Genomic DNA, 71,153 nt, shown 5'->3' on the forward strand with positions numbered 1-71,153 from the left:
TCTTTACGATGATAGGGATTGATTTTTTTGTCATTGTTGTCATATTTATTGAATTATTTTGAGTTGACATCATTATATTTATTTTCAATGCACATAATTTTTAGAAACTACTTTTTATTTATCTAGATTTAAATTTAATTTCTAATCGGGACAATTTTTTTAGTTTAGTATGAACGTCAAGATTTGTTTTCATTTCGTATCTTAATCATAAAAACTATTTAATAAGTCTCTAAGTTTTTAGTTCTATTTTATCGGATTGGCTTCTTGTGACTATACACTAAAACATTGAGAGTGATTTCTATGAAGCTTTTGTAACGAGGAAATTGCATTAAATGATTTTTTTCTAAAGAAAAACAGTTCGTAACATCTATTTTTTTTACATATTGCAAATTTGGCAAATATGACGGTAATCTGTTTTTAAATTTGATATTTATGCAATTTTGAAAATGAAAGTGACATAGACTTTATTATCATATGTTTTTTTGCTATTTTTGCAAACTCCCATTTGTATGAGATGCTTTTAGAAGTTCAAATGAAATTTAGCTCAAGATTATTCGAATTTGATCGAAAAATAGCCTTTATTTACGTCAATTGCACGTGTGAAAGTAGTGTTGTCCACAAAATTGTGTGTGAGGGTCTAGCACTCAAATGAATTCTTGCTTCTCATGATTTAGCTTCTCGCCTCTTGTTCTAGCTCCCTTTAGACAAAACTATATGTATATATATATAAAAAAAAATCATCCATATATTTTGTGTTCAAGCTTCTTACTTATTCCTTTTATTTCTCATCGGACATAACTACAATTTTTTTCTCTCGAAGAATGATGACACAAAAGATAAGAAGACAGATGTATAAAAAATATAGTTTTTTCTCTCTTTTTCTTTTCAAGATTGAGCGGCTCCAAAATGAAAAGAAAAAAGTTAAAGAGATAATAAAAAATTTCATCTCGACCTTTAGAAAGGAGCTCTATATGTGTTCCTTCTGATATCTATCATCGCTAACTCAAAATAATTATATCATTTGAGATCATAAATAATTCTTCTTATTTTATTACATTATCACACGAACCATGCAATTTCCAATGCCTTGCTATAAGAACTTTGGATTTTAGGTTGGAAAACATAATTAAATTTTTGCTCTTCTTTCTATCCATGAGTTTATTTTGTAATCTTCCTTTTTTTAAAAAAATACATTTCCAAAATTAAACCTAAATTTTAATTAAAATAAAAACTAGACCTCACTAGTAACCCATCACTATCTTTTTTTTTTTTAAGGTGAAAACTTGAATGTATACCAAATTCTAAATAAAACAAAGGTGTTTAAATTCATAAAAATAAATTAGAATTTGATTTACTTTCTTTAACTTATAAAAGTGATACTCAACGTTTTGTAAAACTAATTAAGAACAGAAAAAGTAGTTAAGAAAAGAAAGGTGTGAAGGAATTATTAATTAATGGCGTGATTAACATAATTTGTGACTAATCTCTCAACTTTCTCGCCCGCATTTTCTTAATCAATTCTTTAATTGCCTTAACAAACCCACCCTAATGCCCATAGTTATCTTAAGAATAACATTCATTTTAATTATATATAATTTCATTGCTTTTCCTCCATTTGATTTGATTTGAATTCAATTCAATGTAGTGAAGTCAATGCCTTACTAATTCAAACTTCCCTAATTAATTTACTTTTCCGCTCACCAAATCATTCCAATTTTCCTATCATTATTTAATTCCTCCACCCTTTTCTTTTCCTAAGAAAATTTACTTAATTAAATTCATTCATTTGTTTATTGAGTTATAAAGTATATTATCATATTCGTATTAAGAAATATGTGCTTGGATGGTTAGGTTATAAAACGAATGGTTTTGAATATTTTCTAGTCAAATTTTATAAGGTTTATTTAGTCGATAAATATGTAATTTTTTAATAATGAAAAAATAATCAAACCAATTCAAAATTTCATAATAAACAAATGTAAAAATTAGCCGGTAAGAACGTAACTCAACTAACACTAGGGAGAAGTAAAAAAAAAAGGTTAAGTTCAAATTCTCAGACCATATTTATATTTAAAAAAATTAAAATTAAGTTGCCGAAATAAAATGATGCAGTAAAATAGAAAAGAAATGTGTGGCTGAGAGGAAATTGGCAGCAACTATGGTTGGGGAGTTGGTGGGAAAGTGGGTTGGTAAATGAGGGAGAAATTGGTAAATTCACACCTCTTCATGAAATAAGAAAAATGGAGGAGAAAAGTGGTCAATTTGGTGCCCCCCAAATGCCCCTTTGAAATAATCACAAAAATCATTCTTCATTGACAAACAAAATTCAATTCTTTATAACTACCAACCACCCTTCTCCTTCACATTTTTTTTCCTCCTAAAGTCATAACTATAACTATTCCCACATCACTTTATAATAATTGATGCAATTAATTAACTATAGTGTTTAAGTAATTTATATTTGTGTTAATTTAGAAGAACGATGTATTTATAAGAAATTGTAATTTCATTTAATTTTTTTAAAAAAATAATTGTATATAAAAAGGATAAAGATAAAAAATAATAATAAATGAAGAGGTAGAAAATTAGAGTTGAATGAAGCGGAAAAGGGATGCACTATGCACTGTATGTTTCTCTTTAATATGGCGTTAGTGTGCGTTGGATTGTAGCTGTGGGGGAACTTCACATCCACAAATTAATACACAAACGTTGCATCCCTTCATGCAATTGCCTTTCAATTCATTTCCACCAAATATCTTCTAAATAATTTAACGCAATTTTCAATCTTTTATCTCATTTCACTACTTTTTCTTCTCTCTCTTTAAACACGCGATGATTAGTTTTTGGACTTTTCTTCCCTAATGCTTTTAAGTTAAAACATAAATTAAATCATTTATATTACAAATTAGAGTACTTAGAGATATGTGATTTCAATGCCTTTACAACCAGATTCTTCTCACTTTTTTTAATTTAACCGTATGTTTTTTTTTGGTTGACATTGCAAACTTTTTACTAGAATTGCATGTGTGTGTTATCTTTTGATTTTTTTAGAAAGATATGAATATCAAATATTTTGATTATTAATATACACTTTCTATCATTATTTGAGTTACATTCACTTTAACATAAATTATTATTCAATTAATAATACACGTGTTGGTGGCTAAAATGTTACACTATGGCGGTTTCGGGTTGAGTAATATTAGTTATTTGACTACACGTCTACACATGTGGGTCAATGCATTGTAAAGAAACCATTCAAACTCAAGAGTTGGGTACGACATGTCGCAATGGGAAAATAAGGGATGATACGACTAGCTATGTAATCATTGGGCTAAGCCCATTAATAGTAAAAATTCACAAGCCCAGATGAGCAATATGCTCTTACAAAGCTCGGCCTTGAATTCCCATGTTTTATATAAAAGCCCACTTAACGCTCAAAAAGGGCAAAATGGGTTTTCAAAATAGAAGATTTTGGCAAATTATTTGCATAAATATAAAATTTATTATACTTTAGTTTTTTTACTAAAATGTAAATAATGTAAATTATTGCATCGGCAGTAAAAATAAAAATAAAAATAAAATGAATTGAATATTTCAATTAAGAATTTTTTATCTCTCCAACTTGAAGCAATTATTTATTTGATTTTTAAAGTTAAAAAATGGACAAATTTAGTCGATTTCGACTGGTTCTTAAATACATTTTAATGTATTGACGACAACTAAATGATGTAGTGGAATTGCTTAATCTATTTTCAAACAAATAAGAAAAATGTAACGTAGAATTAAAAAAAATTAAAATAAAATATGTATAGATTTGGAACACATCTACGATGATGGATGAATATATCTAATTTTCTAGCCGCCAAAGAATCACAACTAATCTTTTGATTATTTTTATAAACAAATGAATGTGAGCTCAACTAACATAGACAAGAATATCCACAAGGTGCGACAAATATAAAAGCTTGACAACCATACCACTTTAAGTTAAGTAGAAAATTATTATTTTACATATCCTCGAGTAGGTCAATATATATATATACATAATGTTATGCAAATTGTATTTAGATATTGTGAATTCATCATCTTGTTACCCTTTCTATTATACATTATTCAAGTAAGACTTTATAAACTTACTCCAATATGTCGTAGATAATTATATTATGATTGTAGTTATTTTCCTTAGAGTCGATTCTAAAAAGATCATGGCCAGTTTTAAACTCGTTAACGATTACAACACATATGTTTTTTTTATATATATATAAGTTAGTCCATTAAAAGTAATTGACTTGTGTGAGTATAAGAATTAATATCAACAATTTTCAAAATTAATGCAAGTTGACAAATACAACAAACATAAACATACATATAACTTATTAAAATTAAAGAACAACCTGAATAGAATTACTCATTTTGTCTTCTTATATTTGACATTTTACGTACAATCCAATCTAATACCAATTAACAAACTTACAACTCTCTAATTTGGTCCGATTTGATGGACTTGAAGGTGTGTTAGTGCATGCCATGGAAGGACGCAAATGGGAAAAAAATATAAATGAAATAGAGAAAAATGGAAAAAAGTGTTTTTTTTTAATTATTATTATTTATAATTTATAGTTTTACTGTAAAATTATATGGTAAGTTTCAAACTTCTTTAAACAATAAAATTACACCGTAGCACTATTTCACCGAGTATGTACTATTTAAAGATTATCTCATACCATTATTTTATCGAGTACGTATCTTTTAAGATGTATAAAAGATGAGTGTATATGTACGATAAATAAAAAATAAAAATATTGTTGTTTTAAAAAGGACGAGTGAAAAAGAATGATAATTAAATTATTGAAAGTATCATTACCTGCACGATAAAGTGGTGCCATGAGAAAAGTCTACAAGTAAATATACTGATTTTTCTTGAGGGAAGTTCTCTTTGTTAAAAGCTAAAAAAAAAAAAAAAACTTGGAATATAGGTGTGCACTCATTCATTACGGAGCTCCTACCATACTCAATCACAAGTTGCCACGTGTTATTTTAAGTATTGAAAAAAAAGTATTTAAACCATTTTTTTCTTTTATATAACATAAAATAGGAAATGTAAACGTAAACGAGTTATGTCTAGCCTATTGTGGTTAAGCGCACCACTTAACCTTTGTAAACCAGAAATAGAGTTGCCCACCTCGCCTTCCAATAATAAAATTTGGTGAACAAATGAGAGTGTATATGCTTTATCAAAATCTAATATCTTTTTTGTCGAATATATGATCAAACCATGGGTTGACCAACCTCAGTCAGTCGCATGAGTACTTTGTTAACATTTTAAACACAAATACTTCATTTTGATTTCACAAGAAAACTAATTTAGAGCATTGTCGTACCAAACCAAATCCATCAACCCATAAAAAATGACAATAGTTTCTATAACAGACGAATGATACTTAAAAGTTTATTATTTATTACTTTCGTTCAATTAAATCTTTTATCTTTTTCAAAATATTTTCTCTAAATTTTGGATAAAGAATCATCTAATAACGTAATATACTTCCACTTTGGACAAATGCATCATATTTTGAAGAAATCGTCAACATCAAATATACTAAATCGTATAAGATTTCACTTGAAAAGTCACAACCACTAGACAAAGAGTAATTCAAAAATTTATAAAAAAGAAATGTAGGAATAAAATAGATACGTAAATATTCTCCCTACATAACTCTTTTTAATATAATAAAGTATCATCTACCATAAAAAAATTATACCCACGTCAAATATATTAACTTTTTAAATCTTTCCATTACTAATATATTATATAGGTTAGCATTAACATAGAAGGCAAAATTTCTTCACAAAAATCATTGTTTACCAAGAGGATTATCCCTTGAAACATAAGCCAATCTACCTTTTTGCATGTTCTTATAGTTAACCACTTATAACATAGTCAAATCATATTGCACAAATAACTAGATCACCAAATAGGTCAAAACTAATAAAGTATACTAAATTAATGAAATTAAACTTTAATCAGATTTAACTTTATCCTTTAATTTAATTATTTCAATCTAATCTCCAATATTTGGTCTAACTAGGCCGCCTTTAATATATCTAAGCTAAAGATAATAAATATATTACAACATTATTGGGTAACTTTGCAGTGGAAAAGAGAGGAAATATTTTTTTTTTTGTAATTAAGCTCAAGCTTCTTGTTGACAAGAGAATAATTAAATATAATAAAGTTTGGAAAATGTCACACCTAATGACAAAGAAAGTGACGAGGTTATGATATATTATATGGTAATAATTTGACCTTATAGCTAATTAATTAATGGATTATATTATTATGATTAAGGAAGAATGGAATTGGATTTTTCTTTTTTTAATTGGAAGAGTACAAAAGAAGAATCCAAATAATGATGATGTTTCTTATGAAGTGGTTATCATGGTTCTAAAAGATCAAGAGATAATGCATATACTTTATTTGACAAAAATTAAACTAATCAATTATATAGTCGTCGGAACTAAAAATAAATCAATTTATAAAAAAGAAATTACAAAAGTATAATTCCACTTAATTATACTCAGATTTGAAGTTTAATTATTTATCTCTATAGCCTCCAAACATGATTTTATAGCTATTGATATGTAAACCGTCTTTCTTATTTCACTCAATTTAGTTGTTGTTATTTATAAGTTATAAGTTTAGTCTATGAAATTTAAAATATGTATCTATATGATTTTTTAAGATTAGTTTATGTTTAATAAATCTAATATTTTGTGATAGATTTTAAAATTTTAAAAATTAATTAATGTATTAGATACAAATTTAAATTTTATATTTAAAATAACTTAAACTTTCAAGTTTGTCTATTTGATTTTCCAATTTATAAAAGAGAAAGAAAAGAAAAAAAATTAGAGACTAAGAACCAAAATACATTTTTTTAAAATATTCATTTTTATTTGATTTTTTTTTAAAAAAAGAAAGTGGTTTAAAATAAACTCAAAAAATTATTTTGAGTAGTTGTGTATTTTAAATTAAATACTTTAGAATATATTACGAACTATAAATATCTATATAGACCAAATTGACTTTAACGAAATAATTAATGGTTTTTAAGAAAAAAACATAAAATTACAATACACATAATGACACTTCAAATATTTGATTATGTTAATCACCTTTTTTTATTAAAAGAAAAAATCTAAACAACAACAACAGGATTCATATTCAAATTGATGACACACTAATACACTATAATTTTAATGTTGGACTCCCTAATGCAAGTTAAGAGAGTTTATATAATATTTATGGGGACATAGTTTAGTCATATATGTATGGAAGATTACACAAATTGAAGGACTCAGAGAAAATGGTGGGAATTAAAAGATGTAAAAAGGAAGCAAAGTTAGGTGGAAAGTCTTAAGGGTTAGGTAATTGGCAATGCAAAGCCAAAGCCCCTACCTCTGATCTGCCCCTCAACAATGACCATTATATTTTACTTAACACGTAAGAACAAATTTCTTTCTAGTTTTTTAATTAATTCATTTCCCACTAACAAAAAAGAACAACTCCTCAATGTTCTTCCTTGTCCTTAGCACATCTAAAGATTAGATTAGATATTTTAACCTAAAGTTTATGTACAATTTAATCAACTTCCCCTAATTAATCCCATATTAATCCCCCCCATTTCACTCTCTCCTTAATCCCACTTTTCAAAACCTTCCCGGCCACTATCACAAACCCCATATAAAAGATTTGCATGAATTTTACTTTTCAAAAATTGGGAAACTATGAAGGAGGAAAAGAATAGTAATGAATTATTTGTTCTTCCTTTGGATAATTTTCCATCAAGAAATTCATCTATGAGTCGTTCCTCTAGATTCTACTATAGAAGAACTACTGAAGGTGTTCCATTCCAATGGGAGATGCAACCGGGAACTCCCAAGAATAATCCCCCACTCACGGAGGTGATTCTGCCGCCGATCAGCCCTCCCCCGGCGGTGCTCAGCCTTGGTTTATCGAAGCCGGTGAGGGCTGTTCAGAATAAACAACCATTGTTTGTGTTATTTGGGCCGTGGAGGAAGCAGCCCAAGCCCAAGCCCAAGAAGAATCCCTGTCCGTTGGATCTTAATAATAAAAACGAGCGGCTGAGATTTGACTCATGTGGGTCCCAGTGTGAGTTAATGGCTGAATCTTCATGCAAAGGAAAATCTGCACCGGCGGGGGGATCTTCCGGTCACTGGCGGCTGGGATGCGGTCCGTGGAGGATCAACCCCATTAAAATAGGTATGGGAAGGCGAGTTTAGTTTCGTGATATTCTCTCCTTTGTTTGTTTGTATGTAGGTTTTGTAAATGAATAAACAAATAAATAAATATTTTCCTCTTTTTCTCTCTCTCTCTCTATTTATATTAAAAAGAACAATAATAATTGACTAAAATTTGTAGCAAGTAAAAATAATTTGAGGTAAGTAGAAGCTTGAATTTGCAAATAATAAGTAGTTGGTATTTTTGTAATTTTCAATTTAGGAGGGTTTTATTAAATAGATTAATGGGAATCTCGTTATTAATTTTCCCTATACAGTATTCAATTAAGAGATACCATTTGTGGAGAATGAAATGAGGAAGGTAGTTCAGAAAATGTGTGGACGAACCTCCTCTCTTTCTTTCGGAGAAGTTTATTAGTTAGAATAATATATATACACACGTATGTATATATATATACAGTTATATGTATCTAATTCTTTTTTTAAAAAATAAAACTTTTAAACTTTATAAAAGATTTATGCAAATCCCCATTCTCATTCCTTTCAATTTATTTATCTTTCCCTCTTTATTTTGTTAGTTTTTTTATATTTATTTTATATTATCTAACTCAAAAAATCGAATATTTGAGTTTAAGGTCTATAGTATAAGATTTATGTTGATTGAACTATTCTTGCACAATAATCTACTAAAGCTTTGGTATTAAATTACAAGTTGAGTCCTTGAACTACTTTATGCTTGTTGAATGTGTGAAACTTGTTAAGTTTATAATAGAAACCTAAGTTGTATATTTTTGTGCCCTATGAAGCACAAACGTTTTCAAGTAAGACAGAGAATTTGTAGAAGTGCGTATCAGATACCATACTTCTAAATATTTCTCAAATATGTATTTGAAAAGTTATTCGACGTATTTGGTTTTATGTATCTTCATGCCATTTACTGTATCTATTTTTATATTAACCTTTTTTCTATAGCAAAAAGAAAAAAAGTAAGGTGAACTGCCTCATCGGTAACTAAAAGAAAAAATAAATATAAGATCACTAAATCTTAGAATCATATATATGATCATCCTCACATTTGAGTCCCTAATAATATGAAATCTTTGTAAAATATAACTTTTTTTTTTTGGATATCTTCAACAATTTAACATACATGCTCTTTGTTTGTCCAATTCATACTTCTTCTCTAATCAATCTGTGTCTCTTTTCCACTGCATTTGACCGACTATTATACTTCAATATTTTATGTTCATTATATTATTATACTTCAATATATACCTTTTATGTTGCTTGTTTGTGTATTGCACTTCAGTATTGTATTTCATACGATTATCATTAGTTTGATATTTTATGAATTTTCGTGGATTCAACAAATTATATTCGATATATCTTTATGTTAAATTGATATGTTCTATAAAAAAAAATGCATCTTCAAACATATTAGTATCCTAGTTAATTTTTTAAGAGTTGACGTATTTATGTATATCCTATCATATCCATATCCTATACTATGTGTTTCATAGGTTTTGTGTTTATGGTCATACTTACAGGACTCTTGATTTTAAAAAAGTTTATAATACATGGAGTGAAAACTGAATATCTAATTTATAGTATTATACAAGCACTAAGTGGGATGACGACTAAATATTCAATTTAGTTTATCTAATAGGTCCTTAAAACTTGTATTTTTATTGTTTTATTGAACTTTTCAACATGAAACCACATAAAACTATTATTCATAAAATTGAATATCCGTATAAGTTGTATGTTTGATTAATTATTTAATTTGAAAAAATGTCAAAAATATCTTATAAACCTATTTTATGGAAAATTCAACTATCTACTCCATATACTTTATTATATCACACACATAATTAAAACTTTCAAAGTTATTTGACACAACCAAAAGTTAAAAGAGGATTAAAACAAAATTTTGTCCTAACAAATCAACTACAATAGTCCTTTGCATGAGTTAGGTGAAAATCTTCCTATCTCTAAATGGTGTATAGTTGGTTGAGTTAACCCACCCAAACCCTAAACATTAGGTTAGATCCATTAAACATAAGCCAAGTATAACTAAGTTATACCCATAAACCTTATATTAATTTTCATTAAAAAAGAATTGATTTGTCCTAATTATTGCATGAACTACCAATTATTTCCAATGTAATGGATAAGCATTTTCATTCCCATACAAAGATTGTTAGTTGGATTCTCTAACAATTATTAGAAAATTATATACCACCTAACCTTAATTTTTTTTTAAAAAAAGACAAATATTTACAAATTTACAGAATACTTTAATTAAAAACAACACACAATAAAAAAAATAATTAAAAGGTAAAATAAAAAAAATAAATTGAACTATTTATTTTTATTAAAAATAGCAAATAATAACATTTTTTAAAAAAGAAAAACTAAATTGTAAAATTTCAAATTAGGAGAGTATATCAAAGGGGGAGACATTCAAGGGATTCTAAAAAGTAAAATAAAAATACTTCCTTAATTATCTTAACAAACATCTAAAATGACTACTTTATTCACTTCCCATTTACATCCCAAACTCTCCTCATTATTTACCCTCAAATTTTTACTTTCAAAATATTCTCAACACAAAAAGCTATGGCAGCAAAAGATCACACTCTTCATCGTCTCTCTGAAAAACCCTTCTCATTACTTCAAGCAAATCAATTATTTGTCCACAAAATCCTTTCCAGAAACTCGTCATTTGGCCGCTCTGCCCGTCTCCCTGCCTGTGGCCTCCCCGGTCAAGTCCCTTTCAATTGGGAAGCCCAGCCCGGCCTCCCTAAAAACCAACCTTCGGATAATCCCCCGCCAGTTAAACTCCCTCCGCCCTCATCCTCCGCCTTGGGCCTCTCCAAAACTCCTCACGTAGTCCCTAAGCAAGCGCCGGTAAAGATTTGGTTTTGGAATAAGCAGAGGAGAAAATCGAGGCGTGCAGTTAAGAAAAGCGGTGCGCTTGGATCGTCCTCACCGAGACGACATGTCGATCGTGACAGTGAGTTTTGTAGAAAAAAATCAAACGACGAGTCGTCGTCGTCCTCGTCTTTGTCATGTATTTCTTATTCCATGTCTTCGAATTCTTCTTCGGCTTCCTCGTCAGATCGTTACAACAACCGACGGCGCTACAAACTCGGTAGCCTTGCTAAAGAGTTCATACGGTGGGCCTTTTAATTAAGATTATTATCATTACTATTATTATTATCATTATCATCATCATTATAAATTTCTCAAGTTCTTATCTTCGGAATAATGTAATTTAATTTTTGTGTATTCTTGTCGAATGGAAAATTTTTGTATTGGCTTTTGTATTTTTCGTAATTTTGTGAAATGGTAGATTTCCTTCCATTTCGCTTACATATAAAAGTTTTCGTTCTTTTTTTTTTGTTATATTGTTGAGATTTATTTTTCTAATTGTGAATTTCATTTCATTTCTAACAGCTTTTAGGTTTATATATTATTTATCTTTTTTCTACCTATTGGTTCTTATTCTTTTAATTCCGTTTTATTTGAGATTTTTTCAATCTTGATCCATTTTGATCCACTCTCTAAAGAGTGACTTTTGTTTTAATTCTCAAAAAATGAAAAATGAAACAATAAACCAAAGCTAAAAGTAAATAATAAACTAAACCTAATTGCGTGTATCATTTTGTAGATAGGTATTAATTATTGTACTAATTCTAATTAATTATCAATTTATGGAAAGTTTAAAATATGAAATGTTCTCGTGATTAAGGATGATTAAAATTGGAAAGTGGTTGAATCCTTAGTTAGCATTGATTTTATATATATATATGTATGTATATCCCAATTAATCAATCAATCATTTCTTAGATTTAACTTTGAACCATTAATAAATTCTACAATATGATTTGATTTAAAACCTCATTTGTTTCCAATTGAGATCAAATTACCATTTTAAAATGGCTACGAAATTATTGTTCTCATCATATTTATTTATGATGTCTAAGAAATTGGAAATACATTCGGACTTAAAAAGGTAATTATGGTTTTTTAAAATCTAAAAGCTATTTTAATTAGTTTTTTTTATTACTCTTAGCTATACGTCCATATTCCATGGAAATATATGTGAATTGTTAGCTAAAGTAATAAATGCCATTTTGAATTTTTTGTAAACATCAATACTACTTTTAGGTTATTTAAAATAAAATTAGTGATAATTCATGACACTTGCAAATTTGATCTCTTTAATGAAATTCTATTAGAGAAAAAAAAATCACCACCCATTGAACTTCCGGCCTAAGAATAGATATTATATGTTCTTATGTTATATATTCTTAGGTTGATTCATTGTAATTTAATTTATGTAGGAATATTATTATAATATTTTACATTAAAAGTGTGATATTACATCTATAGATATGTAGAAAGTGAAATTTTGTATTCCATTTCATTTTTTTTATAATAATTAATTGTCGTTTTTATATTCGTGTAATTGAGCATTAAATTTTCGACTTCCATTTTGGGTGAATTAGTTAAATGGAGCATTTTTAATATAAAAAATAATTGGAACTTTTTATATAATATTGTAGTAAAATTTATTCTATTTTCTATAATCTAATTAATTTTTTTTGGTTATGTTTGGTAAATAGTTTTAATGCATATAATATTGTAGTAAAATCTATTCTATTTTATCTAGTCTAATTAATTTTTTTGGTTATGTTGGGTAAATAGTTTTAATGCTTAACTATTTCAATGAATTTCAATTTTATAAATAATTGAGATGCTCCATATATTTCTTGTGATGTGAATTTATTTCTTATGATAAGTTTTAAAACTTTTTTTTAGCAAGATTGAAAAGTTTAGTGAGAAAATTAATTCCAATATTAAATATTTCAGATGCTTCGTTAGTTTTGGTTGTATTTCTCTTGTTCACGACAATAAGCCAAATTAGATATCCCATAAAACATTAGTTCTCCGTGATTAAAAATAAAAATGTTTGCTATCAAAGTTAAGTTGGTAAACAAAAAAAATCAAGTAATTTAATTTATGTTTGCTATCAAAGTTAAGTTGGTAAACAAAAAAAATCAAGTAATTTGATTTTGATTGTTATATATCAAGGAAGAGCCCATTTTGTTTGCCACTCTTCAAATTTCTATTATATTTTTTCATGTTTTTTTAGGGATGTAAATAGTAAGCTTGATCAATAATTAATTTTGTGTTTATCATATGTATTATTTTAAATTTAAAAATGGGCTCCTATCAATCATAAAAGGATCTTCTCAATAATAATAATAAAAATACAAACTATTTATACTTTATGGCAAAAAAAACATTAGTAAGTAGTTTTTCGATTCGGCAGTTTTTACGATATTTCTAAAAAAATTAAAATTGAAATCTAATAATGTATATTGTATTCCTAAAAACTCTTTTATTTTCATGAACAAATAATTAAAAAATATTGCAAAAAAAGTGATTGAATAATATTTCCTTAGTACTTAATAACTATGGTTTTTATAAAGAGAAAATATAGTATGCTTAAAAAACTATTTTACAATGCATTTATTTTCATACTTTAAAATACAATTATAAAATTGTATTTTACGCGTATCCCTCGTGTTGAATGGTACTACCTAGAAGTTGTAATTTGAGTATGTTCACCTATATTTGAATTTAAAAAGAGAAATTTTACTTTTTAAAATAGCAATAAATGGAGAAATTAATACATTATTTAAGGGTGAAGAAAAAGTACAAGAAATAGAGCAATAGTTATGAATAGAAAGAAGAAAAAAAAAACTATTTTTTAAAAAAACATAAATTTACTAATTTTTTATTGCTATATTTAAAGATGTTTCATAAATATATCTGCATCGAAAACAAAGTAGATGAAAAAAACACTCTTTTGTTTATTGATATTTTTTGTAAGTAAATAAAAAGAGACAACAAGAATGTTTAAAAAATATTTACAAAATATGACGTCGGTAAAATGTATAATGTTATATTTTTCAATGATATTTTAATGAATGGTCTAACTTGGTATTTAATTATATTTTTTCAATGATATTTTTAAAAGGTTTTTCTTTCTTTATTTAAAATAATTTTCCGCTTAAAAATATATAAATAAATAAACAAGGCTATTAAAAATGGCGGGAGGGAAGGTGAAGTGGGATTTCTAGGTTTTACCAAAACAAAATTTCATTTCTCAAACTGCTCTTCAAACTGTTCTTCATCACTCACTTTGATTCTCTTGTAGGGTTCCCATATTCTTCACTCCTAGCGTTACAGAGGAAGAACGATGTATGCAAGTCAATTCGACGGCAACGCTGCTTTCTCCGGTGGTGGATTTATGCCATCTCAGACCACCCAGGCCCCTGATCATTCATTTTCTCCGGCCAAAGTACGTTCTATCTTCATATATAATTTTTATATCTCTTTCCGATTCCTCTTACTTCCTTGTTGACTGAAATTGTTACAGCAGTTTGAAAATGATTCATACTTCGATTGCTAATTAGTTGAATAATAGTTCATTTATTGTTTGGATTTGAAGTCTGTTTCGTATTTGTGTTTTCCCCCCCTGTGTTTTCGCGGTTATGGCGTTTTTCTTTCTTTCTTTATTTTTTGTCTTTAGTATATCCTTTAGAGTTTTGATTATTAACGAAATGATGACTTATATATGTGTGTGTAATAATTTGCAGAATCGGGATGTCCAGGCATTGCTTCCATTAACAGTGAAACAGATAAACGACGCATTTCTGTCTAGTGATGATAAATCAAATTTTGTTATTGATGGTGTTGATGTTAACAATGTTAGTTTTGGACTTGTATGTTTTGTTTATTTTATGTATTGAGTTGCTTGTTGAGCTGCATTATGTTCAGGTTAAGCTTGTAGGGATGGTGCGCAATAGAGCAGGAAGAATTACTGATGTGACTTTTGCGTTAGACGATGGCACTGGGCGGATTGACTGTAGCAAATGGTTTGTTCTTCCCCCCACCTCCTCACCCACACCTCTACAAGATGTAGAAAAGTTCAGATTTGTTTCTTATTGATATTGTTCTTTTTTTAACAAATGTGTCTATAGGGTCAATGAAGCTGCAGATTCAAATGAAGTTGAGGGAATATTGTAATGTTCTTTCTACTCTGTCTTTAATAACTTTTAAAATATTCCCCAAGGATTATAGTACTTCTGTTGCTGTTATAATATAAAATGTTCATGATTGATTTTTCAACGTTGCCTACCAGAATCTCTTGTGAATTAGGATAGAACTTGTGGAATACACCATGTTGTAGACGTGGAGTTATACTGTTGTTCTGTAGTTTGAGAAAAATGAACTATATATCTGTAGCCTGTGCTACTACAGGGCATACAAATGCCTCGTGTTTGTCTCAGATAGCAACTATTGATGGAAAGTAGATCCTGCTTGATACTGAGAAGATGGTCGGTTGGTTTTTGTTGGGTAGAAAGGAAGCCAAGACGGAGTTGCAGAATTTTGTGGTTGGTAGTTGCTTAGGAGAGAGATCCCAGCTCTCTTGATAGCTGAAGACTTATTACTGTTTTTCTATTCGCCTTTTTTTCCTGAATTCGGACTTTGTTGCAAGTTTATCGATTTAAAAAGTGTGGTTCTTGCGTATTTTCTGGTTTGAATGCTATTTATTGAAAACAACAGGTCTCCATCAACTTGCAATTATCATTCATTGAGATGTCACTTGTGGCTCTTCTGGATTATTTTCCCTGTTTAACCTGAAATTAAATCTCTGAAACGATCATTTTGGGGACGACTCTGCTTATTTGGACTAATGATGCATTTAATCATCTCTATAATTTATCCCCTTTCAGCTCATGTCATTTAAAAATTTTCATGCTTCAGGGATGGCATGTATGTCCGGGTCCATGGCCACTTAAAGAGCTTCCAGGGTAAAAGAACTTTAAATGTCTTTTCTATCAGGTAGTGTATAGTTTTCCCTTGGTTCTTTCTGGGGATTTCTTGGTTTTGTCATTTCTTTAGGGATTTGAGTTGTGAGTGCATAAACTGTACGAATGCTGTTCTTGAACTGTAGTGGACATTAGTTTATTTTATATTTTTAGCAATTGAATTGGATGAGGTACATGAGCAGTTTTTTCAACGAAATGAAATCATTGCGGTGCTTGTTCTCTGCAACTTATGTGCATGAATTCTATACCATTGTGGCTTTGGGGTTTTGATATGAAGTATTTGGCTTGCAGGCCGGTGACAGACTATAATGAGATCACAAATCACTTCATCGAATCCATATATGTTCATTTTTACAACACCAGATTGCGGGTATTAATCAAGTCATTTCAAATTTTTAGTGATATCTTGATTAGGAAAAGTAATATTTCTTGCCTTACCTGCTTCTCCTATTGGGTTATTGTTTGTGCTGTGCTGATAGAAACAACAAAGTAGTAGTATGACTACTCAGCCACAGATGACAAATCTATCTAATACGCCCATGAAAGTATATCAAGCTCCCATTGCAAATCAAGTAAGATCCTTATTCAATTCACGTGTGGTGGGCTACGGTTTACTTATGCAACCTTCTAATGAGCTGTTTTCAGTACACTGGTCAAGCAGGCGGTGATAGTTGGAAGAGCCTTGAGCAGATGGTCTTAGATTTTTTGCAACTTCCTTCATGCGAGTAAGTCCCTTTTTAACAATGACGCAGATCTTTTAATTTCGTCCTCCCTATTTTCATTTTCGTGCTTTTTTGTCTTGAATTTGTAATCTAGATGCATAGTTAAGAAAATAGATGCTTTCTAAGTTGTTTTCTTTCCCTCACATATGTATATCTTTTTGGTTTTGATGGCTGATGAATGTTTTTTTTTTCTCATCCGTTTTTCTCTCTTTCATGAATTGATCACTAGCTTCTTGAGACTCGACCTCCATAGCTTGGTGAATTGTGATTATACTTGTTAGGATCCTTAAATGACTCCAAGCACCAACAGGAAAAGGTTTCTCCTGGATGAGAATTATTCGGAAGAGCTGTAGTCCTAATCTAATAAAATGGTTTTTCCTTTTTCTGGAGTAGAGGAGCAGTATATCTAAGTACAGGATTGTACAACATAAACAAAGTCTAGAACGCTTCTCTCACTAGTTTCTTTCCTCATCGATTTCCTAGTTTAGATTTATTGTTACAGTCTATACATTTATTTTGTATGTAGTTCTGAAAGGGGCGCACACCGTGATGTCATTGCTCAACAGCTCAAAGTTCCACTAGAGAAGCTCATGTATTACTCTCTTTTTCACTTCTACTCGACAGTAAAACTTATCTTGCAAGTAAGGATTGTAACTTAATATTTACCATTTTGGTTATTATTTTGCAGTCCGGCGATGAAAAATCTAGAAGAGGAAGGCCTAATTTACTCAACAACTGATGATTTCCACTTCAAATCAACCGCCAACGGTTGACATTTTTGTTATGGTAACTAAACGAATTAAAGGGAAGTTTTTTTCCTGCCGTTGTTTCGTTTCATCTATAGTTTAAGTTGGGTAAATCACTATGGTCAAAATATGATCCTGAAACATCTGTTTTAGCCTTTATAACAGCGATCCAAAATCCCACATGGCTATGCCTTGTTTATAGTTGATGCAATTATTGTGATGTTTGTTTGTATTGTTCAACATATTTAAAGTGTGCTAATACAGCACAGAGTGCCAGGAGCCTGGAGAGGTGGATTTGGCTGACTCCAGGACTTCTTTCCAATCCGCAAACAGTAACTTTTTTCCCTTGCGACGTTAGAGGATAGAACACTGTTCATTTTTACATGCATTGCCAACTAACTCAAAACTTTTAAACCAATAGGTAAATTATATCAAATAACATAATTTAGGAAAAAAACTAAAAATGTAGCACAAGGATAAAATCTTTGTTAAAATAAGAAAAGTAAGTTGATTAATCAACTAGTAATTTTTTTAAAATGTTAAGTTTGTCCTTCAGTTTCTATCATTGATAGAAGCTATTATTGATAGTCGATATTAATGATAGCAACGGATGATCATATTGATTGATAGTTGTTGTATTGGCCATAAGAACTGATACCTTCTAATTTGAAAATTTTGAAAAAACCATCCAAATGGTTGGTTGTACGTGAGTCTTTTTTTTTGTCTTTTTTACTAATTTTTGTATTATATATGTAACTATTTTATTCTTGTACTGTATATTTTATTATATTTTACTTAAATGTTATACTTAAATGTCATTTATGCAAGTGGTACTCACAGTGTGCTTTCACAGATTGAAACCTGCTAGAACCATGATGCTTATGATCTAAGAAATATCCTTTTTAGGTTAGGTTCTAAAATATGGGTTCTTTGCTGGATAAATGTTTACCATAAGTGCCTCCACCCCTTATTAGTAACTCTTGGAACCCGTTTTTTAGGTATCGTTTTGTATAATCATTTGCCTTTTCGTTTTAAAAATTTGTCTACAAACATATCTCACTTTTTAATATTTTTCATTGTTATTTACTTTTGGTCAATGTTTTCACAATGTAAGTCCAATTTTTAATACTAAAATAACTAGTTTTTAATAACTTAGTTTGTTGGAAGTTTGATTAAGAAATTAAAGAGAAATAGCCTTAATTTTCAAAATTTCAAAATGGTTACCATACCAGCCTTTTGACCTTTAATTTTTTGTTTAGTTAATTTCAAATTTACAAACTTAGACCAAAATTCTATGATAGGAAAAAAGAAGAGGTTTGTGTTGAAAGGTTCTTTTTCTTTTTGGACTACTCCATAAATCTTATTATGAGAGTCGGTTCCTAATTCGGTTCGAGTTTTTCATCCATTGAAATTGGTTAAATAATAATTATTATTTTCAAGAAAGAAAAGTCGATGTTGAGTTCACATATTTTTAAATTTACATTAAAATGGCTAATACAGCTCAAATGTTTCTTCTTTTTTTTAAAAAGAAGTCAACTAAACTAAAGTGAAATGGGAATGAACCAAAATGGTGTGTACAAATCTTGAATCCAAAGAAAAATTCTTATAAAGATGATATTTCTAACTTATCTTGAGTGATAAAATTAGAATCAGAAAAGTAGGAAGTTTTTATTTATAATCTACAAATGTAAACTGTAATTACAATCAACTTTACTAAAATGGTTTAGATTCCAAATTTCATTCAATGCTACCCCACCCTACACATAAGTTGTATGTAGAAAAAACTTTAAAGTAAGAAAACAAAACAAATGCAGATAAACCCTAATCAAAATATTCAATAAAATACATTAAAAAGGCATGTGAAAATCAATGATAAACATATAAAAAAAACAAAAATAAAACCAGTAACGTGAAGAATCACTCCATCCACATAACTTTTTATTTCATATTTTGACCATAATACAAACATTATTATTTATCCCTTTCTTTTTCCCCTCTTTCTCAATCTGGAATTTAGCTTCAAGTTCACATTATAAAATAATAATAATAATAATAAAAAAGGAATCATAAAAAGCAAATTCAAACACTGCCCCGCCGAACTCTCTGCCAATCCTCTTTTTCCTCTTCGCTTTTGTTATACACAAAAAGACAACCTCTCCATTTAATTCCCAATTTTAATTCAATTTTTTATAATCTTTTGATTTAAATTTAAAAATAGGATAGCCTTCCCATTTCTTTATTCCTTTATGCATCTTTCTTCTTTTAGACAACCATTCTGTGTCTAAAATCATTCATTTTTTGTCTCCACGTTTCACTTCTTTATTTATTCCTTTTAGAATTCTAAAAGAAAGAAAAAAGAAAAAAAAAAACATTATCAAACATCATATTTATGTATATAACATCCACCCTCCATTTATAGAACTCATTGTATCCTTTTTTAAATTCAACCATGTCGGCCAATTTTGTATACATTATCTTCAAGAAAAGAGAGGTTGATTCTTCATTTGTTACACATGTTTATGACATCATGTGAAATTTTGGGTTAGGTGTACAAATTAAAATAAGGCCCGACAATATGTTGCTAGTGTTTATGGAGCTCTAATAGATTTTCATTGGATTTGATTGTTTGGAGATGATAAAACGAATAAACGAATAAACGAAAATGTGTCGTTGACTTCATTTAAACTAAGATAAAGTCATAATGTAAATTCGAAATGATTTTAAACGTATTGCTACATTTACAACCACTCTTTTCTTCTTCTTCTTTTCTAGCAATGTAAAAAAGCATGCTTACGTAATTTCGTTGCGTGGACAAAAAATTGCATAGTTTTAGAAAAAGATTATAAGCTTAATTTCTTTGGATGTTTATTTTAGTTTATAATCATGTATTTTGTGTAAACATATATTTTAAATATTTATCGACGTAATTTATGTAATATCGTCAACACGATTAAAAGAAAGATTGTAGGAAAGAGTTTAAAAGAGTTTCATTTACACGAAGTGGTTTTCTTTGATTTAATGCACATTATGATTTGGGTATTCTCATTAGAGCATAGTAGTACCCTTTAATGATATTATTTCATGCTCTCATATACTGTCAATATTAATGATCGTTGGATTATATACCAGTGATTACTTTATGTATTTCCAAAGGATTTTGGATGTGTGTTTTGATTTTTTCTTTCTTTTTTGTTTTGGATTTGATTTCATCGCATCTAGAATTTGAGATTATTTAATGAGTGGGGGTTTTATTGAGTAAACAGAAAAGATTATCTTTAAAGTTGTTCAGTGAATTTATGTCAGTTTTTGTCTGTCAAGTCATAGCTTAAGATGTCATATTGGAGCATTCTAGACGTTAAACTATACCTTTTAAATCTACTAAATTTATTCTCACTTATAGTTTTTCTTGTTCTACCTCGTAGTATTGATAAATTGTTACGTTGGAAATGTGAAATATATTTTAATATAGTAAACAAAAAAACCAGAAAGTTATTTTAATGGAGTGAAAACATTTTACCATTTTAATTATATTAGTAAATAAGTTTGGCAATTTTGTAGTGTGTGAAAACAACCTCAAAAATAAATTTTTATTTTAGTTCTTGGAATGATGGTATGAAAATGTAGTTGATATATCATCAATATCGAGTGTTAAACTGTTGTTATTGTTTTAAAAGTTAAATATTTGTGTGAAATTTGAAAATTTTATTTATTACATATCTATTATTCCATCATTTTTAATATGACAAATGACTAAATTTATGACTAACTAGATAACAATTCAAGCATGACTTCATACAAGATTTTTTTAAAATTTGTTACAAAATAGCAGGGAATTCAAATAACGCTTGTGTTCCAAAATAAAAATTAAAGTTTTTATTAAAAACATATAAAATCAGAGAGGAAAATGATAGATATATGTATAGAAACAATAAGTAGGTTAAATGTTAACACTTTGAAGTTTACTGATTAAATAATTGCATAAATGATTATGTTATTAAGTTTCATAATAATAATAATAATAGCAAATATATTCAACTTACTTTGCTATTTGTATTTTAAAATTTATTAAAAGCTAGGAAAATTTTATAATAAAAATAAAAAATAAGAAAAATTATATACATGTAAAAAAAAACAAAATAAATTAAAAGACAAAAGATAGAGAAATGTTGATATATATAATAATATATATATATTGAGGGTTTTGCCTTAACAAAGATATATATATATACACACACATATGAATATGAATATGAATATGATATATGAATGCATGCAAGCTCTGACATCCTTGAACCTGACACCGACACGTGTCCAATTACTAAAAGAGTAATGGGTAAAATTAATGTCCACGTGTCCTGAGACTAACATGCACTCATGTGGATACCATTACCTAATCATAATTCATACCCATCCGTCTCTCTCTCTTTTCTACTTTTCCTCTCTCCTTATTTACTTTATTTTTTCTATTTTTATTCTTCTTTTTCACGTTTTTTTGTTTTTTTCTGTCAATTTTTAGACATTATTTTTATTGACCTACTTAATAACCTATGCATCAGTTATATATTAAACTAGCTAGATTGAAATAAATATCTGATATTTTTATATTTAAAGTTAGGATTGAAATATTTTTCAATTGGTTAATATATCCCTAAATTCATAGTGTAACATCTTTATACATATACATAAAACACAACTTTATCATTTCTAAAACTGCACAATTATTTATTTTGATTCAGTATATATAACTAAAATATCAAGAATAATATTTTTATTTTTTATTTTATGTAGTTATAAAAAATTAATGAGCTTGACTTGGGATAATAACATGAAATTACTTTTTTTAAGTTAGATATTTGATACTCTAATTAATTTTACAATTATGAATTATCAAATAAACAAAGGATTGGGATATATTTATTAATTGAAATCAATTTATTCCCTTCAAGTTTTTTAAATTTGAAAATTGTCAAATTAAAAGTAATTTAAATTTGTACATAACTACCTTGGCTTATAACTTATAACAAAGCTTAGCAATAACAAATTAAAATTTGCCACAATATCTTTTTAACAGTTCAATTATGTCACATTATTAATATATCCTAATTAGAAGAAAATTTTAGAAGAGAGTCAATACTTACTATTCAAAAACACTGACAATAGAAGCAATAAATTATAGAATTCAACCCTACAAGAAATTGACCTTTTCGTCGATAAAAAAATTGTCGGTGTATTTCAAAAAATGCGTCAACTTCTCTTATATCGAAAAAATGTAGCCGTTATTGGTGCAAACCGTAGGCGTAGGTCCATCAAAAGAAAGCCTCTAACGATGATGAAAGAAGAGAATTTCAAAGTATACTGCAACTATCCACAAAAGTGAGCATAAATGAAATTACTTTGCCAATGCTAGAAATCAGTCCTCAACCAAAAGGTATATTCATCGATGAAAAAAATGTATCGTGGCCAGTTATTATGTTGACGGTGTAGGAATATCGTTGACATATCCTTGTATTGTCATCAACAACGTTTATTGTTGATGGTGTATGTCTACTACGCCAGCAGTAGTTGCAAATTTTAGTCAGTATATCTATGAAATATGTCGATGCCTTGAAATAGTGGTGAATCAAAGAAAACAAAGTGATGAGCGGATAAGAGGAGAAGGGGGTGATGTATTTGTCGATGATGTGGCAACACAATGAGAAAATCGGAGGAATAGTTTGGTGTGACGATATTTATTAGAATTAGTAGGAACTTGGACGATCGACACAGTGACGAAAATAGGGTTAGAAAGTTTCGAAGAAGGCCGCGAAAAAAGAAAAAAGAAAACAAAATGATATGTTAGAACCGCTGATAGTCTACAATAATCTGTCGGTATTGGTCCACCTAAACCAGGTGATAATAATAAACCATCAGGTAGATGTCTACCCATGTGGTACAAAATAAGTCGTCGACAAATACCCATCTATGCCACCACTCTAAATATTATCATCAGTGATGTCATTTATTGTCGACAATTAAACAACTCATTAACGAATACCACTTTTACCAACGGTATTTAGGAGTGTCGATAGAGGCAAAATTTCTTACGGTAAGACTTAGAGTTGCACTCTTGTGATCTAGTGTAATGGCAAAATTGATGGTGTTTGAGACGTCAGTGTCATCCAAGATAGTACAAGTTCTCCCATTATTCCTTGACATTGTTCTTTCAAAACGATGCTTCCTCCTTGATAGCTTATTGTCGCTTTATATGAATAATGAGTCTAAAACTTTTGGTGAACCTCTAAGATCCCATTGACTTGTGAAGGGTTTTCAATATAATTTTCTTTTGTTGTGATTTTGATAGTTTCTTCCTGCTCAAGATGTGAGTTTGGTATATTTTTTTTTTACAATTTGTTTTGGTTGTAAGCTCTAACTCTTCTACGTACGTTGATCTATTTAAATTCATATCTTTTGCCTCTAATTAAGAAGTTTTTCTTTTGCAATATTATATCACCTTTTTTTAAAAGAAGAAAGTTAATAAATTTAAACATATGAGCTCCCAACCATTTCGTTCATTTAGTCCATTTCCATAGATTTGATTTAGAGAAGTTAGTAAGTCGAAGGTAATTCAAATGGAACTAAAAATAACAATAATATAAAAGCAATTAAAGACACCGTACCATTCCCTTCCTCATACACATAAAATAACTGAGGTAAAAAGTACTAAAATTTACCCATTATAATAATTTAGTTTTGAATTTTGTTGATGAATCGTTTAATTACTCTAATTTAAAAATTTATAATGATATTTTAAAATCAAAATTTAATCATAGAATAAATGTAGAGAACAATTGGAAATTAATAATTAAAAGTAGAGAAGTAAATAAAAGGATGAACTAAAAAGTAAGGTTTTCTTTTTACTATAATTAATTTTCTAACGAAGACTAAAAAATATAAGTTGGTAAAAAAAGAGAGAAAGAAAGAAAAGGAAAAAAAAGTAGGGATGAGAAAGCGAAAGAGAAAGAGGCGGGAATTGTCTTATGCGAGGAAGTGAGTCAAAAGAAATGAGTACACACTTCCAAATCCCTCTTTCTTTCACACACCTTCCCTACTCCCTAATCAACACTTCTTACCCTCAAAACAAAACTAAATATAAATATTGATTTTTTTCTTCTTCTTTTTTTGCCCTTTTCCTCCCCTAAGTATTGGGTTTTTAATTTCAATTTCATCCAATAATTCCTAAATGTTATTCATTTAAATTTAAATCAGAGTGCACCTTTGATTTTGAAGTAAAGTAATGAAAATCAATTAATTATAAATTTTAGTAGAAATTAGCAATGAAATTAAGAAGTGATTATAAAATTCAAATTTCAAGAAAAAAATTGTAATATTTAAAAGCTTACAAATTAAATTGATACAAATACAATGCCACAATTTCAATCCAAGTGTTGAATATAAACTAAATTCAAAATCTACTAAAAGAATAAATTTTCCGAAGAGAAAAGTGAATAGCTAAGAAAATAAATAAATTGGTGATGTAGTCAACTTTAATATAATTTAAATAGTATAAAATATGCAATATCCATAATAAGTCAAGGATTTGATTTCCTTTTTTCTATAAGAAAAAATATAATATATAGCAAAAAAAAAAACTATTTACAAAATTGATTATTTAGAACTCATTTAAGTTTTTTTAATAGTTATCGATAAATATGGATAAATTAATCTATGATGAATAGATTTAGAGAACTAACTTGTAGTTTAATTAAAAACTAAAAATATTGGGGGATTTGACTGAGAAATAAAAAGAAAAAAAAAAAAGGGTTAGGGGGAGATTGTTCCCTTTGGTACACTCTTGCTTCCCCACTTTGATACACACATTACATTCTTCACATTCTACCCATCTCTCTCTCTCTCTCTCTCTATTTTCTTTTCTTTTATTTTTCTTTTGTCGTTTAATTGAATAAAGTAAATACTTTATTTTCTTTGGTCAATTTAACACAATTGTATATCAAAATACATAAATCAAATACCCACACCGTTTTCTCATCCCATCCTACTCTTCCACTTGGCTTTTTTTCCCCTCACTCTCTTTCTACATTATTACCTATTTATTATTTCTCTAAATTATTCATTTTAATATTCATATAAATCCAATAGAGTTATCACATCATATTCATAGGCAAACATCCATTCACATCAATTTAACTGCTGCCCATTTCATTCTAACTACAACCTTTTTATATATAAAAAAAGAAGAGTTAGTTTATTTATAAATATAATAAAATATCACTATAATATTATTTTCACTTGGCTATCTTGAATTATTTTCTTCTTTTTAGTTAATATAAACTTCATTTTTACCAAACCATTTTCAACCATTAATTTTATTGGGAGAGAACATATATTATTATAAATGGTATTGTTACTTGTTACACTTGGAATGGGCAATATGAGTAAGTTTAGTGAGAGTATATATTATAATTAGCGAGAAAGTTAAAATAATTTTCACTTCAACATTTTATTTGGCTCAAGAAGGAACTTGGATTTGAAATAGTATGATTTATATGTGTCCTAAGATCAACATTGTTCCCTTTGCCATAAAAAAAATAATAAAAAATCAGCATTTAGTTCACAAGTTGTTTTCTATCAATTCAAAATGCTCTTCCTAAAACTTCTTATTTTATTTTATTTTATTTTTTAAATGTAGATATAGTGTAATTATAGTAGGTCAAAACTTTCACGATAATAATAAAGTAATATATATATATTTTTAAATTGTAAACATATCAAAATTTATTCAACGTCAAATTCTAATGATCTATAGATAGACTGCAACATTTCAGTTATATATATGTATCATTGATTGATTCTTGTAGATTTTGCTATATTTATAATCCACGGGTACAAAGTTTGTTAAATAAAATAGTTTAAGATGGTAAATAGAGTAATACTTATTATGTATATCAAATATACACTCATATTCACGCATCTCACTCTATTAATATTAAAGAAAAATAACATTTAATCATACAACAACTGCAGGTGTCTAAAATTACTCTTAATTAAACAATTAAGTTATACAATGTGTCTATGAAAACCTCAATGTTCATTTTTAGTTTAAATGATCTATTGAAAACAAAAACCTATATCAATATAGATAACTATTTGAATTATTTTTAAATTTAATTTTTTTTATAGATTCTATCAACCTTCATCTAGTTAATTTTGAGGAGTATTGATATTTAGGATAAATTTTGTAAATATAATTTTTAAAAAGAATTATTTTCAAATAAAAATAGAACAAAAATACTTATAAATATAAAATGTTAATAACCATTAATAAGTCACTAATAGATATCATTAGTGTATAATATATAGATTATAAAATATGGTTGTATTCGTAAAAACTTTATATAAAAAATAAGATAATTTAAGGAATGAATAAACAGTTTTCTTTCTAAGTACAATAAAATGTTTAAATCAAAAAGATATTAATGAAAATATCAAAATATCAAAGAATGAGTTTAGGTGAGGTTGAAGTGAAGAATTTGGATAGGTAATAATATAAATAATAATAAGAATTAAGGCCTCGAAGAATGTGCAAAACCCTATTTTCATTATTTTCTCTTTCTTCATCCACCTCTATATCTGTGTCCATTTCTCCTTCCCAAACTCTTTCATTCACAGAGAAAAAAAAGAAAAGAAAAGAGAAAAACTTCACTCTCCCACTTCCCTTTTTACTCTCTCTTTCCTGTTTCCAAAGCTTCTCTCTATATTTTTTTAAAAAAAAATGAATAACTCTTCGTCTTCTTCTTCTTCTTCTCCACCTTCTTCTTCAAATTGGCTTGCCTTTTCTCTTTCTAATCATCCCGACTCTCTTTCTCTCTTCCATCCTAATCCTAATCCTAATCCCAATCCTATTCCTACTGATCTTTCTATCTTCTCCCCCACCGTCCCCAAGCTTGAGCACTTTCTCCGGCCACCGCCGCCATCTCACTACTCTCCTCATCATTCTCAGATTTGTGATTCTGATCTCAAAACAATAGCTGCCAGCTTTCTCCGTGGACCACCCACCTCTCATTTCCCTGACCAACACTTTCAACATCTCCACGCGCCACCGCCGCCGCCGCCTACTCAACCCGATACCCCTCCGCCCCCTCCCCCTAAGAAGGCTGTTGATACTTTTGGCCAACGCACTTCTATTTACCGTGGTGTCACTAGGTAAGATCATAACTACCTTTCAAATTACCAAAATACCCCCACGTTAAACCCCTCTTATTCTTTTAAAAACAAAAAAGAACACTTTTTTTTTTAAAAAAAATGAAATTTTAATCTATATAAATATTTATTTTGTTGTTATTGTGGTTCAGGCATAGATGGACTGGACGATATGAAGCCCATTTGTGGGATAATAGTTGCAGAAGAGAAGGTCAGAGTAGAAAAGGAAGACAAGGTATTTTTATTTTCATTTTTATTTTGTACTTTTATTACCGTTGTTTTTTTTATTAATTTCTAGGGTTTCCAAATGTGGAATTTAAGCAGAGTAAAATAGGTTTTTTTTTGGGTGAGTTTCTGATGTGGGTTTCTCTCTCTCTCTCTCTCTCTCTTGTTTTGATGATCGGACGTGATTATGATCGTTGGCGCTATCGATATATATAATTTCTCCTCAGTTTACTTGGGTGAGTTACTTTCTTCTTCTTCTTCTTCTTCTATTTATTTATTTGATTTGTTAATATATATATTTTTAAAAAAGATGTGTTTGATTTATATTTATGGAAATGTATGATTGAGTCATCAAAAAGAACACAGATCAGACAGGGCGTCTGTCTGGGTTTGAACAGTTCCAAGATTCTCTTTCAAGATTTATTTGAATCATTTTTTAACTTTAATTTTTTTCACCTTCATTTATTGATTTTAATTATTATATATTCATGTTACCTTTTTTTTTGAATTTCTGATTAGGTGGTTATGACAAAGAAGAAAAAGCAGCCAGAGCTTATGATCTCGCAGCTCTCAAGTACTGGGGTCCGACCACCACCACCAACTTTCCGGTGTGTTTTAAAAAAAGATCTTTTTTATTGTTTTTTTTTCTTTATTTTTTAAAACTTTTATTAATCTTCATTTAAAAGGTGTCCAACTACGAAAAAGAACTGGAGGAGATGAAGAATATGACCAGACAAGAATTTGTAGCTTCGTTAAGAAGGTAGTTTATTTTTTTTATTTTTTACTTATGTAATAACCAACCCTTAATTTGAATAATGTTTACTTTCATCATTACATATGATATATGTTTTCTTCTTTATATAAATATAGGAGAAGCAGTGGTTTTTCTAGAGGTGCTTCTATCTACAGAGGTGTAACTAGGTATAATTAATTTACTCATTTTGTTTGTTTTTTTTTTCCTTCCTTTGTAAAAAATGATTGAAAACGGTATCGTTTTGTTCAGGCACCATCAACATGGCAGATGGCAAGCAAGAATCGGAAGGGTTGCTGGAAATAAAGATCTCTATCTTGGAACATTCAGTGAGCTCTCTAATTTTAGCAATAAATAATTATTCTATTTCTATTTCATTATTCAAACTATCAAAATATTATTGTGTAGTTAGTTACTCTTTTTAATTGATTATTGATGTCACATTCTAAAGTTTTTGTATTTAATAATGATTTAACATTTTTATTATAATAGGCACACAAGAAGAAGCAGCCGAGGCCTATGATATAGCAGCCATAAAATTCCGAGGGCTAAACGCGGTCACAAACTTCGACATTAGTCGTTACGACGTTAAAAGCATTGCTAGTAGCAACCTTCCCATAGGAGGGATGTCTGGCGCCAAATCCAAAACCACCTCTGATTCTGCTGCTTCCGATGGTGGCAGCCGATCGACCGACGAACGTGATGTCCACCATTCTCCTCCATCTTCAAGTACCTCAACTTTCATCTCCTCGTCATCACAGCCAAACAACAACTCCTCGAGTACTCTAAGCTTCACAATGCCGATCAAACAAGACCCATCGGATCAATACTGGTCCATCCTCAGCTATAACCCCGATGCCTTCAATGCAAATCTTCCCAAACCGGACGATAATAATGTTCCAGTACCATTGTTTCAACAACCTGAATCCACAATGTTTCCCGCCATCACGGAGCTAGGATCGAGCGGGTCAGGGATGACGGAAGGCGGGATGTATGTACAACAACAGCAACAGTATGGAACGCCAATGGCATTTGCAAAAGCAAGTTTTTTTCAGACACCAATTTTTGGTATGGAATGAAGAAAAAGGGGTTTGAAAATTGAAGGTGGTTGGGGGGGGGGGGGGGGGTTTGACCAAGGATCCAACTTAGAATTATAGACTCAAAAAAAGGATCTAGTGGACTGACATTTTAGGAATAGCTATTAGCTAAGCTGACTCTACTTATGAAATTGTACTGACTTTTTTTTTTTTTTAGACTGTATGTTTCAAATTAAGTCCATTTGAGTTTTTCTTTTTTCTGCATTTTCTTTATGGTCAATCACTGACTATATTTTGTCTTTATTATGGGGGAAAATTCTAAAAAAAATGGCTTTTTTTCAGTGTAATCTTTCTTCTCGTTTAGATTCTTGTAAATAGTGGTTAATGGTATTGGAATTTCCTATTTCACTTGACGTTCTCATCGGTGCACAGTCTTTAGTAAAAAATCTATTCTAACGTAACAATAATTTTGGAACCTTTATAGTGCATGTTTAATTAGGAGACTATAACCTCAATGGGTTTGTTATATATGAGTTTTAGTTTTAAGTTCATGTTTTTTATTGAATATTTTGGATCTCGTACGTTATTCACTTTTCAACACTGGATTCTCCACTCATTATTATAACACTCGTCAGATTTCAATAATCTTCATGACATTGTAGCTTTCTAATTAACTCCAAACAGATTTACGAGAATAATTTGAAAGTACCGAACTACTATTAAACTGAGATATGATAGATTTGAAACATGAAGAAAAAAGAAGAGATGAAAAATGAAAAAGAAAAGAAAGAAAAGGTGAAAGATTGCGAATCTAGTGAGGTGGGTTGGGTTTGCATGCTTTTGGGGAGTTGGTGTGGATTTGAAGTGGCAGAGAGAGGTCTTACTCACTCACTCACTCACTCAATTTTACTTTTCTTTTTCTTTTTTTAAGATTCTTTTTCAATTAATATTTTATCCACCAATGTACCTTCTCTGTACAACAACTACAAATATATCATTTTTCTTTTTCTTCTTAACTTTTATGTGTGTGATAATATACAATGTTTCTCTATAATATTTTCTTTTTTGCAATGTCCAGATTTACTGTTTTATGCTATGTATTAAAGAACAAACCATTGATAATCAATGCAAATATTTACCATAAAGAAAATCAAAAGGCTAATTATTCATAATAATAAAATTACAATCTTAACAAAGTCATCACAGTTATATAGCTTTCAAATTTAGTTAATTAGTTATCTACTCCATTTTAATATAATTACATGTTTTTTTTTAAGTTCAATAATGAGCAGAGAATTAAAATCAACTTTTGAACTTTTATGATTAATAGGGTTAGATTATTACTTAATATTGGCAAAAAAAAAAAAAAAAAAAAAAAAAAAAAAAAAAAACTAATAACCATGAAGCTAACAATGTAGCTTATAGAAAGATTGTCTTAATTTAGTCAAAGGAACATAGTTCAACGATTATTAACTTTATATTTTTCTTTAAAAATAAAGTATTTGATCCTTTCTTTAACGTGCTAAAAAAATAATGATCTCGAAAAATAATGGTTTAAAAAAATAATTCTAATTTATTTTAGTTAAAAGGCACGTACACTAATAAACATATATTTAAAGTAAACTTAGAATAAAAATTCAACTCCCCTCTATTTAAGTTTCATATATCATGAATACTTGAATTAATGATCATAAATACATATACACCTATATATAATAAAAATATAGATGTTTTTGGTGTTATATTTTGTCCTTTGTTCTAAGTAAGAGGTAGGGCAAAAGGCATACATTAAGGAACAAATAAGATATAAATAAATAAAAAGAAAGAAAGAAAGAAAAGTGAAATATAAAGCAAAAACAAAAAAATGACTGATCATAATTCACCCACATATATATTCAAAACACACACTTAAAAAGAAAGTGAAGCCAACACTTTTTCTTTTTCCCCTCCTTCACCTTGACCAAACCAAAAAGGTTTTTTCTTTTCTTTTTCTTTTTTTAATGGGAGAGTAATTAATAAAGAGAGTTTTGAATTTTTTAAAAAAAATTAAGAGCTTTTGTGATCTGATTTCTTTTTTATTCTTTTTTCCTTAGAGAAAATAATAATAATGGACGTGATTATAATAATTTAGATGATGGATAAGTCCTTTTTGTACCTTTCGGCGGATAAATATATATATATTACATTACTTCTTATTCTTCTTCGAATAATTCTTTTGACCTTTATTTATTATTGCTTTTTTGCTTTAATTAGCCTTTTTAATTAACAATCTATATATCTATTAATTCCACTATAACTACAAACCCTATTCCCCTTCTCATGCACTCTATAATCACTTGTGTGATGATCATAATTTTGATAATTTTAGTCTTAATTAAGTTATTCACTCTCCAGTTATATATTATCCATTTATACTATTCATATTTGCTTTTATCATTTGTTTTTGTTTTGGTCAATAAGTGGAGTGGTAAATTTTTTAAAAAACTATGAAATATGAGAGAGTTTGTGAATTTGTTGAACTAGATTTAATAAGATGTGAAATTGATGTCTTTTAGTCATAATGAATTCATAAGTAACTAGGTGTAGATCGCTTGAATTCAACTCTCCTTGGTCTAATACCCATTTTGGTTTTCATATTTTAAAGGATGTGAATTATATATTATGGTTATAATTTTCTTGAAAATAATAATAATGAGAGGAGAATAAACAAGTTCATCTCTATCTTGAAAATTAGTGCTACGACCAAAAACTTTTACTAACTTGGACATCGAAGGTGTTGTGGCAATACAATTACTTATATATTATTCTTATTTTGCAAATAAGGTATTGTTTGAATTATAAATTTTGCTTTATTGTCATACGACCAATGAGATGCATTTTTTTCTATTTAAATTCTGATATCTTCTAACATATGATAAAGTTAAAAACGTTGGTTCGATCTTAGTAAACTTTTAAATTTGAATACAACTTTTATGTTCAACAAAATTCATTTTAATATAAAGTTATTACAAAATTTGAAGTGGTATATTATTTAATAGGCAGCTTAGATTTTGATTTACGTTTTCTTATTTATAAACAATTAAGCGAATATATGTTTGATAGAGAGAATTTAGATTTTGTTTTAAAAAATTAATTTCGAATTTTATTTTGAAAGGAAGATTTTATATTTTTAATGTTGAATTCAATGTTTTGAAATGCGTTATTTTATTAAAAAAGATAAAAAGAATCATAAATATAATATTTTAGTTTATAAACTCAATTATCTTGGTCGAGTTAAAACGTGCATATAATAAATTATTAACATAAAACAAGTTGATAAATCAATTTGTAATTATAGTTATATTTAACATTGTATTTAATGTTTAACTATATAATTATACATTTTTGTAATCTATAAACATTTTTAGACACGACTTTCTTTATTAGAGGTAGAAATGTTTAATTTTCCACATTTTAATTGTACTAAAAAAAAGACCCTTCGTATTTACTTTCATAGGAAGAATGAATTATGAAATTTTCAATCTACATTCGTTTCTTAAATTAATTCCACTATGTACAAGTACACCCTTGTAGGTGGGTAGGTGGGAAAACACATAAATGCTATTATGATAAAAATGTCATACAAACTTTTAAAATTAAAATACATATAGCTCCTTTATTATTATTGTTATTATTAAATTTTGACCATAGAAATAATATCAAAAAATAGACTCTAAAAAAATTGCAATGTAAATGAGAATAGGGAAGAAAAATAAAGGGAGAAAGAAAGGAGAGTGCGACATGTCGTTGGGCACATGCATCTTTCTGAAAAAGGTAACATTTTGAAGAAACTCAACAACCCAATCTTAGTCAAATGTAATTACTATACTACGCTGTTAAAAAAGATGTTGCCTTTCCTTTTTATTATTATTTTTAAAAATTGGCTTTCTCACTCAAAAACTAATTAGAATCAAGACGTCTTCGGTTCAAATCTTCCATTATCAATTTGTATTACATTTGATACATTTTACCAGAGATGAGATGGATACAATTCGACGACAAAAAAAAAAAGATGAGTGCAACTCGATACCAACTATGACTTTTTATATATATATATGAACACATATGCTTTAAAAAGAGGAGTGGGATTATTGAGAGGTACTTTTGATTTACATAGAAACAAAGTTGTGTCGGCCACAATGTTCTCCTCTTCCCCTGCTTCTTCTTCTTCCTCCTTTTTCTATTCCCATTATAATTATTATTACTATCTTTACCTTTTTCTTTTTTATATTCCCCTTTTTCTATCCTCGTTTTGCTTTGACTAAGGATTTCAATTTTTCCCTTTTTCTTTTTTATTTTTGAAATTAAACTTCTACTTTAAACAAAATTATTTTATATCGTCTAATAATAAAACTAGACAGAATATTAAAGACATCGATTTGAACCCATAACGAAACGAGAAAAATTCAACATTTTAATGAAAGAACAATGTACTTTAAAATACAATTTTTATAGTTAAATTATATTCTTTTAAATTGTGAATAGACTATACTTTAATCTACAAGTTTATAAGAAAATAAAGATACTTAACTAGTTACATTCTAAACTACTAATATATTAAGCTAACAATTAAATTACTATACTACTTATCTAGTAATAATTTATTTCATCCCTTGCATCCAATTAAAGAAACTTATCTCTTAAACTCAATGAAAATGCTAAAAGGAAGCTTCCTTTCATTTATATATTTATGGTCTTGAGCGAGATTCAATTTTTCTCATTGATTCTATCTCGTAAACTATATTAGGTTGTCCAACCTATTTGTTAAATTTAGTTTTAATTTTACTATATACTCAAATTTCATGTAGCTTTTTCATGTAATTAATGATCTTCTTTTGCTTCCTATATTTGAATTGCCTTCTTAGTTGACTAGGGTACTAAGTTTAAAACTGCAGGTTTGCGAGAAAACATGAGTAATGATAGACTAAGAGTTTTGAAGTTCAAGTTTCTAATCTACACATATATTGTTCTTGAATTAAAAAACTATAGAAAAATTATTTTAAATGAGATTTTTTTAAAAAAATATCTACCAATATAATCAAATATTTTAATTTATATGTGATATATTAAGATAAATAAAAATAGATCACTATTCAATCTTGATCTGATTGTGACCTAAAGTAAATAGACGAGTTTATCCTATTTTACTCTTTTATTTATAACGCAAATGTTTCTTTTTCTTTACAATTTCAATGGGGTATTGGAAATTGTTTGGGTACAGAAATATGGGACATAAATAAATTACCAAGGGTTTGATACAAATAAATCGGTTTTTATTTACTTTTTAACTAAGATAAATATGTAGTGCAATGATTTCCTTAGTTTTGTATGGTTGGTTGTTGGAGTTATTATTACAACAATGATGTGGCAATGAGGTCACACGTGGTACCTGACTTCTCTCATTTTGCCCATGCGTGTGATAATATTACTCTCTAAATCCTCTCTCCCGTGTCAAATTTAATGAATATCCATTCAAATATTAAAACTATTTATAAAATATATCAAAATTAATCAGTTTTATCTTTTTCTATACATAACAATTTTTCATAATTTATAGACGAATTGCATTATGTCTCAATTTTTTAATTTCTTTTAATATTATTACAAACTCAATTTAAATATATAAATATAAAATTTTAAAAGGTTAAATCTATGTATTGTGAACACAACAAATGGTTCATGCTTTGAATTACTGAACCATTTTTCTTCGTGGGAAAGAGTTTAGCATTGATTTTCAAGAAGAATTTGGGCTATCTTAGAAATTTTCGTTAATGTTTGGGCCTATAGGTCATAGTTGGGCCTATCGGCCCATAAAAAGTAATTTGTTTGCAGGCCCGATTTTAATATTGTTTAATGGGCTTGGGTTATTTCCTAGCGGTTCAGCCCATATGTAACATGTTGGATGGGCTCTAGGAAGCCCAAGTTGTATTGCACCCCTAACCTCAACACGCGGCTGCCATTCTTTTCTAAGCTTTTTCTTCATCTTCTTCTCCGACGTGCGACCAAACCGGTCGCCGGATTCTTCCAATCTTCCAATTAAACCGATCACCGTAGAGCGAGATTGAGTGCCCAAATGGCGTACTGCTCAGCTTTCACAACGGCGATGTCAATGGCATACGGCTCTTCATCCTTTACCACATCCACTACTTCTCTGGTCCCATATTTACCGTCAAACTCTACTTTGTCCATGATGACTACCTTTTCCCATCTCCCTTTTCGTTTCAATCTTCGTCGTTCAGTTCGAATTGCAACAGCTTCTCTCTCCGCAGTCAATTCTCCGTCTACTAGTTTCTCTGACAGTCAGAAGAGTCTTTTGCTGGAAGTTAAGGATTTGACTGCTGTAATTGCAGAAACCAAGCAAGAGATTCTCAAGGGTGTTAATCTTGTTGTTTACGAAGGAGAGGTTGGCTCAAAATTAATCTTTAGTATTGTTTTAGGAGTGGATTCTCACAAGGTTTTAAATTTTTCATTGATTTTTTGTTCATTTGGAATTATTTTTTCTGACCCTAGTAGGTTCACGCCATCATGGGCAAGAATGGTTCTGGAAAGAGCACATTTGCAAAGGTCAGTATTGTTTGTGTTCATTTCTCTAATTCTCATCAAGAAAAAAAGGATTTCTGGCGTTCTTTATAGTAATGAGCTTTGAGCTTAGAAGTTCATTAGTTTCTTTTGCTTCAATTTGTACTTGGAAATGGAATTTTTTTCATCTTTGTTTTAACTTTTAGTATAGTCCATAAAGCTCAATTACTATGGTCAAATGTGTTAAAGCTTTGTTATCATATATTATTATCATCCAAAGCCGAAGTACTATGGTGTCAAATACAATTTAAGCTTTGATATAAAAAATTTGGTTGGAGCATAACCAGAGAGTTTTCCTTGACAAGTCTATTGACTGGTTTCATCGTTTTGGTTCAGCTCGTCTTCTAGCTTCTTCATGGTGTTCACAATCCAAGTTTTTTGCTGATTATTCCATAGAGGATATTTGTCTAAACTAGAGTCCTTTTATTTCTGCGGTTTAATTATGCCAATTTGTATTTTAATTTTATTAATCGTGTCTTGGATCGTGAGCTCAGTCTCTCTTCATTATGCCAAGGAAAAATATCGTTTCCTAATAAAAAAAAAGAAAGTACAGTGGGTGAAGCTCCTCCAATTTCGCTGGAAACGACTACTTTTAAAATCTACATCTGTCCTGGATTGAATTTTTCCTTTCGTAGACAAAGGAAAGAACACATATATAGTTATCTTAGTCATTGAAATGCGTTATAATAGCCTCCCTGTTATTGTTAATCTGATTGGAGATTGGATTCTTCTGTTTTGTCCACTAAATTTAAATGACGATTTGTGGATTAAGGTACTTGTTGGGCACCCAGATTATGAGGTTACAGGCGGTAGTATTGTGTTTAAAGGAAGTGATTTGCTAGAAATGGAACCAGAAGAAAGGTCACTTGCAGGGTTATTTATGAGTTTTCAGTCACCGGTAGAGATTCCAGGTGTCAGCAATATTGACTTTCTAAATATGGCTTACAATGCACGAAGAAGAAAACTTGGTCTGGCAGAGCTGGGGCCAATTGAGGTATGCATTTTCAATGGAAGCACCCTTTTCTTGCTTTATCCATTTTCGGTTAAATGCGTACACAATGGAGTAAGAATTCACATATAAATTCCTTTTGCGTCTAACATTTAGTGAAATGCTGTTTTTTCTTTATTTTTTTTTATTTGATGCTATACAATCTTTCTTTAGATTAGTGAAAATTTAGAAGATGATTTGGTGTAAACCAATTCTCGGAGAAATTTCTTATTTTTCAATTTCCAGGAAACAGGTTGTGAATACACATATTTGTAGGCTGTACAGCAGCCTTTTACCAAGCAATAGCAAACCAAACTGTCAAATCCTAGGATCTGAACTAATCAAAACAACGTTTAACCAAAACTAAAGAAGTAACAAAGACCAACCAAGAAACTACAAAGACCCAAGAAGCCTCGGAAGAAATACAGGAAGGCTCTAAAGAAGTACAGCCTAAACTTCTGTTAGGATACTAACAATAATTTAGACTGAAAGGACTGTATAAATGGCTTAAACAGAGGCGGTACTCTGGTTTACTTTATTTATATATAAAGCCAAATGATCCAGATTCACAAGATGAAAAGAAATAACAAGAAACAACAAGGAAAAATGCAGAAAAGATCATACCAGCCTCTTGGTTTTAAGAGACCCTGGTGGCTGCTGTAGCCCTACCTCCTAAAAGTTAAAAATACCCTAGCTACTCCAACCTAATAATCCTATTTATAGACTCACATATTCCTCAGCCCAGTGGGCCCTACCACTCAGAACGTCCTTCCAATCATTTCTCCATAATAATTCCCTGTGCAGTTACTTTTCTACCCTTCCTCCTATAAGTATGGATAATTGGGGGTCTTACAACTTCCTACCTCAAGATTACTCCAAAACTGGTGCAGAAGCCGACAGCGACAAGACAAAAAACGAGAATTTGCTTTTATTAAAATTAATAAAAGTTGCAAGATATGTTTGAATACCCATGTGTGCTTATGCATAGGCATCATGCAATCAATCAGCCTGTGTTTTGATGTGAATCCAACCATTGATACATTGCATGTATTTGAAGGAGCAATTACAAGGATCAAAGCAAAGAAGATTCAAGAGGAATTCACATTGCATCTTTAAAAACTAGCTAATACATAAGAAGAGAAATAATTTTGACCCAAATTTTATGTATAATGTTAGTTTAATAAATCAATAAGAGAATTGAGTGTAGATGCATGAGACTTTTGGAAGATCGCGTGGAGGACAAAAAAGTGTGCAGATTTTGTGAAGAAAGTGCTGTCAAGTGTGCACTACGTTGGAATTGTGATGTCATACCTAGTCAAACATGCACATTGCCTTCTAGAGAGTTATCTAAGACAATTTGAAGACTTTCTACATTTTAGTTTTGCATTTTGACTTATTAATTAATAATTAGTATGCAATTAAGTTTTAGTTCCCTAGGTCTTATTTTCTACAATATTCATATACTTGTATTTGAAAGCCTTTTGTGTTCTTAGGCCTTTACATGACCTTTTGCACTTTATAATATGGCTTTATTGATCTTCAAAACTCAAATTAATGATATTTAAACATTTTTATTTATTCAACAATCAACCTCTTTGTTGGTTGTGGTGGTGTCTTTTTTTTCCTCCCTTCAAATCTTGCTTTAGATTTGATGTTGAATTAGTTTGATGAAGCTAATTTTAGAGTGAGTTGTCTTTGGATCTAGATCTAGGAGTGACTATCATAGATTCTAGGTTCAATCTAAGAGTGATTCAGTCTTCTAAGCTCCGGGTTCGCAAGGATCCTGGAAGGACATCTAGCTTTGCATTAATCAAGCATTGATGACACTTATCATGTTTGTGTAATTTTTTTCCCATCTGGTCATTGTTCTCCAAGACATTTAGATATCAGCATAGGTTTTATCTCATCAATTGGGAACAGACAGAACTGACAAAATCCCATGCAGTGAAGAATTAAAAAACAAAATTGAAACCTCACTTCTCCAAATATCCTTGCACTCTATTAGGTTTTGATGAAATCAAATAAACAGGCATGTAAAAAATAGAACAAACCCATGCGGCAAAGCAAGATTTTGACACCCCAAGCATTGGGGCTTTGCAATGTAAGGAAAAGTCCTTGCTGTTGTTTTTGTTAGGCGACAATGGCTGGGATGATGGTGTCTACAAATGGCCACTTTAAGTTGGTGACCCAAACTTCAAACCCTAACCCCATTTGACAGAGAAGTGTTAGGTATCTCCTCCACCTGCGAATACGAAACCTCAACAAGAACTAACAGCATAGGGAAACATTCTCTGTTTTACTATTACAATAACACTACAATTTAGATATGCCTCATTGTATTTCAAAATAGAGAAACATATATATAGTTTAACAAGAGAACCTTAATTTAAAGGAAAGTACAGTGGCAGTAAAAGACAACTAGACAAAATAATATATATTATAGCATTAATTTTTATTGGTGCATGCATGTGTCTATGACTAGAATAAATTCTTCGGGCAATATAGCTTGAATGATGACCTTTTGTTCAATCAAATTCCAAATTTCTGTTCAGATTCGGAGAAATCAAGTATCACTTTTCATTGTGTTTCATTCTTTATTGGAATATCTAATTTCACGTTGATTACTCTACCTCTCGTAAATTGTAATTATTTAGTAATTTAAACTTTGGGCTGGTTGATTCACTTCTTCATTATGCTCCAGTTTTATGCATACATCTTCCCCAAACTTGATCTTGTGAACATGAAGACGGATTTTCTCAATCGAAATGTCAATGAAGGGTTTAGTGGTGGAGAAAGAAAGCGTAATGAGATCTTGCAACTTGCTGTAAGTTTACTATTTTTTCCTACCTTCCAGTGCTGTCTTTATTTTTACTGGAACTAATGTTTCTAATATAAGTATACTGAGTGGCACTGTACATATTATTTGTGTATTTATTATTATGATTGTTGATGATCCTGATGCTGAATCTGAAGTGTTTTGGGAGTGATAGCTCATTGGAAGGAGAGAGGGCTCTCTAGAATGGTCGACTGGTTCTTATGTTTTCTTGTTATTTTCCTTATCTTTTGTTTGCTCTGATGGGACATTTTGCAATGTTTTGGCGTGTGACTGTTGAACTTTTGTGGTTTTTGGTGATGAATTATTAGAAGCGGTAAAAGAAAATAGAGACCGAGTTATGTGAAAACTCAAGTACTGGGAGAAAAACCACGATCTGACCTTTTTATTATTATTTCTTATGAACAAAAGATACAAAGGGAAAAAATAAATAGACAACAAGCTTATGACAAAAAAGGAAGAAAATTAGGGTAAATCTTTCGTTGGACTAAGCCCACTAATTCTGACATGTATTAATAATAGAACACTGGGAGGTTGATATCCCCTGTTTTGGTGGTGTTTGGGTGTCCTTTTGTCGAACACTTATACACTTTTAAAGTTGTTGGACATGTATCATACACTTAATAGTAGAATAAATGTGTTTCCACACTAGTGATAATAGGTCCAACAATTGTTAGATATGCATCAAATACTTGTTAGTATTACTAGATAGACACATTTATATGAAAAAAACTACTAAAAATTTTGAAAGTAAAATATTTTCAACTAATTTTTGAAGCATAAATGCATAAACCCATTGACTTTGAATAATAAGTGGTTGGGAAAGGGAGGGAGATAATTGTGTTCTGCGCTTGGTAAGACTTAATTATGTACAAGAATCAAGACTATTATTGTTTCTCAAAGTGTCGATGTCTTTGCAGGTTTTGGGTGCAGAGATGGCTATATTAGACGAAATAGATTCTGGATTGGATGTTGATGCACTTCGTGATGTAGCAAAAGCAGTGAACGGCCTTTTGACACCAAATAATTCAGTGTTAATGATTACTCATTATCTACGACTTTTGGAATTTATCAAACCTTCTCGCATACATGTCATGGTAAGTATTTTGCACATTTGGAAAACATTCAATCAATATGATTGCTTTTGAAGATGGACAGAGATATATTCAATCTTTCTTCTTTTTCTGATTCTCTTCATTATGATAAGAACAATATGTAAAATGAAATGGAATAAAGAATCAATGCTGAAGTAGAAAACGAAAGAGAGATGATACACACTGATAATAATACGTTTTTTTCTTATAAGAAACAGATAGTCATACGTTAATACAGTGATGGGGTTTACTATATGTAAAGTTTGGGTTACATTTGTCATAATCACTTAAATTCCATATATTTGAAGTTTGTTCTGACAACACTGGGTTTCTTCTTATTTCTTGTTTTTATTCCATGTTTCCCTTTGCTTTCTGTGTGTGAAATTTGAATTTTTCTCGAGTAAATTGCCTTTGATGCACCATTGAAATTCACTACTGGTGACTGACTGAGTAGTTCTACATTTGATTTTTCAGGAGGATGGGAAAATTGTGAAAACTGGAGACATCTCTATAGCGAAACTCCTCGAGGAGGAAGGGTACAAAGCAATTTCTACTTCATAATTGTACGAACATTCTCCCTTCTTAACGTTCTCTTTTACTTATGAAAGTACTTTCTTTTACATAAAATTTTCCGTCAAATTTTTCTGTCCCAATTTTGGCATCTTAAATGTGCAAAATCTATAATGTAAGGTTTTAAATGTTTGATGTCGAGGTCTGACGGGAGTATCGAGTTTTCAACAAAATAATCAATATTGATGTATGTGTCTTGTATAATTTATAAACATAAAAACTTCATAAAAGAATATTTAAATTAACAAATAAGCATTTCACTCTTTTTAAAATCACTATACATTTCTGATTAGTTAGATGCACATAGATGATATTTTGTTGATAGTTTATTTACATTCTATAGATTTTTTATAATACAATACAAACTTTGATTTATTCCTTGTATAGATACCAAGCCCATGAATAAATGTAAATATCATTAAAAGTTTTGATATGTTGACAAAGTTTAGATGTCTATAGTAACAAAGGCTGGCATGGTTAACAATTCAAACTTAGCACAACTGTTAGGTGTAATTTGATACAAGGGTGCAGTAGCAGCTTTTCAAAGGCATCAAGGATGAGAGGAAAAACATGCACCCTTCCTAATAGCCTAATATCCTAATATCCTAATATCCTAATATCCTTGCTTAATAAGTATCACTCCCAAATAATACATCTCCACACATAAAGAACAAAAATCTGCAGCTAAAAGATCTTAGGTTGGTGTTTATCATCGATTGTATTCATTACTTCTTGACTATATTAAAGAGATATATTCTATACAAAAGGAAATTAGGGACGAAGAATGAGATTGGTACATGTGGCAATGTAAATCTTTTCCACAGATCCAATGAATAGTAAGAAATAGAAAACTAAAACGCGGCAAACGCAATATTATTCTGCCAAACACGCCATACGTAGTTGACTAACCCACGTTTTAATTCTTCATATTCCTAACTTTCCTCCCACCATTAATTATTTGACAAGTTCAACTAATGCATGTTTTCCCCAATCTTCTTACTCATAATTTCACTATTTAGTTTTCTATTGATTTTTTTTATTCCACTTATTGCATGCCAAACAATAAATAAATTTAGCCAATTAAAAACCACTTTGAAGATTCTATACTATATCTCTTCTTTAGTGGTTGAATTAGATTCTTTACAAATTATCAACTGAATCATTTATATTTTGGTTTAGTTGTTTGTGCTAATATATTCTCAACAAACATTTTTCTTTCCAGAAAAACAAAAAGTTTGGAATCGAGTATTTGTAGATGAATATTTCCTCGGTCAAATTTTGTTTTTCAGTATTAAAATTGAGAAAAACAAAATTTAAAGATATTTAATATTAAAATATATTGGTAATCTCAATATAAACTTAATTCAATTAATACTTGTATGTACATGTAAGCAATAGATTTTGTGTTCAAATCTCTCCACCTTTGTTTATCACTATACATTTTCAATATATATACAAATATATATTAATTATTATTCATCAAATGTGTTTTAAACTCTATCAAAGTGGGTAAAATTTCAAGTAATCTCTCATCTACAATATACATATGTGTGTATGTTATCACTAAATAATGAATTAAAGTATTTTTTATATATATATAATTACTTCTAAAAGAAGCATTTTTTTTAAGAACTAATAGTCCACCAAAGTAAAGGCTAAAGGCGAAGCTTTTTTGAGAAGAAGCAATGTTTTTCCTTGAGATTCTTTTATTTCTTTTTTAATTCCCAAGTAAAATAATTGGCGTGTATTGCACTCAATCATCTTATCGATCTATAAAGTTAATTTATAAAAAAAAAAAGGAAGAAGAAATAAAGGAAGTAGAAAATTACCTTTTGCCTCGTTATAAATAAATGTATTCGATGTCGTCCTTTGCAAAATGTAACATTTTACGTTCTAGTATATCTTAAATGTTAATTTTTATCATTAAAAAATTATCTATTTTCTTTAGAATTGAACATAAAAGATTGAAAAACTAAGTCTGGACCAAAATGCTTGTAGTAAGTGGTAAAATGAGATTATTTGAATATTTACCGTACTCTAACCAACTTATGCTTACCCTTAGTAAATGTGAAGTCTTAGTTGGTTGGGTGAGTTTGGTCGGTTTGTAATAATCATAAATAAGTATCCCATATGTCGATGTGTTTACAAACGAGAAGGCTTATGTAAATATCTATAGGTTTGAAGATGGATATATATATTGATACGGAATAAAGTAGATTTTATTATTATTTACTATATTTCCTTTTTCTTTTGGAGACATTGGGAATTGAAAAGGAAGAGAATTTTGGCTTGAAATATTTGGGAAAAGGAAAGAAACAAAATAATATATCACATAGAATAAGTAAAGTTGTGAGTTTTTTTTAGGTCGCTGTTGGTTCTACCTTTGTCACCTTCCATATATAATATAATAATTTCTCCACTATTTTTACTTTTTTTTTTTTAACTTCAACCAATCATAATTCATTTTAGTAACCACATATTTTTAAACATTTTTAAATATAAAAAATATATAAAGATTTGTTTACGATGGACGACAATAGATTAGCATTTCCAAGTGATCAAGTGGGGAATTCTTTTATCAATCTTGTCGACTCAACTCTCAAGCTTATATTTTTTTGAAAAAATAATTTCAAATGACAAAGTTGTTAAAAATATAAATAAAATATAGTAAAATTTCAAATACTATAAATGTTAGACGTTGATAGACACCGATACTGGAGTCGGAGGAAAATGTGAGAGATTTAAGTTTTGAAGAAAAAAATGAATAAAAGTAGTTTTTAATTTGAGTTTACTTAATTCAATTAGGTGTGTTGATTATGTTAATCAATTTACATTAACATTTATAAAATAAATGAGCAAACTTTTTTTTTCTGTTGTTGATCAATTTAATTAATATGATAAATATTCTTGTTTAATCATCCAAATATAAAAGTCACACAATCGTTACGTTAAAGAATTAATGAAATTCTGATAAGAACGACTAATGTACTCATTTTTCAAAATTTGATGAACAAAATAAAACTCTAACCTTGTTATTACTATGCCACCAAAAAAACCGTAATAAGATAAGAGTTTTGATGTTTGGTTGTCAATTTGACATATGGATGAATTTATTAAGGGGTCGACGGGACACGTGCTCTTTACCTTATCGATTTTTGTATTTTAATACTAATTATATATATATATATATATATATATAGATAGATATTAAATAATACTTTACTTTAACTAAATTCTGGTTCTTATTTATTGGCTGTGTCCCACATTATAACCCTAGGTTAAGAGGTTGATTCGTGAAAATTATCGTATTGCTACAAATGTAATGAATGTTATTGGAGCATTAACGAATTATTTTTTAAATATTTTTTAGCGACATCAACTCTTTAATCTTTATTTTAAATACTAATTAATTAATTTTTTTGTTTAGGGCATTAGATTTATTATAATTGTTTCACTAACCACATCACGTGTCTGACCACGTGTATATTACTCAATTAGGCTTCTCCAAAACCCCTAAACGCTAATTCCAAGTAATTAATTATGCTAATTAATCAAACCCCACGGGACAAATTTTAAGTCACATGTTTTCCCCAATTTAGATTTATTTACATTCAAACTCCTAAATGTTAATAAATAAACGTTAATTATTGTTGGACTAAAGTTTGAGTTATACAAACAATTGATTTAAATTGAGAAGACGATATATGTTAAATTTTTTATGTGTATTTTAAAAATAACTTGTTTAGTTAAATTGTTTTTTTTTTAAAAAAAATTGGAATAGGTTTAATAGGAAGATTGAAACCTTTTTCTTTAATAGTAAAGAAGGAAGAGACAAAGATTTCACAACAATTAGGTAAGTACTATTATGTATGATATATATACAAAAGGAAAGGTACTATGTATGAACTTTGAACAACAACAACAATCAAATTGAAACACAAATATATATATATATATATATATATATGAAGACAAAAGAATTGAAGTGAATAGGTCAACCACAAATACGAGATAAAAGAAAAAACAAACACGAACAAATATCGATTATAAATATCTATCTGATTTGGTTATTATACAAAATACTTTAAACTTGGAATATATTTGAAAAGAAAAAAATATAATTTATTTAAAAAATTATAGAAATAGAAAAAAATGAAACTATTTACGAAATATTGACATCCTTTACAATACTATATACTATGTCAATTTTACGAGGCTTTATAAACAATGTCACAAACTACATATTTCAATTTATATATTTAACTATCATATCATTTTAATATGATTTATCCTTAAGTTTTATGTGAAAAAAATCAATAATATTTTCTAACGTTCAAGTTAAAATGAAAATTTTAATTTAAAAATATAAAAATATAAATTAAACATACCCACAAATATATCCATCCACATCTACAAGTGTAATAGATAGAAAATGTCTATAAAACTACGATACGGAAAGTATTCATGTATGGGACAAAGAGTCCCTATTTGTCATGGAGCTAAGAACAAGAAAGCAATATTTTTATTTTCTCAATTTTGTAATAAGCTAAGAAAATAATAAAAGTTACTCGTATATTATTATATTTATTATTTTTATGAAAGTTTCCTGTAGAAAAAAAAATATGTTTAAAATCAGTTAAGTTATATTCAAGTTCATTGAAGATTAAGAAGGTAATACCAATTTTTTAAATTGTGATTACTTTATTTTTTGTTATAATATATATGATTTGGCAATCTCTTTTTTGCGCCTATCTTTTAGTAATTATGGACACCCCCAAAAAGATAAAAAATGAAAAAATCTCTTCCCCACCTTATCTCAAAGTCTCAATGCTTAGAGTTATGCATATGTCCCTTTCACCCCTCTTGTGTCTTTCCTTTTCTTTTTCTTGATTCAAATACCAAATTATATAATTTTAGGATCCCATGCATATATATCTCCTCCTTTTTGACAAATCAACTTAACATTATTTAACGTCAATATCAATGAAATGTTGTATGCATATATATCATATGTATATGCATGGATATATTTATATCATCCATGTGTATGTATAGTATAAAAATTTACATAATTTCATTATTAGTAAGTTAGACCGTTCGATCATTTATTAAATATATTAAATATTATCAATATGTTACGTCCTTCATACTCATACGTATAGAGAAATATCGTACTTTATCGTTTAAGGTGGATATTCATAATCATATATACGTATAGAGAAATATCACATCGAATAATTTGGTGCAACTTTTATGATTAAACTTTTATGATTAAAGATATGAGCATAATTCAACAACAAAACAATGGACATAAATGTGTATGGGTATATATATATATATATGTATGGGTAGAATATGTCTAAACTAATATGGTTTCTATATTATCCACTGGGATCTTAATTTTTCTTTAAAGGAAAGTATATATCTAAAAGAATATTGCCTCTTGGGGAAAATCAAAGGAGAAAGTAAAGATTTTGATATTTCTAATTGCCTTAAAGAATAAAATAAAAGGAGAAAAGAAATTGATATTGTGTTGCATAAAAAGGAATAAGAAACCTAACTATAATAACTATAATGCTTGGTCCAATAATATGAGTGACACTGTCACAAAGGCAATTATAGGCAACTAGGCATGCCATGGGAAGCACTATCATCCATCAAGCCCCAATTTTAAAAACATTAATATCCTTCCACCCTATATTTTCATCACATTACCAAAATTTATCATAACGTCAAATTTTATGTATCTAAATATTATCTATTTTCTATATGTTCTCTCCCCATGTATTTTCTTAAAAAATAGTTCTATTTTAGAGTTTAAATTGATATTATATAAATATTTTATTACTTTTAAAATTAATTATGAATCGGGTAGGAGAATAACAATTTCCTTTTTCTCTTCTCTAGCTCTCCCGCCTACCCAAATTATTAAAATCAAATGTTCATCTTTATTTGTAAGTTTGAAATATATAAAAGACCTAAGATAAAATTTAATTGGAGAGAATAAAAATAGAGAGGCTCTAATGTATGACAATCATGCTCTAATATACCATGTTAAATCATGGATATTAATTTAATATTTATATATCCAACATTGGATGAAAGTGAAAAAAAAAAAAGTCATTCTATTCTGACCTAATCTCTCCTTATGCCTTTCACTCACCTCATATCTTATTTAATTTTATGGGTTTTAAACTTCCTTTCATATGATACTATTTTATTGGATTTATACCATTACAAGATAAACAAAAAAGTGACAAACATGTCAATTATATAAAGCAATAATTAAGAAACCTAAAGGTACTTATTTTTATAAATATTATATAACAAAATATAGATGAATATGCTTATCTCTCAATCATGTGCATATTATTTATGTATCTCGTAGGACTACTCATGCTTTTGGTCGAAATTTGTGGTATTAAAAAAAGATGAAAATTTAGAGAAAAAATTAAAGTGAAGTTTTCTTATTTTTATAATTTTACTTTTGTTATTTTATTTATTTATTACTAAATATTGAAGTTTTTGGTATTGGTATTTCCATGAAAGTGAAGAACCAAAAGGCATACATAAATAATGAAAATGCAAGGATAGTTGATATAGTCTATAACATCAATAGAAGGTCAAAATTTTGAAAGGTGGGATAAACATGATGTTGGCCCAAAAATTAAATAATAAAAAAAAAATAGTTGATTTGATTTCTTATCGATTAGTTGTTTTATTTGTCATTTTTACGCCATTATTGCTCGATTTCAGTTATATGTGAGGAGAGAAGATGGATGGGAGCCAATTCAAAACAATAATTAGTCATATATTCATCTTTTGTTTTCTGTACCTATATTAATTGATGAATAAAGTTAAGATCAGTTAAAAGTACACATTAACATTAAACTATTAAAAATATAAAATCTAAAATGGAATTTGACTAGAAATTGAAAAGAAATATTAATGTTTCAAGAACATGTATATTAATAAATCATATCATTCAATATTGATTATTTACTATATAAAACAATTTATTATTGTAAATATAATCGAACTTATGTGAGATTAGAAGGCTCAAAACTCCACAAATTAAAAAATATACTTCAACTGTAGGTCTATTCAAATTCTAAAATAATCCAAGATGCTTTTAAACATTTAATTTTGCGTTTAATAGATTGTTAAGCTTAATTTTGTATCATATAAAAATTGATGGAGGTTTATTATTGATAAGATATTTAGTTTTGTATTTATAAATATTTGATTTATTTTATGTGAAATAAAATTAAGAAAGGAAATTAAAAAAGAAAAGAGAAATAAAATAATAAAAGGAGTTCAGAAATCAAGACAGGGATTTAAACTTTTTAATTATTAAATAAAGAAAACAAACTACGAAGAAGAAGAAAAAAAAAAACAAGGGGGAAGGAAGGGACAAATCATGCAGCCGCATTTGTAATGGTTTGAGCAAAGAGAAAAAAAAGAGACAGAAAGAGAGAGAGAGAGAGAGAGCGGCTAATAGTATTCTTCATTCATTCATTCATTTGATTTGATTTGATTTGATTTGATTTTTTGATCGAATCACACAGACTCTTCTCTCTAAGCCTCTAACGAAAAACACAAAGATTCCATCATCATCCTCTCTAAATTTCTCAATCTCAATCCCATGGATTCCTCCTTCTTCCTCCCGCTCCTTCCTGCTGTAATTTATTGGTATGTTACTGCCCCTTTAATTTCCTCCATTTCTCTTTCTTTTCTTCTTCTTCTTCTACTTCGCTTTCACGGTTTATTTATCCTTCCAGATTTCATGTTTCCAGGTCCTTATTTGTTCCTTTTTCCTCCTAATGTCGTCGATTCACTATGCCTTCCGATTCTTTATCTGAAGGTAATCTCCTTAATCCTTTTCCTTTTTGTTATCATCGGCTTTTGTTTTGTTAGTTTTTTTTTTTTTTTTTTTTTTTAGATTCTTAATTTTGCCTCTTACTTCTGCTGGAATCGGAAATTGTTCTTGTTGTACTCCGCGTCTGGACCTTGTGGTAGTGAGCTTTTATTTTTTGATGAATTGCGTCTATCTGTGGGTTTTGTAGGCGTTCGTTCATGTGGAATTTTTGAGACCACATTTAGTAATATGGTTTGCTCTTCGGAAATTTTTGCCGCTAGTGCTTGATTTTTTGGATTATAATTTTGTATGTGTGTGTGTCAATAGCTGATGGACGTATAGCCTGGATGATCTATTCGAGTTATCCAATTATCCGTGTATTTTCGCTTCTTGGAAGATTAATTTGGCACAGGAGTTTATTTGCATGAGATGTGAGAACTGTTCTTTGTGTTTAATTGCACTGTTGGTTTTCAATCATAGGAGGTTTTTGGAAGGATATAAACGGGTGTACGTTTTGGAATCAACCTGACCTAATTGAACCATGTAGTACTTTTAGGCTGGGCAAACTTCAGGTTGTTCGAGTCATTTGTACAAATGATTTCAGATAACAGTGTAAATTGTAGTATTTTAAGGAAATGTGTATATGTTTTCTCAAAAGTTGGTGTGAAACTTTATTTTATTGAATATATTGATCCATAGATTTGAAGCAATTATTTCCTGGAAGATGTTTGAGTTAGAAAGACCTGTAAAAGTTATCGAGTGGAAATTTGAAAAATCATATATATGTAATTTGATCGTAAGTGAAACAATTGTCTTTATTTTATACATTTAAATCGATATGATTCTCCCCAAACTAGTTTTACTAATCCATGCATGTTCATCTTATTTATGAAGTCAAACCCAATCTGACTCAACTTAAACAGGACGGCACTGGTACCTTTTTGACGTTTGATTTTCTGTTTTGTTTTTTCTTAACTTTGATGTGCATCCTCGTCTTCTATTTTGGTATTTAGGAGCTGCTCTCGAACCATTAAAATCCAGTATGATGAGTCTGGAGAAGAAAAGGAATTTGGTCTATGAAATATCAGATCAGCCACATGCTCCTGAACTGCTTCAGTCCTGGAGTCGACAAGAGATTTTAGAGATCCTGTGTGCAGAGATGGGAAAAGAGAGGAAATATACTGGATTAACAAAACTAAAAATAATTGAGAACCTTCTGAAAATTGTTGGTAAAAAGAAATCAGGGTCAACTGAGGATGTAACAGACCTCGACAATCAGTCTTCTCCTTGTCCTTCTCCAAATATTTCCAAACGGCAAAGAAAAATTGATCAGCCAGCACGGCTTCCTGTTCCTGTAAACAATAGTCCAATCAGTAACACTAGGACTGACTCAAATATTGCAGTGTACTGCAGAAATTCGGCATGCAAAGCTAACATAAATCAAGATGATAAATTTTGCAAGAGGTGTTCATGCTGCATCTGTTATCAGTATGATGATAATAAGGATCCTAGTCTGTGGTTAAGTTGCAGCTCTGACCCACCATTTCAAAGCACTTCATGTCGTATGTCATGCCATCTTGAATGTGCACTGAAGCATGAAAAATCTGGGATTTCTAGAGGACAGCAAACTGGGATTGAAGGGACTTTCTGTTGTGTATCTTGTGGAAAAGTCAATGACTTGATTGGGTAATTACTCCGACCTTTATATCTGGTTCATTGAATTTGAAAGGATTTCGAAAGGTTTGTTTCTTATTTATCTTTAATTTCTTGATTTTTTTTTTTTGAAAACATCAATCGATTTTTATTGAGTTGAATCTAGTAAAGTAATTTGCATTTTAACTGCCTCGGATGCTAATCATTTTCATTCATCCTAAGGCCGTGAATCTGCCATCATGTGGAGCTTTCGAAATATCCATGGTGCTGTTATGACGAAGCTAAAACTTAATATTTTTTCTTATCAAATAGTAAACAAAATTATTTTAAAGAAAATATATTTTAATCGTGTAGGAAACTATCAGAAAATATATATATATTTTTCTAAAAAATATTTGTATTGCTTCTGGAATAAAATTTTTGAGGCAAGTAAATACGTCTTTATGGATTGAATCAAATAGGATAGCAAACCTTCTGGGGTAGTAAAGTTTGTTAAAGTTTTCTCTTTTCTAATTATTTGGACCTCAGACGTGTGATTCTCTTTATCTTGAAGAATGAAGTTGCTGCTGATTGTTGCTTCGTTTCTCTTACTGTCGAAGATTCAAGTTAAGAATTTAATTACGTTTTGTCCATAATGTATTAGAAGTTGACTAAGTTTAGGCCACTATTCCTACATACTTGCAACCTTGCAGGCAGTAATGGAGTTTCACCTCACTGAGGTAATATCTAACGTCAATCATGATAACTTTTCAAACATTTAGTGTCTTAAACTCATTTTTTTTTATTATAGCACACCAATTGGTATAAAAAGTCCTCTCCTCAAAGACCGGCCAATCCAAATCAAATGGAGATTGCTAAAAGAGATCAATAATTGGACCGAATTAAAAAGAACAGGAATAAAATTTTTAAAGGTTGCATAATTTTAGAGTTAGAAAATAGCTAGGATGCTGTATGTCTCGCATTCGTCTAAACATCCTTTCATCCATCGATTTTCTTCTTCCCATCCCCATTTTGTAATTTTTCCAACTGATAAATTCATAGAGGGTCAAATTTCTACACTAAAAATTCTAGACATGCAGTGATTGAAGATGAATGCTCTGCATTGCTTTGCAAAAGACAATACTTGTCTGTGGCCATGAGAGGTCCCGGATATTTCAATACCATAAATTGCGGACTGCATTCGACTCTCTTGAATCTTTGTTCTTTACCATAACATGAATGACTCTCAGATTAAAATTTTTAGGTGTTGGAGAAAACAATTGATGAAGGCAAAGGAAACAAGACGGGTGGCTATCCTGTGTTACCGCATCTCTTTAAGCAAAAAGCTTTTGAGTGAAGATGAAAAGTTTCAAGACGTTTATCAGATTGTGGATGAGGCTGTGAAGAAACTTGAAGCTGAGGTGGGTCCTTTGGCTGGTGTACCAGTCGGTACGGGCAGAGGAATAGTGAACAGGCTTTCTTCAGGACCAGAGGTTCAGAAACTCTGCTCGTTAGCCATCGATTCGCTCGACACCCTGCTCTCCACAAAGATCTTACATCACTTGCCCAGTTCCATGATACAAGGTAATCCACTTTATGTAAGGCTCCTAACTTTTTTACTCATCTCAAATTTCTTTACTACGTTTATGGAATACCCTCTATATGGCCAGTTGGCGTAAGTCTAAAAGTAATTTGATCATGTAAGACAATATTTGAATGGGTTGCCGATATATTTAATAACTATCTTCCACGTACAAGAGAACTAATTAAGATATATATTACAGATGGCATTTGTGTTTTACTGTGCAGTGTTTCACTAAAAATTATTAAGAGAGTAAAATAGTACAGTAAAAGTTACCTGCCTTTGTCAATCTTGCAGATACTAATTTGGTAGCTACAAACTTCTTAAGGTTCGAAGATGTTGATGCAACATACGTTGCAGTGGTTGTGGGTACTGAAGATGTTTCTTGTGGAGAAACCATTGGTTACAGGCTATGGCATCGAAAGGCAGGCGAAACAGATTACCCTATCGAGCCAACTTGCACCTTGTCTCAACCAAATTTGAGGTTTGTCGTCCGAGGACTAACCCCATCTTCAGAGTACTATTTCAAAGCCATTTCCTTTGATGGGACAGGCGATTTGGGGACATGTGAAGTTCAAGTCTCAACTGCTATTCCTCGGGAGGATGACGCAAGTTGCTTGGTGATTGAAAGAAGTCAGAGTCCTGTGACCAACTTCAGTGAGCTCTCTAATCCTTCTTCCGTAGAAGATGAAACTAACAATATAGTGCCCTGTAGTGACCAGACCGATAGTCAAACAGGGAGCTTTCTTTCTTATTGCAAGGAGTCTAACAAGATTATCACTACTAACCAGTCTGAGGATAGAATAAACTGCACAGATGTCAGTGGAATAGGAACAGCTAAAGATTCTGTTTCGTCGTTGGATGAGGAACACGTTACAAGAAAAAGTAGCATGCTTCCTGATCCCAATGTTTCAAAACTTGAAGACAGGCATTCTTCTCAAGTCCAAATCATTGAAGGTACAACAAGCATGAACAAGGGCTCGAATTCTGCCATTCAACAAGGAACTAAATCCACACCATTTGTAAGCAGCTCCGAGGCTGGATTGCCAGTTACTCCTTGCAAAATGGAAATACTCAAGGATGTTCTCGGAAGGAGTGGCCGATCGAAGTCCAGCACCAAGGATCGAGATGATAAGGGATCTGGAGGAGAGGAACTCCGAAATGGCAGCACATCTAAGAAGAGAAATGCAGAGAGACAAGATGTAGATTGTACTGCAAACGGTATTTCGGATAAGGATTTCGAGTATTATGTAAAGTTGATTAGATGGCTAGAATGCGAAGGACACATAGAGAAGAACTTCAGACAAAAATTCTTAACTTGGTATAGCTTGAGAGCGACAACACAAGAAGTTAGGATAGTGAAGGCCTTTGTTGATAACTTCATTGAAGATCCATCAGCTCTTGCCGAGCAACTTGTGGATACGTTTTCGGAATGCATTTCAAGCAAGAAAACATGTGCTGTGCCTTCTGGATTTTGTATGAAGCTTTGGCATTGATCAATCATCTCGAAAACCAACAAATTTAACAAGTCCTAGATTGGGAATTCTATGAATCAGTCGTTAGGCATTCTTTAGATACCTTTTTTCTTCTCTATTTAAACTGTCATCAATTGAATTGGGCATCATCTAAGCTTTATTTAGCATTCTTGTGATGATAATATGTCATCCACATTCGCCATTTTAAACACTTGGAACAGATTTGTAGATGAGTATGATTTTAACATTCTTACTTACTCATTGATACCATTTAGTAATTAATTTATTAAACTTGTCTTTGGAGTTTTGAATATCCCTTCTCTATGTGAAGATCATTCATTTACTTCCTTAACCATGTTATTCATGTTACCTCCGAGTTAAGAGTTAGAGTTCTTACCATCGCTTATCTTCGAAGACAAAATAAAGCTTAAAAGATTGATCCTTACTGAGGTGGAAAAATCTCAAATAACTCTCAATATGTTTGAACAAATCATCTGAAATCAGAGAACAATTTTGAGTAGTTATCATTTACTTTCCTTCTTCCCTCTCCTTTTTTTCATTCTTTCATATACTTGTGTATGCCAAATTTGTCTTTTCCATCGTTTGTTTGCTAACGTTATGCTCGTGTGTCTTTCAAACTAACATTTTGTTGTAATCCTATGCTCTCCTAGTTTGATTGCTTGTGGATGTGAGTTAGTTCAACTTCTAAAATAGACCTCTCAAACAGTCTCTTGGAAACTTTTCTCAATGCTTAATAATAATAAAAACTAATAAATAAATCTAAGGTGAAGTTTGTGTAAAACAGATTCTAAAAATGGAAAAGATAGTGCCCATCTTTGGATGCAACAAACCCTCACATTCCAAGTGATTTCGTTTATCTTTTTCCCATTTTTCCCCCTTAATGAAAGATCAAGTTCCAAGTGAAATAAAGATTGCAAGAACTAAATAAATAAACAAAAAATATAAATAAATAAAAAACGTCATCCAAAGCAACTAATAGGCTTTATAACGGCTTTTGCATTGCATGGCTTTCGCAGCAGTGATGGCAATTGCTTGGTGTAACTGATTGTAAATTTTCTGTGTTCGCACGTTAGCCGGCCTTTGTGAAAAGCTCTAATCTCAAGTTTGGAGGAACCAAATCCAATTCAATTGATCTAAGCACTATCCATTTTTTACTGAAAACAAATAAGCAACATAGAAAATTCTCCAATTTCTACAATAGCCAAAAATATCCCTCGTTCTTCGAGTATCAATTAACTCAACTCGACTCGAATTCTAAGGTTTCATGAATATATATTACATACAAACAATACTGTGCCCAAAGACTTCCATCTGGCCTCTCCAGCAAAGTCAAGCAAACCAAAATCCTGCAGAAACCAAAAACAGGTTCAATTAGTGTCATTGAACGGACATGAGTAAATGATAATATTACTAAATAAAAGAAAGGAACTAGCTTGACATGAAATAAAGAGTACATAAAAATAACTTTTTATTATAAGGAACCCAGCACTGATAAAATACTAGAATAAACTTCAATCTAGAAGAATGCGACGATAAACAGACACCCACACAGATGTTTATGCTGTTAGTTACTTTTTTTCGGGATAAAGAAACATTTCATTGATAAATGAAATCAACGGAAAACTTCAAAGCACCTAAAGGTTATTGCAGGAGTGTTTGCAATTGGCAACTAAAAAGGATTATGTTTAAATGGGTGCTTAAAGGATCTACACACAAACTCTTGAATCACTCACAAACTATATGGGTGAGTTTTAATTTCAGAAACCAGATGGAAGTCTTTGGAACTCACAATCACAAGGCGGACCCCTAAGAACTCACAATCACAAGGCGTCCCCTAAGATAGGGGAGGATTTGAAATCCGAATCAAGCTATATCAAAACTTCAGGTTAAGCAGGAAACACATTCAGTAACAAGATTTTATTACCAGAATATGCGAGCACATTGCAATAGCCTGGTCTGCATTTATCTCCCACCGCTCAATGATATCTCAGGAAGAATGTCAGTCTTGGTTGCTACACTGAAGCACGGGAGAGCTATACTCAGTTTCATTATTTTACCATCTTTGTAAGTTTCAGGCAACAGCTCCTAAATCTTTTCTTTGTTTTAATGAAAAACTAAATCATATTTTCATATATCAGCAAGTCTGAATATATTCCTAAATTCATCACTTGTGAACTTTCATCAACTGTTGGCTCAAATAACATAAACAAACTATCTCACACAAGAAATTCGCATGCCCAGCTACCATACACATAAGCTCAATATTTTGATACAAAAAGCCCCGGCCCTATAACACATCCGAAGAAGTACATCACAACGTTTCCTCAACTGGATTAAGAATTTTACAATTATAACTTCAAAAACTAAATGCCAAAAATACGTTCAACAAAATTTTGGGTCCTTCAAGTTCTCTTTGATAATACTAGGCAGAGTATGACCTTCAACCATTGTACAAAAAAAATGGTGGCAATGAAGTTCTAACTGTTTGGTGATATTTAGAAATGTGTGAAAAGTTCATACCTCTAACGTTAAGTAACTACTAACTACTGGTAACATTAGTCTAAAACCCATCTTAAACAGATGAAATTGACAAAGAAATTAGTGTTCTCTCTAAGGAGCATTTTCAGGAGTAAAGATGTCAAATACTTTAGTCAGATCCTCAACAATGACGAGATACTCATCTACCCCATTGAACATCTAGAATACTATAAGTGACTAGGAACTGGAGCATAAAAACACAGTGCACAATGAATTAACATTAATCGGACTACTAAAACCGAATGTCAGGAAGAAGACAGCATTCTAATCTTTGTACAAATACAAAAAACACTCTTGTTGCAGTTGTTGCTCAAACCTTAGGAAGAAGGCAGTGGACTAAGCTATTCAATTGTTGCAACAGTTTAATACGGCGGAGCTAAGAAATCCCAATAACAGTTCAATAGACTAACCTCAGTGACCTAGCCAAATATATTAGCTACCGGCTGCGCTCGGCCGGCAACGGCCTGTTGAACCCTCCACGACGATTCATGTACTGCCTAGGCTGCCTCTTGGTAACTACCCTAACGCCACTCACATCAGCACCTGGGACAGGTTTGCCCTTGGTCGAATCGAAACCCACGGGAATACCTAATTTCTTCATCATCTCCATTTCATCTTCATCAGCCATGGCCTCCTCCACTACTTCTCCGCCACCAACGTTGTCTTTATTATTCTTCTGCTTGTGCTGCTCTTTCGCAATGCCATCAACAAAGTCAGAAACTGCTTTCTGCCGCTCCTTTTCGTCATCCGCAGTCAAATCCCGGCGATGACGCTTCCGAGCATGATCTGGGGAAGGAGAACGATGGCGGCGGCGAGATGGCCGGTCCTCGGGAGTACGAGAAAGAGACCGCGACCGGTGCCGGTCCGGCGAGCGGGTGCGAGAGCGGCGGGATCTTGAGCGGTCGGGAGTGAGTGACCTTTTACTCCGGCCACGCTCCCTTTCACGGTCACGATCGTCCTGATCCCTACGGCGTTCCCGGTCCCGATCACGTTCACGGTGGTCACGATCTTCTCGATCCCTACGCCGGTCACGTTCCCGATGGTCACGGTCTCGCTCCCGGTCTTTGTATCTATCACGGTCCCGATCTTTATCTCTGTCGCGGCCTCTATCTCTGTCTCGTTCACGGTCGACCATAGCGGATTTGTAAGAATTTCCGATTCCGTAAGCTCAGAGTGAAGCAAACGAATTACCTATCGGATTTGGGGCTTTGCAATTGAGCGGGAAAAGCCCTTGTGTTTCTTTAAAATTACGGAAGTAACCCTTCGGTTTTAGAATGAATGAATGTCGAAATGGGCTTCTCGTGAAGACACAATGGGGTTTTCACTTTGTTTATCGGCTTTTAATTGGGCTTTTATTTTGATCATATGAATGGGCCTTGGAATTCGCCAGATCCGTTTGTTTGGGCCGTAACAATCCATCATACAACTTCAGTAACATGGCTATTTTTGTCTAAATTATCTACCTTTCTTCTCCTTTTTAATTCAAAACCACCAAGTTTATAAGGTTATAGGAGTTACATCAATGTTTAGTTTAGATCAAATATGTCTAGATTTTTTTTTATATGTGGTGCATAAATGTTTTTAGTTTAAACTTAAAAGAAGTTTACATTTGGAGGTAAACTTAAAAGTTATTAAGTCAAAGTCAACCAAAACTTAATTCAACCAGTACATGTATATACTTGAGTTTAGAGATCTCGAGTTCAAATTCTTCCACCTTTAATTTGCACTATAAAAAAAAATGATAAGATGTGGTCTTGGTAACTTAAAAAGTTTGAGTTTTTCTTGTGGTTATCTTTGTTTGCTTAACTACTTTCTAATTAGGTATAAATGTTCCCAAAATTTTAACACTACATGTAAGCATTGTATTCAAGGTAGACAAAATATAATATTCTTGCTTCATACAAATAACAAAATTACAATATACCTTCACATTACAATATACTTTCACATTAGTGGAATGTATGAGTGCACAAAATGAGGGAAAATTTAGGTTATCAAGGGATTCCGGGCTTTTTATGGCGTCTTATGTCAAATGATAGATTAGGGTTTATTATGCATGTATGTTGGTATTGGAAATCCAATCAAAGTACTACATTGACTAAATAGGACGATGCTTGATTAGAAGTATATAAATTAGGAGGATAACTTCTCTAGTTATGAGACCAAGGTAAACCAAGAGAAAGTATACTTGAAATGGACAATATCACATTATTTGTAACAAATGATATATAACATAACAATAGCCCCTAACATATAGTCTTGTTAGTCTTGTTGGTAGAATTTTTGGGTGTTGAACAAAAGAAGTTGAAAAGATGCATGTTTTTTAAAAGGTCATCGCATTTAAACACTTTTATATTTAAAAATTATATACATATATGCTTAAATTGTTTCTATCAACATTAAATTAACGTCCAAAGTTTTTTTTTTCTAATTTTATTATATGATTAGTAGAGTTGATTGTTAAAGTTAGTCGTTGAAAATGATTGACGTGGCTATCACCATAGGTGATCATTGAAGGTGACAGTTGTGCAAAGTGTTGCATGTAATCTTTATTGGAGCTTGTCGTAAGAGCATGAAATAAGGAGTGAGGTAGTAAAAGCAGTCAACTATATGGTTGTAGATGAAGTTGGGTTTGGAAGTGGTCGTTGGAGCATGCTATCAACAATTAGTAAGAGTTGGTCGATGAATGAAGACATTGGAAACATTAAATAGAAAGAAAGAAAGATAAAATTTGTTCACAACTGCATAAACTCCAATTGATGGATCAAACAACATTGTCCTAGATTAAAGTTCCAACTCAACTCTACAAATAATCTATAATGCTCTTTTAACCAATAGACAATCATATACTTAGGCTTTAGACTTTCGTAAAACAAGCTTTTAAAAAATCACCATAGATTGACTTAGTGATAAAAGTCACAAATACAGATTGAATCCTAGGTAGAAATCGACAAAAAGAAAAAGGGTATTAATTAATTGATTATAAAAAGAAAAAGAAAAATGTATGATTGAAAATAGTAGGGGTAGGTTTAAATGAATGAAACAATTAGAATAGAAAAAAGTAATTGTATTGAAGATTGTATGCATGTATAGATAGATATATAAGCATGCGTACACCGAGAATCGGGAAAAGAAGCGAAGCTCAACCTCAACCTCAACCTCCCCCTACCCCATCTCCCACATGCATACCTTTTTCCTCCTCATATTTCTTGGGACCAAACCCAATCAAACTTACCTTTTTCCATACCCTAAACAAACCCTCCCTTATACTTTTTTTTTTTTTTTTACTTTAGTTTAGCTAATTAAACTAATAATCTATGTTTTTGAAGTTTTCTAGGAACATTTGTGCTTTTTAGTCAAATTATAACTTTGACTAATGTCTTTCATGTCATTGCTAAACAAGAACTTGGAAACATCGATCTTCTTTAAACATGAAAACCTTGTATAAATACACAAAGATGTGTATTATCTTTGACCGTTGGTATTAAAACATTCTAAAATATGTAAAGTGAATAACTTTATATTACAGTAGAAATATGGAGACTATAATTTTCTATTGATATTGAACAAGAAAACGACGGATATGCATTAGAATGTTTTACGACTAATTAAGGTCAAAACTCTTGATCTTATTAAGTAAATGATTAAGTCGATTTACAAGAGAAATAAAGAGAGGGAAAAAAAAAAGTGAGGATGCATGTGTGTGATGAGCTCGTGAAAAAATGAGAAAGAAAAAAGGTTGTCACTTCCCCTTTTGTTGATGTGTTGAAATTAGGTGTGTGTATGTATAAATTAATTAGTAGCATTCATTTTAAAAGGGTGAAAGGCTACTTTTATCTTTGTTGGTTGTTGAGAAAAACATCCCTTTCTCAACCTTTCTATCATATTCATCCTATATATTACTTGTAACTTTCATTTTTAGTTTTGAGCTTTTTTTTTTCTTATATATTAATTAGGTCTTTCTCAAAATAAAATAAATATAAACGAGAGTGGACGTACATCTTTGTTAATTTCAATATAACATGGTGTTAAAATGGTTTGGAGTAGAATTTCATAGCTTCCAAACATATATAACAGTAAATTTGTTAAAAATATTTACAAATATAACAAAATATCATAATTTATCTATAATTAATAGATCGCGATAGATTAATCTACCATACATGAACCGTAACGTTTGACTATAGTTGGAAGAAAAAAAAATCTATATAAAATTCTCTAATCAATATTTTTATTTTTGGAATTTTTTAAGTGAAGTTGGGTGTTTTTACAAAAATGAATTGAATTTAATACTTCCATTCATCTTTTTCATAAAAAGACATTGAAATAGGAACCCTATTTTAAGGATCTAAAACAATTTGTTAATGTTTCTCAAAATGAGAATCATCCATGTGATGATGTGAGTAAATAATGGTCAAAAAGGGTTCATTTCCAAATTTCCAAGTTTAGTCTTAAATCTAAAACTATGGAACCATATGGCCTCATCTCATTCTCATTTATCTACTTAATATTTTTTCATTCAATGTTGTACATAATATCATGATTTTAAAAACTTATAAAAGTTTAGTTAATTCCGAATAAAATTTAACTTGCAAAAGATATATAGATATATGTCTTCTCCAAAATAACATTTGAACTAGATAGAGTTATGCTATTTATATTTCTTTTTGTGTTATTTAAGTATTGGAAACTTTATTTTATTGATAATTAATTTATATTTCTTTTTCATCTTATAACGTCGTAAACGTAACTTAATTATTAAGAATTGAATGAAATGACGTAACTTGATTTGAGTGATATAAGGTAACTTGATGAGATTAAAATTGAAAAACGTACACGATTCAAAATTGAATTAAATTTTAGAATTAGATAAATTGAAAAATTTTGTTGAAAAAAATTATTATGATTTTAATTTAAATCCAACAAAATGATTGTTTTTGTTTCTTTTTCACACAAGACGTAGGAGGAGAGAAATTTGAACATACAATCCAAAAAGAAAAAGGTGTATATTAAATTTCATTTTTCTCATACTATCAATAAAAATATAGCCTAACAATCTGAATTGATTCACATCTTAAGCTTAACTCAATTAATTAAATTACATATTTATTTTTATATAAAAATAATGCACCAATCTATTCCACATAATGTATTTTCTAATATATTATCCCTTCTCACTCACTCACTCAATCACTCTCTTTTTCTTTATTTTAATATTCATTCTTCTATTTAAAATGAAATTGTGAGAAGTTTAAATTTTTAGTAAATACTATGTGTATGAACATTCTTAATTTTACATAAATGCTAATGAAAATAGCAATCATACCATGTGTTTTAAAAAATTATGAAAACAAAAAAGTTTAAAACCATATATTTAAATTATTAAATATAGATTAAAATTAAAGAATTAATCTATTAAAGGTATCATCTTATTAATTATTTTGTTATAGTTAGTTGGTTTTTCTACAACAATGTAACGAAAATATGGATACTTTTTATACTATGTGTATTTTATTTGGAGTTGAAAGTTTTTGGCTCGATCTCATCTCAAATAATACTTTGGGATAAATACTAATTACTTTAAAAATATAAAAAGAAAAGCTAAATAATATCATAATTAAGAACATAAAAAAAAAAAAGAAAACAGGTGTAGCACAAGAGACAAAGGCAATCATCTGTCTACAAAGTTGATTGTAAAAACAAAATGAAAACAATGGAAAGTCTCACACGTGCTCACTCTCAAACTCTTTCATCAACTACGACACACATTACATAACACCACAATACATATACACATCCACTCTTTTCTTCTTCTTAAATTCTTCATTTTTCTCAACCCCCCAACTCACACAACAGAAGTAACCCACCCCCATTCTCATTATCCTTTCTTTTTCTTCTTCTTCTTCTTCTTCTTCTTTCTTTCTTTGCATGAACTCTCGCATTTCTCTTCAAACTCCACAAAAAATGAAGTACATAAGAACCAACAGCTTCAAACGCCTCTTCTCTCTAAAGCGACGTAGTTTAGGAGACGATTCTCCAAACCCAGATGCTTCTCCTAACACAGATTCTATTGTTTCTCATCATTCTCCAAGACCCTTTTGGAAATGCTTCTCTTTTCAACAAGTTTTTGAAGCCACTGATGGATTCAGCTCAGGTACGCCCATAAAAGAAAAGGTTTTTCTTTTTCTTTTTCTTTTTCTGCTCTGTTTTTGGGGTTTTTGACTCTGTTTTTTGTTGTGGGTTTTAGAGAACTTAGTTGGAAAAGGAGGGTATGCAGAAGTTTATAGAGGCATTTTAAATGATGGTGAAGAAATTGCTGTGAAAAGACTTACAAAAACCTCCATTGATGAAAGGAAAGAGAAGGAGTTTCTTACAGAAATTGGGACAATAGGACATGTTCAACATCCGAATGTTTTATCTCTCTTAGGTTGCTGTATTGACAATGGTCTTTATCTCATTTTCCATTTCTCTTCAAGAGGTTCTGTTGCTTCTCTTCTTCATGGTAGGCAATTTTGTTTCTAAACAACCCCATTTGAAATTTTTTGTTTCCCATTTGTTAAATGAGCTTAAAATTTTGAAATTACTGTTTTTTCAGATGATAATATGTGTCCAATTGATTGGAAAACAAGGTTCAAGATAGCAATTGGAACAGCCAGAGGACTTCATTATTTACACAAAGACTGTCAGAGAAGGATTATTCATAGAGATATTAAGTCTTCAAATATTCTCTTGACTGCAGATTTTGAACCTCTGGTTTGTCATTCTCATCAATTGTTGTTGTCTGAATGTTTATTGCAATGTTTTTACTTATGAAATCTGATGTGTTTCTTGCTTTTTGGTTTCCTTAGATTTCAGATTTTGGGTTAGCTAAATGGCTCCCAACTCAATGGTCTCATCACTCCATTGCTCCGATTGAAGGGACTTTTGGGTAATTTAGCAGCTAACTTTGACTTTTTTAGATCAAATTAATAAGAAAAAAATGATCTTTTTTTTTTTAATAAAAGGGTTTTGAATTTTGATCATTGTAGGCACTTGGCTCCAGAATACTATATGCATGGGATTGTAGATGAGAAAACAGACGTTTTTGCTTTTGGAGTGTTTCTTTTAGAAGTAATCTCTGGAAGAAAGCCTGTTGATGGGTCTCACCAAAGCTTACACAGCTGGGTATGCCAAATTATTTTTATCAAATATATATTTGATATTTCCATTTTTATGTTTGTTGTCTTCTGGATTCCAGTTTTCATTATATGTATAAATATATATATTATAAGTTCATCTTCAAGAAAGAACAATCATTTCCTTGGCTTGTTTCGTAATCAAACTTTCAGTAAAGAAAATGGTCATTGGTTGTTAGTCTTACTACATTTCTTCTTCGATTTGCAAATGGTTGGCGATCGTTTTTCGTTTTCGAGAATATCCCTTCTCTTCTTTTAGATCAGTGGCTGGTTTCTTCAAGAGTGAATCTATATAAAGTTGTTGCTAATTTGACATGTCGGTAATGTGGTTGTGTTGCTATAGTCTGACACTAATTCTAAAACAAACACAGGCCAAACCAATTTTGAACCGGGGAGAGTATGAAAAGCTGGTAGATCCACGACTGGGGTCAGCCTACGACGTTACGCAGTTGAAAAGATTTTCCCTTGCTGCTTCATTATGCATTCGGGAGTCTTCGATATGGCGACCCACCATGACCGAGGTAGCTAACTCTTTCCTTGCATCTATTATCAACTTCTTATGAAATCAATTGATCCTTACAAGAATAATCTATATAATTGCAAGCTTGTCCTTTTTGTATTATAGTCATAAAGCTTTCTAATCATGCCACTTAAATCATCATCCATCCTTCTCTAAATAATGTCGAAATCCCTATATTATATATCCTTCCAGTAGAGGAGTAGTTAGAGGTTAGAATTGGAATTTCTCTTTTGGACTCTTATAGATTGCTTTTTTAAAAAAAAAAAATTATGTAGTGAATTATATAGATTCCTATATGGAAATATTCTTCAATATTGATAGTAGTTTTTGGAAGTTTTGATCTTGAAAGTCACAGCCTTCACAGTAGAAGTCAAGAAAAATGGATTCCTTGTAGTGATGATTTTGAAGAAATATCAATTGAGCAGTTTTAAATAGAAATGAAATTAGTAATGTTTCAACTATCCTACCTAACTTGAATTTCTAAGCTAGAAAAGAAAAAGAAAATAGCTTAATAAAAGAATGCTTAAATTCACATTAATGAAAGTTCTGATCTTGACTTTCTCTCAAATTCTCTCTCTTTCAACTGTTCATTAGTAAATGTGATCCCCAAACAGGTCAAGAGAAGAAACCGAACAATGCGCTTTTTGCTAGGCTAGTTGTAGTTTCGAGAGTTTCGTAGATTGATATCATAGCAAATTGAAAAGTAATAGACCTTTTTGGGTGGCTGCACGAGCATAGGTGAAGCTTAAAAGAACGATGTGTTTTTTCATATTGGCAGGTACTCAACATTATGGAGGATCGGTATGTCGATACCGAGAGGTGGAAAATGCCAGAGGAAGAAGCAGAAGCGAAGGATGAATTCTGGGGATTTGAGGACTTGGAATATGAATGGGACAGTTCTTTCTCTATTCAATCCCCATAATTATTCAATGTAGGCCAGAATTGAAAGTCTTGAAGTTTGATTAAACAATGTCCAAACCACACAATAGAGACAGTAAATTGTGTACATATGAAGGTAGATTGAACTACTAATAATGCATATCTTCTATTTATTAAAAAATGAAAAGGAAAAAAAAAAGTTGGGCACCTGCCATTGCCAACTTGTTCTGCCATGTAATGTATTATTTAGATTCCAACTAGGACCAAACATCTCACACCAAATGGTTAATTTTGATGAATCTCTTTGTGTGAATACGTGGAGTGAAAGATTTAAACCTATAATCGATGACAAAAAATTCATACCATTAATACTTTTTGATCTTTGGAAACTGAACCTCTTAGAAATCATTGAAATGGATAAACGAAAACAACAAATTTGTGGATGAAGATGAGGGCTTTCAGGCATTTAAGTCGAATAATAATTGAGGGGTGGGGTTCAAGAAACAAACAAGTACACTTTTCATATAATTGATTTGTTCTTCCCCCATGATCCACAATAGCTGGCTGAATTCTGCACATTAAAAGCTAAAAAAAAAATTCCATTTCTACGTCAAACTGTCAAAACCACAATTACACATTTGAACTTCTAATTATAAGAATTGAAACCCCAAACACTCAAAGTTGAAAATCCAATGGTAACTACAACCATTCTTTACGATTTCTCTTTCTTTTTCTTTACAATTTTTGTATACAAATCCAAAAAGAAAAGATATCAAATTGTGATGTACTGTTAATCCTGTGAGCAGGTTATAGGGCCCTACTTTACACAATTTAAGAATTGTAAATTTGTTTGCTTCTTTCTACATGAGATGGTGTCATGATTTTCTCTATTTTTCTAATTCATTATATAATTTTTATTTTATCTAGCTTGTACCTAAATCAAATATATTATTATTATAACCAATTAAATTCTAAGACCTATTATTTCAAATTTGGATCATATTAATGTTTAATTAAGTTTCTTTCTCAGTACTACTTGATATTATTATATTATTTTTGGTAAATCAATTAACATATTCATTGAATTATTGACCCATAATAGCATAATTTAAAATTTCTCAAATTATACTAATACTATCCTTACTAATCATATCCTAAGCAACAAACTTAGTTATGGATTTTGAAAAAATAATACAAACCAAATTCACCATGACCCATCTCATTCAATTTTCTAGCTGATACCATTTTTTTTTTTCAACTCCATAATTAACTAAAATTAAATTGGGATGTCAAAATCAAAACTGACCCAGTTGATGTTAAATCATCAAAATTAATTAATTAAAATGTGTCAAAATTAAGAGTGTGATGGATTACCAAATGTACCTACATATAGAGACTTCTCACATATATAAAATAAGGAAATTAATTAAAATGATGGCTATAGAAAAAAGAATTAAATAATATTTTGATACCGATAGTTTTAGTTTTGGTTTATTTTCGTCTATGTATTATCAAAATGTTTATTTTGTTTTTTGTACGGCTTTCAAAAAGTAACCATTTCGATTCATTGATTTTCGTTTTTTTTTTTGTTTTTTTTTCAAAATGATCAAAATAGTTGTTTTTTTTAAGTTCAAGCACTACAACAAGTTGAGGTTGAAATTAAAATTGACCAAAATTTCATATAGGGGTCAAATATTTTATACATTCATGGATCAAAATGAATCGAAGAAAAAAGAAAAGATAGATTGATCAAAATAGTATTTAGAAAGAAAAAAAATTAGATGGAAAAAGTATATGAAAAGGGAATGGGTGGAGGTGGCATGATAAGGGTAGCCCTAGCCAACTCAACAACTCAGAGTTTATGGTATTTATTAAATAAATAAAAAGTAGCTCTAAAGTTGGATGGTTATGGCCTCAAGTTATTTGTGGACAAAGATTTTGATAGTTTACAAATATGTATATTGTTTAATTTTTATAAATTGTATTAAATACAGAAAGGGGAGGATTTTATAATGTTTTCTTTAGTAGTTGCACTTTTTTGTGTCAAATGTCAGTTTATAATTAGTTATAATCATAAACCAATACTTGTTAAACTATGTGCTTTTATATTAGAGAAAATGAATAAAGATTCTTATTCAATGTGTTTTTAAAAAAATCAATTAAATAAATATGTGATTATAAGAGAGAATAGTTTGGCCATGACTTTGTTTTGCATGTCACTAAACTTTCCTTCTTGAATTTGTTTAATTATGTACTCACACACTACTAAAAAGTAATTATTAAAGAAAAAACTCTTGCACATAACATGCTTAATACTTACTGTTTACACAAAAGTTCAAAAGTTTACTAAAGAATTGCAACCCCTGTCCCCTTATACTTGTTGTTTGATGATTTATTTAGAGTACAATTAAGCAAAGCTATAGAAATTAAATTAGATTAAGGCATTATCAACATTTATATCTTCTCTTAATCTTCAACAATTAGATTAAACAAGAGAATCCCAATTAAAATATGTGAAGGGGAGATGTTTTAAAAAAGAAAGGCATGGGGGAGTAGTTTAACCTAAAAAGACTTTAGAGGGCGGCTGGTTGAACGGCTACATAACAAATAAATAAAAAGTATAAAATACATAGAAATGGCACTTACTAAAATTAATAGTGGAAATTCCTTTGTTTAAAATTCGATGTAATTCATTGTTCTAAGTTGAACTACTACATGTAATATGATTTTTTAAAAAGTGGGTTTTGATGACTCATTTATTATTGGGATCTCAACGATTCCTTCTAACCATTTTTAATTGCTTAGGGAATTAAATTTTTCGAAGGTCAACCACATAAACATGTATCTGAATAATGTGTTAATTATCATCACCAACCTTGAACTTACTGCAACAGTTATATATTCTATAGTATATAAATATGTAAGATAAGGTTCCCGATTATCTAAAGGGATAAAATTCCCAAATTAAAAAACATAACTTATAATAATTTACAAAATTTTCTAATTCTCTTTTTCAAAATCCAAATTGCACACTCAAAATTGGCCTACCTAACAAAAATTTCCGATGATTCTTACTCTTTAGGAAGCAAGTTCCATCTTTTTCTACCTAAGCTGAATGGTTCACCATTTAGACAGCTATTCATGTTGTGTACTTGAATAGGAATCAGGAAATTGAAGGCTTCAGATTGGATGGCAATTGATTCAATCTTCGGATTGTACCTATCGATTGAGTCAAATCCAGGAACTCAAGAAGGCATATAATGTGACATGTTTCAGTGGACTCAGAAATTACTCTGTAGTAACGGTCCTCCTCTCCAATAATGATTCTAAGAATGCTGAACAAAGCTTAGTAAGAGGTGGAAGTTCATGTGATGAGCCACTGAAGATGGTCTCCCAAGGCCTCTGTGATGGAACAGATGGGGCAGACAAGGTCTGGTCCATCTTTGATACAAATTCTGGCAGTTCGCCATAGATAGCTTCATATCCAAATTTTCCTGTAATAATTTAATGTATTAATAATCATGGGATTGACATGACTTTTCCAAATGAATAAGATCGAATCTGCAAACTATGGGATAAGATTAGGAGTTTTAAAAGATTCACTTATGCATGCCAAAATAATAGGAATGGTATTAGAGGGATATTAAGGGTATATTAGTAAATATCAAATAGTTTCTTGGAGAAGTTGGGTTATAAGATATTTTGGTGGTGAATTAGGGCTTGAGAGTGATTTAAAGATTGGGAGGGTCAGTCCAAGCATGTCGAATACTTGGTTTCGCTATCTTTTATAATTCAATATATTTAGGTTCTATAATAAACCACAAGAACAAAAATCGCACATGAGATCTCCTCAACAGTCATAACCAATTCAAATGTCCCTTTTTCCTAAAGAAATATATAAATTATGCATTGCGCACATTTACATAAAATAAACAAACAAAACACAGTATCAGCTCAAAGCGGGGTAAGGATCTTTTTACTAGAGAAAATGAGGATATTGTGAAACAGGCCTAGATTAGAAAAGTAGACAGTACAGCTATAGAGAATCAAATTGTTGATACGGTCAAAATAGAAAATAATTTTACCTCCTGTTTCTTCAAGGGCGTGATAACTTCCCTGCTTGGTCAAACTAAGTTCTTGTCCTTCCTTGCCAGATGGGTCAAATAGAGTATATTCGTGGTCACCATTGATATAGACAAGCCATGGATGGCCAGATTTTTCATCTGAACTAATGTTACTTTTTTCGGATCGTAGAAACGCAAGACCCCCTCCCTGAGCCTGCGGTAGTACATCAGCAGTAATTAATTATTAATTATAATTAAGTGTTAAGAAGGTGTGAAAAAAGGATGTAGAAAATAGTATACCTTCCTAACAGACCAGGTACTCAGGGGAACAGGATCATTGGCATTAAAATGCAATATCATTCCATCTCTCCCTTGGAATGTCGAGTCACTAAATTGCAACCGTACAGATTCGGGGATAAGGGCAAGCACAGCAAAAGAAGACATATCCACAGCACAGGCCAAGGCTGTAGAAGCAAATCATGGACAGCCACGATTAGAATTAGAACATTTATGATCATGGCTCAAACTTCCCCTAACCATAAACAAAAGTAGATTCTTATTTAGATAAAAGCTAATAGTCCATAAAATGATAGACGTTCCAATGAAGGTGCTAACTGAAAGAAACGTATCTTCATTCATCAGAATCCCTTTACTTTCCAGTTTCCTCGTTCATTTTCCAGAACACAGTAATGAGGCCTCAAGTAAGTGCTTGGGTATTTTAGGAGAAGCCAAGTATTTAAAATTGCGCAAGAAAAATTTGAATAACTCCCATTGGCAGTAAAGTTCCATGAAACCATCACGTTTATAGTCCCAAAAGTGCGCCGTTAGTCAATTAGTTGTCACAAGTTAATCTATAACTGTTTGAAATTTTAAAAAGAAAAAGATAGCCGTCACTCACTGCAGATGCTTGCATTGTAAAAAGATACAGCCTTTGGAGCCTAGGATTAATAAACATAGACAAAAATTGAAAAAAATGTTGTTTTGGCATTAACATCCCATCTTCATTAAAAAGTTTTAATGATCATTTTTTTCCCTTGCTAATTTGTGAAATTAGTCTTCTACTGTTTTATAAAATTAAAGAAGTGAATCAATCAACCATCTTGAGTTGAATTATATCAATTCCAAGTTAAAGGAGAAAGGAAAGGAGAGCATTAAACCTTCTATATGAAGCTTGTATGACCAAGATATTGATAGTTTCGACACAGTCCAAACAGATAGTTGTGGCTTTGAACCTTGTGACACAGATACAAGAAACTGGGAGTCTCCAGCAAAGCTAAGATTCACAATTGGCTGTCCAAATTGAAAATCATGAATTCATGAGAGAGATGAATGCAGATAATAAATTAGAGTAGAGAACTTTTCTAGTTAAAAACTTGGCAGAGCATATCAACAGTTTTACTTATGTTTTTTTATTCCCTTTTTATCATTATTTAAGAACGTCATTTTTTAAAAT

The 71,153-nt window shown here is 30.3% G+C and overlaps 8 protein-coding genes across 12 annotated transcripts in view; 6 read left to right on the forward strand and 2 right to left on the reverse strand.

Moving 5' to 3' along the window:
• The first annotated feature begins 7,576 nt into the window (after window positions 1-7,576).
• On the forward strand, window positions 7,577-8,394 carry LOC101210202. Its single transcript, XM_004146315.3, has one exon. The coding sequence runs from the start codon at window positions 7,792-7,794 to the stop codon at window positions 8,305-8,307; it is 516 nt and encodes a 171-aa protein (XP_004146363.1). The 5' UTR covers window positions 7,577-7,791; the 3' UTR covers window positions 8,308-8,394.
• A 6,001-nt stretch (window positions 8,395-14,395) lies between these two features.
• On the forward strand, window positions 14,396-17,973 carry LOC101219981 (replication protein A 32 kDa subunit B). The gene is made up of 10 exons (XM_011658543.2): window positions 14,396-14,641; window positions 14,940-15,050; window positions 15,121-15,218; window positions 15,324-15,365; window positions 16,111-16,188; window positions 16,467-16,545; window positions 16,655-16,747; window positions 16,821-16,900; window positions 17,424-17,489; window positions 17,586-17,973. Exons 1-10 carry the CDS (start codon window positions 14,540-14,542, stop codon window positions 17,668-17,670), a joined length of 834 nt encoding a protein of 277 aa, XP_011656845.1. The 5' UTR covers window positions 14,396-14,539; the 3' UTR covers window positions 17,671-17,973.
• A 9,324-nt stretch (window positions 17,974-27,297) lies between these two features.
• Window positions 27,298-30,266, forward strand: LOC101210453 (AP2-like ethylene-responsive transcription factor AIL5). The gene is made up of 8 exons (XM_011650196.2): window positions 27,298-27,843; window positions 27,993-28,075; window positions 28,293-28,301; window positions 28,585-28,673; window positions 28,752-28,825; window positions 28,936-28,986; window positions 29,069-29,145; window positions 29,309-30,266. Exons 1-8 carry the CDS (start codon window positions 27,413-27,415, stop codon window positions 29,893-29,895), a joined length of 1,401 nt encoding a protein of 466 aa, XP_011648498.2. The 5' UTR covers window positions 27,298-27,412; the 3' UTR covers window positions 29,896-30,266.
• Window positions 30,267-35,843: 5,577 nt separating this feature from the next.
• Window positions 35,844-42,186, forward strand: LOC101220219 (ABC transporter I family member 6, chloroplastic). The gene is made up of 6 exons (XM_004146272.3): window positions 35,844-36,295; window positions 36,406-36,456; window positions 37,244-37,465; window positions 40,161-40,283; window positions 41,213-41,389; window positions 41,861-42,186. The coding sequence occupies exons 1-6, from the start codon at window positions 35,966-35,968 to the stop codon at window positions 41,945-41,947; spliced, it is 990 nt and encodes a 329-aa protein (XP_004146320.1). The 5' UTR covers window positions 35,844-35,965; the 3' UTR covers window positions 41,948-42,186.
• Window positions 42,187-49,348: 7,162 nt separating this feature from the next.
• Window positions 49,349-54,816, forward strand: LOC101220456 (VIN3-like protein 2). Of its 2 annotated transcripts, none has more exons than XM_011658557.2 (5): window positions 49,349-49,648; window positions 49,753-49,820; window positions 50,828-51,500; window positions 52,711-53,030; window positions 53,326-54,816. In XM_011658557.2, the coding sequence occupies exons 2-5, from the start codon at window positions 49,796-49,798 to the stop codon at window positions 54,522-54,524; spliced, it is 2,217 nt and encodes a 738-aa protein (XP_011656859.1). In that variant the 5' UTR covers window positions 49,349-49,648; window positions 49,753-49,795; the 3' UTR covers window positions 54,525-54,816. The 2 variants fall into 2 exon arrangements, with proteins under 2 accessions (XP_011656859.1, XP_011656862.1); XM_011658560.2 differs by having other exon boundaries at window positions 49,354-49,648; window positions 49,738-49,820.
• Window positions 54,817-55,627: 811 nt separating this feature from the next.
• Window positions 55,628-58,271, reverse strand: LOC101220695 (U4/U6.U5 small nuclear ribonucleoprotein 27 kDa protein). Of its 3 annotated transcripts, none has more exons than XR_004214133.1 (3): window positions 57,473-58,271; window positions 56,449-56,536; window positions 55,628-55,870 (listed from the first exon to the last, which is right to left on the reverse strand). XR_004214133.1 is itself a non-coding variant. In XM_004146274.3 (2 exons), exon 1 carries the CDS (start codon window positions 58,195-58,197, stop codon window positions 57,499-57,501), a length of 699 nt encoding a protein of 232 aa, XP_004146322.1. In that variant the 5' UTR covers window positions 58,198-58,265; the 3' UTR covers window positions 55,628-55,870; window positions 57,473-57,498. The 3 variants fall into 3 exon arrangements, 1 of the variants encoding a protein (XP_004146322.1); XR_969728.2 differs by having other exon boundaries at window positions 56,449-56,541; window positions 57,473-58,269; XM_004146274.3 differs by lacking the exon at window positions 56,449-56,536 and having other exon boundaries at window positions 57,473-58,265.
• A 4,520-nt stretch (window positions 58,272-62,791) lies between these two features.
• Window positions 62,792-65,949, forward strand: LOC101221079 (probable receptor-like serine/threonine-protein kinase At5g57670). Its single transcript, XM_004146276.3, has 7 exons — window positions 62,792-63,216; window positions 63,310-63,564; window positions 63,658-63,815; window positions 63,911-63,990; window positions 64,091-64,226; window positions 64,609-64,758; window positions 65,536-65,949. The coding sequence occupies exons 1-7, from the start codon at window positions 62,991-62,993 to the stop codon at window positions 65,677-65,679; spliced, it is 1,149 nt and encodes a 382-aa protein (XP_004146324.1). The 5' UTR covers window positions 62,792-62,990; the 3' UTR covers window positions 65,680-65,949.
• Window positions 65,950-68,478: 2,529 nt separating this feature from the next.
• The window catches only part of LOC101221320 (WD repeat-containing protein 75), an 8,922-nt gene continuing 6,247 nt past the window's right edge, over window positions 68,479-71,153 (reverse strand). For both annotated transcript variants that reach the window (XM_011658579.2, XM_004146277.3), the window contains exons 13-16: window positions 70,858-70,990; window positions 70,001-70,164; window positions 69,722-69,914; window positions 68,479-69,130 (exon numbers count right to left, since the gene is read on the reverse strand). In XM_011658579.2, coding sequence (XP_011656881.1) covers window positions 68,925-69,130; window positions 69,722-69,914; window positions 70,001-70,164; window positions 70,858-70,990 — 696 coding nt within the window. In that variant the 3' untranslated portion in view covers window positions 68,479-68,924. The remainder of the gene's footprint in view (window positions 69,131-69,721; window positions 69,915-70,000; window positions 70,165-70,857; window positions 70,991-71,153) is intronic.

Source organism: Cucumis sativus, chromosome 1 (assembly GCF_000004075.3).
Source record: "Cucumis sativus cultivar 9930 chromosome 1, Cucumber_9930_V3, whole genome shotgun sequence".
Lineage (NCBI taxonomy): Eukaryota > Viridiplantae > Streptophyta > Magnoliopsida > Cucurbitales > Cucurbitaceae > Cucumis > Cucumis sativus.

Bases quoted from the DNA above. Each gene is read 5' to 3' on its own strand.
- LOC101210202 (XM_004146315.3), top strand. From the start codon at position 7,792: ATGAAGGAGGAAAAGAATAGTAATGAATTATTTGTTCTTCCTTTGGAT.
- LOC101219981 (XM_011658543.2), top strand. From the start codon at position 14,540: ATGTATGCAAGTCAATTCGACGGCAACGCTGCTTTCTCCGGTGGTGGA. The intron at 15,051-15,120 runs GTTAGTTTTGGA...CATTATGTTCAG, and splicing joins ATGGTGTTGATGTTAACAAT to GTTAAGCTTGTAGGGATGGT. The intron at 15,366-16,110 runs GTAATGTTCTTT...TTCATGCTTCAG, and splicing joins AATGAAGTTGAGGGAATATT to GGATGGCATGTATGTCCGGG.
- LOC101210453 (XM_011650196.2), top strand. From the start codon at position 27,413: ATGAATAACTCTTCGTCTTCTTCTTCTTCTTCTCCACCTTCTTCTTCA. The intron at 28,674-28,751 runs GTGTGTTTTAAA...TTCATTTAAAAG, and splicing joins CCACCACCACCAACTTTCCG to GTGTCCAACTACGAAAAAGA. The intron at 28,826-28,935 runs GTAGTTTATTTT...ATATAAATATAG, and splicing joins TTTGTAGCTTCGTTAAGAAG to GAGAAGCAGTGGTTTTTCTA.
- LOC101220219 (XM_004146272.3), top strand. From the start codon at position 35,966: ATGGCGTACTGCTCAGCTTTCACAACGGCGATGTCAATGGCATACGGC. The intron at 37,466-40,160 runs GTATGCATTTTC...ATTATGCTCCAG, and splicing joins CAGAGCTGGGGCCAATTGAG to TTTTATGCATACATCTTCCC. The intron at 41,390-41,860 runs GTAAGTATTTTG...TTGATTTTTCAG, and splicing joins CTTCTCGCATACATGTCATG to GAGGATGGGAAAATTGTGAA.
- LOC101220456 (XM_011658557.2), top strand. From the start codon at position 49,796: ATGCCTTCCGATTCTTTATCTGAAG. The intron at 49,821-50,827 runs GTAATCTCCTTA...TTTGGTATTTAG, and splicing joins TTCCGATTCTTTATCTGAAG to GAGCTGCTCTCGAACCATTA. The intron at 51,501-52,710 runs GTAATTACTCCG...TAAAATTTTTAG, and splicing joins AAAGTCAATGACTTGATTGG to GTGTTGGAGAAAACAATTGA.
- LOC101220695 (XM_004146274.3), bottom strand. From the start codon at position 58,197: ATGGTCGACCGTGAACGAGACAGAGATAGAGGCCGCGACAGAGATAAA.
- LOC101221079 (XM_004146276.3), top strand. From the start codon at position 62,991: ATGAACTCTCGCATTTCTCTTCAAACTCCACAAAAAATGAAGTACATA. The intron at 63,217-63,309 runs GTACGCCCATAA...TGTGGGTTTTAG, and splicing joins CACTGATGGATTCAGCTCAG to AGAACTTAGTTGGAAAAGGA. The intron at 64,759-65,535 runs GTAGCTAACTCT...TCATATTGGCAG, and splicing joins GGCGACCCACCATGACCGAG to GTACTCAACATTATGGAGGA.